Raw genomic sequence first — 64,857 nt, 5'->3', positions numbered from 1 at the left:
GATCGTATTTGCTGATGTTGCTGGGTGGCAACTTAGCGTTTTTAAGGGTTGCAGCGATTTCAGATCTTGCTACGTCTGCAGAGATGTGACTCAAGCCCTTGAGTGCAACGTCGACATGGGCAATGATATCATTAATCGGTAATTGTCTCGTGTGACAGCAAAGTTTAGACCTTTAGCTAAAACGGATTTCAGACCATCAGAAATAGAACTGTTACTGCGATTAATTACGACTTTGTTGACGTCTATCTTATCGGTGTGTGGATCCGATTTTTTGCTGGAGAGGTGATTGAATTTGGAAATCAAATTGTCCCTACATTTGGTCGACATAGTGGCAGCCGAAGAGGTAGTCATATTATCTACATGTTCCCAATCTGATGTAGACATTGTTGCTGTCAATTTTAAGTGTGATTTGTAGAGTGTCTTGTCTAACTGATCGAGTTCGGTGCGTGTAAGTCTGATTTTTTCCGAGATAAGAGCGAAGCTAGTTCTAGCTAGAATTCGTTTTGCATTGAGAGAAGTTGCAACAGCATAGGTTAGTGTAAATGCGGTTGGTATTACCTTAGAGTTGCGGCATCTCTTCAGAAAGGTGAGAGACTCGATTAGTTGAGCCTTCTTATCCCGGAGTCTGTTGAATGATCTTAAGGATGTGTGGATCTTGCTGCCTGAATCCCCCTCCTTTTATCCTACCTATAACAAAGGCATTCCGCTGTTTCGCCCCCGTGGTCTCCCGTCCAATCAGGAGCCCGGATTTTCCCGCCCTTTTGACCGTCGGATCCCAGCACTGGTGACGTCACCGCAGTGGTTCCCTCGACGTCCGCTTTCCGCTACCCGCCCACTGACTTGTGTTGTGTGTGCGCGCTTCCATCCGCGGTGGCTCAACAGCCCCTGCCATGACCATGCCATTACAATCCAAGGTCACGGCGCCGCAGTGCCCATTAGCCTTAGGGGTAGGTCGCCCCGGCCGTGGGAAACCATGAAGCTTGATCTCAGTAGGGGCTTCTGGACGAAAACCCGTTGGCCAGGTGACCTTCCCTCCCGGCTCTACGTGGGGTATGCGTGCGTTCATGTGGGGGGCGGCGAGGGGCGCGCAGCGTCGGCGTCGTCACTCTCCGGTGGCGGCATCACGGCGGTGGGCACGGCCCCGACGGACCGGCTCCGCTGCGGCAGCACCACAAGTCTCACACACACACACAGAATCACACACACCACACACACCACACACACAGAGTCACACACACCACACACACCACACACACACACCACACACAACAACAACAACCGCCATTCGCCATTAAGTGGCGGTGACGTCACCACGACGCTTGTGCCAGGCTATGTGCACCCTGAGGCCACGTGAAGTGTCGAACGCCCGCTGGCAGGAGGTCACGGGGCAGACCCAGGTGCCACGGGTCGACTGACTGAGATGACTGGCTGATGCACCACCTGTGCCCCCTACTGTGCCAACCTGCTGTGCTTTAGCCACCCGGCGCTCCGCTCGTTGTTCTGAGCGTCGCTCCTCCGCCCTCCGTTGTTGTTGGAGGGCGACTGCCTCCAACTGCCCAGTAGCATCCTTCACGAGCCTCCTCCACAGAGGCCGATCTTGACACCGCTGGTACCAGTCATCGGCAAGTCCACTCAGCTCCACGTCCTCCTGTACCACATCACTCCATCTCTTCTCTAGCCCGTGCCGTGCCCATTTAGCCCCCTCGATCCGGCCGAACAAAAGCTGTTTAGGCATGCGGTGGCTGGGCATGCGGTCTAGATGACCCAGCCAACACAGCCTTACCTGCCGGAGGAGCTCACAGATGGGACCTTGTCCAGATCTTTCGGGTATTTGTGAGCTCCTCACACAATCCAGCCTGGTTAAACCCAGGATGGATCGTAGGCAGGCAAACCTAAATGTTTCAAACTGGCGACGATGTTCCATTAGAGGGGTCCACGTTTCGCAAGCGTAGAGAAGGCAGGGAATGACCGTGGCCGAGAAGACCAGAAGCTTCGTGCGGAGCGACAGACCAGGTAGTTTCCACACAGTGTTGTGCCGGACTGATTCGGAATGAGACCTCTGCTGTTAAACTGGAGCCGGTCATGAGCACACTGCCCAGGTATGGAAAACTCTCCACTCTCTCCACAACTGCCGCATCACCGATTGGGAGTTGTGGGGGTGGAGTGCCCGATGGTACAAAATACCCAGGCAGATGCTTCGTTTTGGTGGGGTTGATGGTAATGCCCCACAACAACCGCCATTCGCCACTAAGTGGCGGTGACATCACCACGACGCTTGTGCCAGGCCATGTGCACCTTGAGGCCACGTGAAGTGTCGAACGCCTGCTGGCAGGAGGTCACCGGGCAGACCCAGGTGCCACGGATCGACTGACTGAGATGACTGGCTGATGCACCACCTGTGCCCCCTACTGTGCCAACCTGCTGTGCCTTAGTCACCCGGCGCTCCACTCGTTGTTGTGAGCGTCGCTCCTCCGCCCTCTGTTGTTGTTGGAGGGCGACTGCCTCCAACTGCCAGTAGCATCCTTCACGAGCCTCCTCCACAGAGGCCAATCTTGACACCGCTGGTACTAGTCATCGGCACGTCCACTCAGCTCCACGTCCTCCTGTACCACATCACTCCATCTCTTCTCTAGCCCGTGCCGTGCCCATTTAGCCCCCTCGATCCGGCCGAACAAAAGCTGTTTAGGCATGCGGTGGCTGGGCATGCGGTCTAGATGACCCAGCCAACACAGCCTTACCTGCCGGAGGAGCTCACAGATGGGACCTTGTCCAGATCTTTCGGGTATTTGTGAGCTCCTCACACAATCCAGCCTGGTTAAACCCAGGATGGATCGTAGGCAGGCAAACCTAAATGTTTCAAACTGGCGACGATGTTCCATTAGAGGGGTCCACGTTTCGCAAGCGTAGAGAAGGCAGGGAATGACCGTGGCCGAGAAGACCAGAAGCTTCGTGCGGAGCGACAGACCAGGTAGTTTCCACACAGTGTTGTGCCGGACTGATTCGGAATGAGACCTCTGCTGTTAAACTGGAGCCGGTCATGAGCACACTGCCCAGGTATGGAAAACTCTCCACTCTCTCCACAACTGCCGCATCACCGATTGGGAGTTGTGGGGGTGGAGTGCCCGATGGTACAAAATACCCAGGCAGATGCTTCGTTTTGGTGGGGTTGATGGTAATGCCCCACAACAACCGCCATTCGCCACTAAGTGGCGGTGACATCACCACGACGCTTGTGCCAGGCCATGTGCACCTTGAGGCCACGTGAAGTGTCGAACGCCTGCTGGCAGGAGGTCACCGGGCAGACCCAGGTGCCACGGATCGACTGACTGAGATGACTGGCTGATGCACCACCTGTGCCCCCTACTGTGCCAACCTGCTGTGCCTTAGTCACCCGGCGCTCCACTCGTTGTTGTGAGCGTCGCTCCTCCGCCCTCTGTTGTTGTTGGAGGGCGACTGCCTCCAACTGCCCAGTAGCATCCTTCACGAGCCTCCTCCACAGAGGCCAATCTTGACACCGCTGGTACTAGTCATCGGCACGTCCACTCAGCTCCACGTCCTCCTGTACCACATCACGCCATCTCTTCTCTAGCCCGTCCTGCACCCGTTTAGCCCCCTTGATCCAGCCGAACAAAAGCTGTTTCGGCATGCGGTGGCTGGGAATGCGGGCTACATGACCCAGCCAACGCAGCCTTGCCTGCCGGAGGAGCTCACCGATGGGACTGTGCTCAGATCTTTCAAGGATTTGTGAGCTCCTCACACAATCCAGCCTGGTTAAACCGAGGATGGATCGTAGGCAGGCCAGCCTAAATGTTTCTAACTGGCGAAGATGTTCCATTAGGGGGGTCCACGTTTCGCAAGCGTAGAGAAGGGAGGGAATGACCGTGGCCGAGAAGACCTGAAGCTTAGTGCGGAGCGACAGACCAGGTAGCTTCCACACAGCGTTATGCAACCGATGAAAAGATATTGCCGCTCGACTGATTCGGAGTGAGACCTTTGCTGTTAAACTGCAGCCGGTCATAAGCACACTGCCCAGGTATGGGAAACTCTCCACTCTCTCCACAACTGCCCCATCACCAATTGGGAGTTGTGGGGGTGGAGTGTCCGATGGTACAAAATACCCAGGCAGGTGCTTAGTTTTGGTGGGGCTGATGGTAAGGCCCCACCTCTGAGTGGCACACTCCAGTCTCAGCAGCAGTGTCTCCAACTCCTCCTCTGAATGAGCGGCTATTACCAAATCATCTGCATACATAACGTGGTTGACCAATAGGGAGCTATCCCTTGACAGCACCCGGGCATCGATCAGCCTCCCATTATATCTGTACCATATGGAGATTCCCCCGGTACAGCTATTGAAGGCTTCACGAACTACGTGGTCAAAATAGATGTTAAATAATGTGGGAGCCAGAGGACATCTCTGTCACACCCCAAGGTGTACAGGGGATGGCTCTGACTCCCGGCCTCCTAGTTTTACCCGGGCCCGCTCACCATCATGAAGGTCCTTAATGATCGTGAGCAGAGGGTCAGGTACTCCAAAAGCACGAAGTACAACCCAGAGCCCAGGCCTACTGATGGTATCATAGGCCTTGACCAGGTCAATAAAGCAGAGATGTAGGTCTTGCTGGAATTCCCTACACCTCTGCTGAAGCAGACGGACAGAAAATATGGCATCTTTGCAGGACTGCCCTTTCCTGAAACCGCATTGGGGCTCCGCAAGTCTCTCCTCAGCGTGCCTGGGAAGGCGATGTTGAATAATCCTTGCCAGAACCTTTCCCGGCACACTGAGGAGTGAGATGCCCCTGTAGTTGTTACAGTCTGTGTGGTCCCCCTTCTTAAAGAGGGGACCACTTAAAGAGGGGACCACCAGGCCACCCTTCCAATCCTGTGGAACCCGTCCAGTGGTCCAGACTGTTGTTATGATGTCATATAGGGCAGTCTATGCACAAACGCCACTCTCCTTCAGCATTTCGCTTGGGAGATCATCTCTGCCCGCTGTCTTTCCTGGTCTCAGACTCCGGATCGCCTTCAGTACTTCCTCAACATATGGCACCTCAGCCAGCCACTCACAGAGGTGACTTCTTCCAATATTTGAGGCACCGCAGCCTCAGCAGGGTCATCCTCACTTTGTGCCACGATGTTTTCCTGGCTGAGGGATTTTTGTAGTGCCACAACAGCGAAGCCGCTCCGTCGAAACCGGGGCCGTCGCTGTGCTGCTGCGACCGAGAAGCTACCCGGCTCCCATCACAGCACTTCCCCCGCCACCCCCCCCCCCCACCTAAAGGCACACACACTCAAGTAGGGCCTCATGGGGAGGGGGGCACCTGCCCTGAGTTTTTACCCGAGAGGCCCCCTCGTGGGGGTGCTCCACGGTTTCTCAGGGTCAGGGAATTGGCAGGCACCCCCCCCCCCAGGCCAAATGGCACTGCGGCGCCGTGGCTTAACTTATAATTAAATTACCACGGCGAACCCACTGAGAACCGCAGTGAGGAGATGCCCAAGACACACACGGACCAGCAGACAGGTGGGGAGCGGGGCAGCATGGGTTAAGCATCTCTACCCATGGTGCACCGCGGGCTAGCGTCTCTACCCATGATGCACCGCGGATTAACGGCCCTACCCATGATGCACCACGGATTAACAGCCCTACCCATGATGCACCGCGGATTAACGGCCTGACCCGTGATGCACCGCGGATTAACGCCCCTACCCATGATGCACCACGGATTAACGGCCCTACCCATGATGCACAACGGATTAACGGCCCTACCCATGATGCACCGCGGATTAATGGCCTGACCCGTGATGCACCGCGGATGGGCGGTGCGGGGGCTTTGAAAGGAGCATAAAAAGGGACGCTTTGGGGAAGCAAGGGGCCATTTTTTTATTATTTGACTGGAGATCAACAGGAGGGAGGGATCGGGGAGCCGTCACCTGACTGTTACTCGCACGTCCGTGAGACGGGGCAGAGAACAGCCAGATTCTGTTTACAGCATCATCTATCCGCGACCTCCATCGCTGCGAGGTCGGACCGTAAGTACGAGGGAGAGAGGTAAGACAAAGGGACGAAATTCGGAGAGAAAATAGAGGGCAGACAGGTCCATTAAGTATCAGGCAGTAGCGAGATAGGTTAGACCTGTCCTGCTGGTCCGTACTGACACACACAGTCTAGTTCGATACTCGCGGGGAATAAAACCACTAATAGGATAAAGCTGTGTCGTGGTCACTGTGAGTGCGAGGAGGGAGACGGAGTGTTTGGTGTTCGCATACCGGTACGAGTGTGTACAGAGTGTTTTGTGTTCGCGCGCATACGCGGCTGTTTGCAGCGAATAAGGGAGTAGAACGTGCTTAGTGTCCGTACCTGTACGATCGTTTACAGTATTGTTCAGCGCGCGCGTACCTACGCGAATATTTTCGGTGGTGCCCAGCGCTCGCGTACCTGCGGAATAGCCTACAGTAGCGCTTTGCGCTCGCGCGCCTGTGTGACGGGGTGGCGGTGTGGCGGGCGCGCACTCGCGCGATTGTCTAATAGCGAATTAATGCTTGGCGTGCGCGAATACGCAACTGTGTAAACAGCCCGTTAAATCGGAGCAAAGTAATCGCGGCGTGTTTGTTTTTGCTTAAGCGTGTGGAGCGTGGGTGGGAGGGAATCCCACGGGGGCGCGCCGCGCCTGTTTATTCCCGTGCAGGACGGGGTTTTACTTTGCGAGCGCGCTCACTGCGACACGCCGCCGTTGAACAGGGTAGCGCATCGCGAGCGTAAAGCGTACGAGCCGCTAATTAAGCTATGCAAACGCGGTCGACATCCCAGGCAGAGGTACAGGGGGGCGAGGCATTAGGGGTCGGTAGTCTGGACCTGACAGAGCAGCCGGGGGGTAGCGGTATGAGTGGAACGGGGGAGTCGGTGGGCAACGGCCCCGACAATTCAGTGATGGCGGGGACGGTAGCCCCCACATTTTCCCTCCCCCAGGACCTCACAGAAATGCTCAGAAAATATGCAAACCTGTTCCTGGGGGTCGGAGATTGGATCACCGTTTTTTTCCCCTAATGATGGTAATAGGTGTGGCGCTGCAGGTTACTTTTTTGATGGAGTTAAATAGAGATTTGTGATCGCGGGTCACTGAGGCAGACTCCATCTCCTCAGCAACCCGCGACCACTACCCATCCTTGCAGCGCCTCACGGCTCTCCGAACCTCCGAGCGAAGGCTGCGGTAAGCCTCCTCATTCTCTGACGTGGAATTCTGTTGCCAATAACAGTGGGCTTGTCGCTGTTTCTCAACCATCCTGAACACCTCCTCTGTCAGCCAGGGTCTCTAGGGAGGTCTGGACCGCGTACCCAAAGCAGCCATTGCAGCTGCATGAGTCACAGTCCTAAACGTTGCCCATTTACCCTCGACATCAGGAAGACTCGGGGACAATGCCAATCCCAGCCACACGCGATGATGACATTCTCGCTTGCAACTTTCATCAGATAACTGAGACCAGGCCACTTTAGATTGGAATGGGGTCCTGGGTGTACACCCACCACCGGAGTTGAAGAATGGTAGGCACATCTTACAGATGACTAGTCGATGGTCAGAGGGCAGATCAGCTCCACGGTCGGTCCTGGTGTCAAGGACATGGGCTCGCATCCGCTGGTCCATCACTATGTAGTCCAGCAGATGTTCTTGCTTGGACCCGGCATGCATCCATGACGTTGTGTGGATGCGCCGATGCCGAAACAGCATGTTGGTAATTACAAGCCCATGGGCTGCACAAAAGTCTAGCAGCCTCCTACCGTTGTTATTGAGCTGATCTGGCCCATGCCCTCCAATCACTCCAGACCAGGTGCCAGTATCATGGCCAACTCGGGCATTGAAGTCACCCAACATGATGACTCTATCCCGAGGTGCCGCTTTAGCCAGCACCTGTGACAGGAGGTCATAGAAGGCATCTGACTCATCGGCTTTGCCTGCATCCCTCCACGGATGTTCGTCTTCGGTGGGGGCATAAGTAACCACGACCACCACTCCTCACCTCCAGTTGATGGGAAGGCGAGCCCAAAGTAGCCTGGGGCTTACAGCTTCCCACACCTCACCGCCACGCTCCCACGCCCCCTACCTCCTCGCAGTGCCGGACGGGCAACTCTGTCGTGGACAGTGCTGTGGGGGGAGGGCCAATTCCGATTGGCTCCTCCCCTCATGGCGTTTGTGTCCAGCACAGTGGCTAAATGGGGGCTCTGGACGGGTGCGAGGGGCTGGTAACCCCTCCACCTTCAATTAATTACCACTAAACCACGAGTTAAACTGAAATATGTAACTAATAAGCTTGTGCCGGAGGCCCTGGGGGGACAGGCGTCTATGACATCTCCTGGCCAAACCCCAATTGACGGAGCCAGTAGATTGAATCTCTACCCTCGGGGCTCCTCCAGAAACAAGGAAAAGCCACTACGGATGGCCACGTGGAATGTTCGAACACTCACTGCGGAGAAGAGCTGCCACTCCTCTGTCGGGAGCTGAACCGGTACCACCTGGATCTCTGTGGCATTCAGGAGGTCCGGTGGTCCGGTTCTGGCTCCTGCCACCATGAGGGGTGGACAGTTCTCTACTCAGGGCAGCAGACTGCCAAACAACAGGGTGTGGCTCTTCTAAGGCCCCCCACACACACACACAGACAAAGACAAAAATCCCCCATATAGCCTGTAACAGACTGTAGGGGCAAGTGCTGTTAGCGAGCACCTATGAAGGCCGGAACGGTACACGAGGGGGTGGGTGGCCAGCAGCACGCCCGACCGCCTTTGTCTCCCTACTGGCGATGTTTACACACCGCACCAGGTGCTCATTTGAGGCTGAGTCGACCTAGGGGAGGCCCGGGACCGGTTCAGATAATCGTCACTGGTGTTGGCCGTGAGCGGGAATCGAACCCGGGTCGCCAGGTTCATAGCGCAGCGTGCTAACCGCTACACTATCGCTCCTCACACACAGACACACACGCACACACACACACACAGGGCACACACAGACACCCACACAGACAGACACACACACAGATACACGCACAGACACCCACACACGCGTGTGCTCTTCTTCAAAGACTCTGTGAAGAATAATAGGAGCATTAAAAGCGGAGTCAAATGTTCAAACCGTCAAACGTTACAGAGTGGTAGTGTGTGTGTGCGTGTGAAACAAAGGCTGTCCACCTACCCCCCCCCTCGTGTGCCGTTCCGACCTTCATAGGTGCTTCTCGCTAACAGCACTTGCCCCTACAGTCTGTTACAGGCTACACGGGGGATCTTTGTCTCCTTCATAGACATTGCTGCTGCTACTCGCTAACAGCATTTGCCCTTACAGTCTGTTACATGTTACATGGGGGACCTTTGTCTATCTACATGTGGGGGAGTGATGGCGCAGTGGTTAGCGAACTTAGCCACGATCCCAGGCAACCGGAGTTCGATTCCGCCAACATCAGTGACGAATTATCTGCACCGATCCTGGGTCCTCCCTTAGATAGACTCAGCCTCAAATGAGTACCTGGTGCGGTATGTCGTAAACATCACCACTGGGGAGACAAAGGCGGCTGGGCGTGGTGTTGGCCACCCAACCGGATCGTGTGCCGTGCCGACCTTCATAGGTGCTCTCTAACAGCACTTGCCCCGGCAGTCTGTTGCAGGCTACACGGGGGATCTTGGTATTTTGTCTTGAAAGCACAAAGAATGTGTGTATGTCTGTGAGCAGAGTGGAGGATCGAGGTTTAGCAACTGGGGGGTTGGTAGGAGGAGGTAGTGATGGGTGGGACACGTAAAAATAACTCGATTGGACACGGAAGATGACATCATGTCCCCCGGGGATTAACGGGCTTTGAGAAGATAAGCGGGGAGGGAGAGAGCAAATTGAATTCAGAGTTCACCTGGAGCCGCGCTGAATCCCAGCCGCCCTCAGCGTCCGCCTGACGCCCGTTGGGTGCAGCTGCGAACCATTGCCCAGGCAGAGTCTTCGCTGCCCAGCGTCCTCCCCAACTTCCACCGTGCGAGGTGAGTGATCGTTCAGTTGGTCAATTTCATTTCGCGTGACCCCGGGGTCCCGAAAAAATCAGGTCAATAATTATTATTTTTCAGTCCGCCCTCCGGTCAGCCATCGATCCTCAGCTTCTATGCCAAGGCGAGCCCGCGCCCACAGTGAATTTAACGTGTTTATGTAATTTTTCAACTTTTTACGAAACTTAGTTCCCCGAGTAGCTCTCAACGAGGCCAATCGATTGACCACTAGTTTTGCTGTCGGTAAGGCAAGACTCGTGTCGCTACGCGGTTTTTCCCACCCCGGGGCAGTGATGAAACCCCCGGGGTCCCGCCAATTGCTTCAATTCAGCCCTGTTAGCCGTTAGCCCTAGCCTGAGAATAGTCGCACATCTCGAAGGGTGGGAAATAAGAGGCTAGGCGAGATCCGTGGAGTGTTCGCTGGGGGGGGGGGGGGCATAAACAGGGGTTCACTATTCACGCCGGGAATAAAACCTTGGTACAAGATTGATGGTCGACGCGTTGTGCGTGTGTGTGTGTGAAGAGTGGTGGAACAGCGATTGTGTGTGTGTGTGAAGAGTGGTGGAACAGCGATTGGCACACTGCCGTGTGTGGGTGATATAAATTAGTGGGTTTGGTTTGGCCATGTTTGTTGTAGTACGGAGTTAGACTGATGGGATTTTTGCACACAGCGTTGGTGTACGGTGCTTTTTCAGGATTTTTTTTCCTGGATTTTCTGTTTCCACAAAGTCACAAAGTCACTTTAAGATGTTTTCTTGTTCGCGTTTTTGTTTTTTGTTTGTTGCGGTTGCACCCGATTCAAGAGCCGAATGACTCACAGGGCTATACACCAAATAAATGAAACTGAAACTGGGTGGTTATCCCGAGAGCGCAAACTAATGAGTATCCGTACAGCTGCGGAGTTTCTGCAGCTGCCAGCGAGTTAATAAATAACCACTCAGAGGGTGGTCGCCGTGTTGACACAAGGGCTTAGCAGCTGGGGGGGGGGGGGGCATCCCGCCCTCTCACGGGGAGCGGGGTGTCAGCCCCCACGAGAGCATAAACGTTGTGACGTTTACTAAGCGTTCCTGCTACATGTTTTTTTTCAGCTGTGGATTAACTTTCGAAAATGTGTGAAATCTGGATGCAAAAGTAACTGGCAATTCTTGAGAATATTTTTTTGTTTGTTAATCGAGAAATCTGGAGATAGTACGGCAAAGAGAAATCTGCAGGAAATCGGAGAGCTTTGGTAAAAAAAAATATTGGGAAATCTAGAGACTATCTGAAAAGTATTGGATACAGTCTGCGGAACTCCTGAGAAATCTGGAGAGTCAAACAAAATCCCGAGATATCCGAAGAAAAAAATCGCTTCGAAAAATGCAGAGACATCTGTAGAAGGATCACACTCGTCCAAGACGTCCTTCCCACTTCCCGTGACTGCAGCCTCAAGGTGCACATGGCCTGGCACAAGCGTCGTGGTGACGTCACCGCCACTTAGTGGCGAATGGCGGTTGTTGTGTGTCTATGTGTGTGTGTCTACGTGTGTGCGTGTACATGTGTGTGTGTACACGCGTGTGTGTGTACACGCGTGTATGTTTACACGTGTGTGTGTACACCTGTGTGTGTACACGTGTGTGTACACGCGTGTGTGTACACGTGTGTGTGTACATGCGTGCGTGTGTGTACACGTGTGTGTGTGTACACACGTGTGGGTGTACACGCGTGTGTGTGTACACGCGTGTGTGTGTACACCTGTGTGTGTGTATACGTGTGTGTACACGCGTGTGTGTACACGTGTGTGTATACGTAGGAGTTAGTTTCGGGTACTTTGTTGTTAAACAGTTGCTGAGCATAGGCACAAAAGTCAAACGAGCGGTCAGCAACTAACGGCAAATGTCAAAATGTAGTTAGAATGTAGTTAGGGTTCGATGTGTCTTGAATTGAGCCGAGGTCGTTGTCATCAAGAACTTGTGGGGATGAGGAGAAGAGGGGACGGGAGGGAATTCCAGAGCTGATGGCGGCAAGTGGGAATTTTCGTGTTGCTTCGGGAGCGTTTGGGGGAGGGGGTGAGAGGTGTGCTTCGTCTATGCAGAGGATGATGCTCTGGGCAATAAACATTTTTTTTTAATCGGGAGAGCGCGATTAGCGAGTGCTCGGCGTTTGTGGAGCCTTTTGGTAAGAGCGCGGTTATCAGTTTGCTGACGTTTGTGGTCGCTTACTGACCCCTGTGACCCCCCTACTGGACGTGTGTGGAAAAGCGCTTCATAGCTCCTCGGATTCCTCCTCCTGCAGTCTACATACATATCGTGAGACTCTGCATCGCGAGGACTGGGGTGGTCAGCCTCTCTGAGTGCGCGGTGTTTCGGGGCTGCATGGTGTACAAAGCAGCACGGTGTTGTAGCTTTGTACAGCCACTTAAGTAGCAGTGCGCGTTGTTTAGCGACAGCGTGGTGAAGCAGTTTGTAACAGGGAAGACTATGGGGTGGGGGTGGGTAGGTGGGTGGGTGGTGGGGGTGGGTAGGTGGGTTGGTTGTGGCTAGGTGGTGGTGGGTGGGGGTGGGTGGGTTGGTCAGCGTGTGTGAGTGCGCGGCGTCTATGAAGCGCGCGGTAGGCGGAGTGGCCCCCCCACCCACCCCCACCACCCACCCACCTACCCACCCCCACCACCGACCCACGTGTGTGTGTGCGTGCTTGTATAGTCGTGTACACGCACACACACACGTGCACACACTAATACGCGCGTGTACACACTCAGGCGTGTACACACACTAATACATGCGTGCACACACTAATACGCACGTGTACACACCTATACACACAGACACCTATATACAGTACTGTATACACACGTGTACACACACACGTGCACACACACACGTCGTGTACACACGTACACACACACGTGTACACACACCTATCAACACACACAGGTCGTGTACACAACACACACGTGTACACACACACACACGTGTACACACACACGTCGTGTACACACGTGGTGTATACACACCCACATACACACGTGTACACAACACACACCTATCAACACACACACGTGTACACACACGTCGTGTACACAACACACACACGAGGGTGTGTATATGTGTGTACTGTGTATCGCAATGTGGGTGTGGATGTGGGCCATGTGTTTACAAGTCCTGCAAGAAGACTGCGCTGACGAAGACGACGATTCGACGAAGACGACGAACGTCAAGACCTGACGACATTTGCAGAGAGATTTACCAACAGTGGTGATGGGAGGCTGACAAGGAGATCAACGTTTCGGAGGGGGACCCTGCAGCAGCTGCGAAGACGTGTTTCAGAGCGCGAGCTGTTTGCCATATCCACTGCTGGATAAGAGAGGCCTCTGACAAGTAGTTTGTTTGTGTGTGGTGGCTGTGTGTCGTGAAACCCGCCGCCACCCGACACAGCGGAGTCGTGAGGGGTTTAGGGGACGGAGCGTCAACAGAACGAGGAGAGCGAGAGCCACGGCGTTCGCTTACACTCTGAAGTACGACGTTTCGTGAGCGATCCCAACGAGCCGAGCCTCCCGTCGAGGCGATTTGCCCGAATTGTGTTTGACCACACTTCACCGTCCTGGTATCGTGCAGAAGAAGAGGTGGTGGAGGTGATGACTTTGGATGGATGAAGACGTCGATTCACGTGGACGTTTGAAGCGAGGCGCCAACTTGCTTTGTTTGGATGTCGTGCCACACGCGAAGGGCCGAGGATAATGTTAAAGTTTATAGTCGACAAACACAAAAGGTGAGGATTGTTTTTGTTGTTGTACACACTACAACCATCGTTGTTGTTGTGATGCACAGCACCAATCGATCTCATCGGTAGCGTCGACAATCGTAAATTGTCGACGCTGTCGCTTATGCATCATCATCTCCATATATATAAAAGGCAAAGTTGTGATTGTGTGTGTCTGTTCAAAATGTTTAGCGTACTTCCCGACATGCAACAAGCTTGAAATTTGCCACGTGGGTACTTTCCAGACTGTACACCGTGCAAACATTATAGGGGGAGGGGGTGGAGGAGCTCAATAATGCATCAATTTTTGTGTACGGCAAGTGAGCTGTGACGTCAAATCTGTCACCATGACCCGCGCATGTGGAAGCCTAACGCATTGTAGCGTAGTGGTTAGCGTTACGCTGCGCTACGAACCCGGCGACCCGAGTTCGATTCCCGCTCACGGCCACCACCGGTGACGATTATTTTAACCGGTCCTGGGCCTCCCCTAGGTTGACTCAGCCTCAAACGAGTAACTGCTGTAGTGTGTGAACATCGCCACTGGGGAGACAAAGGCGGCCGCGCGTGGTGGATCCAAGTCCCACTCACCCACCCATCCAACCACCCACTCACTCACCCACCCACCCATTCACCCATTCACCTACTCACCCACTCACCCACACACTCACTCACCCACCCACCCACTCACCCACACACCCACCCATTCACCCATTCACCTACTCACCCACTCACCCACACACTCACTCACCCACCCACCCACTCACCCACACACCCACCCACCCATTCACCTATTCACCTACTCACCCACTCACCCACACACTCACTCACCCACCCACCCACTCACCCACACACCCACCCACCCACCCATTCACCTATTCACCTACTCACCCACTCACCCACCCACCCACTCACCCACACACCCACCCACCCATTCACCCACCCACTCATACACCCACTATCCACTCGCCCACCGACCCGCTCACTCATCCACTCACCCACCCACTCACTCGGTCGATTGCTCATTGACTCACCCACTCACTCAGTCGCTCACTCTTGCAAACGAGTTCTCCGCCTTGTCACACAGCATAAACTTGAAACATGACGACGACGATGACCCCCGTGTGGTTTCTGCTGACGTCGGTATAACGCAACGTCTCCCCCAGGATTTCCGAATCGTCGCAACCACCGCAACAACAACAGCAGCCGCCGCAACAGAAACAACATCATCAGCAACATCAGCAGCAGCAGCACCAACACCATCATCAGCAGCAGCATCAGCTGGGCGGAGGCAACGGAGGAGGGGAGGAGGAGCTGCTGGTGGTGTGTGACGCGGCGCCGGCGCGCCCGGTCAGCGTTTCCAGCGGGAGCTCTGCCACCGCTACCACCGACGCCACCGCCGCCGCCACCGCCGTAATGTCCGGCCACTCGGCAGGGGGAGAGCACGACGGAGGGAGCGCCCCCCCCATCCCCGTGCCTAAGGTACGTGCGTGCGTGTGTACGTCTGCATGCGCGTGTGTGTACGTGTGCGTGTTTGTACGTACGTGTGCGTATGTGTGCACGTGTGTGTGTGCGTGTGTGTGGGGAGCGGTAGTGTAGTGGTTAGTGCGCTGCGCTACGAACCTGGCAACCCGGGTTAGATTCCCGCTCACGGCCAACACCACTGACAATTATCAGAAGCGGTCCTGGGCCTCCCCTAGGTCGACTCAGCCTGAAATAAGTACCTGGTGCGGTGTGTAAACATCGTCACTGGGAAGACAAAGGCGGTCGGGCATGGCGCTGACCACCCACCCCCCTCGTGTGCCACAGTGCCGGCCTTCTTAGGTGCTACTCGCTGACTAGACAGATTCCCCATAGAGTCAGTGAAGGCTTTACGGGGAATCTGTCGTAGGTACAGCTGTGTGTGTGTATCAGGCGATTCATCCCTGGGTGAGGTTGAGGGATGGCTCCCTCGCGGTCGACCACTCTGTGCTGATAATCTGGTAATTGACGCTCACTCTGAGAGTCGTTTAACTCATCTGCCGAACCTGGAGCATGCCACTCGGAGGCGGTGGGGGGGGGGGTGGTGATGACGTCGTCCTGCTGCTGTTCTATTTGAGACCGGAAGCAGGTGGATTGCTTCACTATTCTGTCAAATTACCCAATGCTGATGGTTGATGTAATTACCAGCGAAGCGTCATACTCAAATTGTAAATGTTGTGGATTTACTCTCCAACACACCGGTGGGCTGAAGTAGTATTCACTACACTATACACTACACTATACACCACACTATATAAGTAACTAATTGGCGTTTGTTTACGTGATAGATCCCTTACTAATTGGCTGTCGGGTGGTGGAGGGTTACGACACATTTATACTTACGCGATCGGACCCAAAAACCTTGATTATCAACAATAATATTGGTTGCGAAAGTTTATTGCGTGTGAAACGAACAACCCCCCCCCCCCCCCACCGTTTGCCTCTACGCTGCGCCCCATCAGACACTCCGACCCCCACTGCGCTCTGCGCGAGTCGAGGCTGCGCTCGCGTAGAGGGCTGACGAGTTGCCACACCTGGGCGGCGTGCCTCTCGCACACCGCCTCTGCTTTGGCAGCAGAAGCTCCCCGGCGGTTCTCTAGGCCGTTAGAGCGGCGTTATCTTTTCACCAGGTCGCGTGACGCCGCGCGGGACCTGCCGTGCCCGTCTCCGCACGACGCTTTGGGGCTTGTCGCGCCACGGTCGCGCCCCCCTCCTCTTCTCTACGCTTGTGACAACGGGGACCCTCTTTGTCCCCGAGCGCCGGTTGCGCCGGTTGCGCAAACATTCAGGCCGGCTCCCCACCCCCCCCCCCCCCCCACCTACGATCCGTCACGGTTTAATCAGGCAGGATTGTGCGAGGAGCAAGCTGGCTGGAGTCACGTAGCCCGCGTGTCCGGCCACCGCAAACCCGCCCAGGCATCTTACGATTTGTTGGATAGAGAGGGGGGGCTGAACGGACGCAAGGGACGCGCGTGAGAAGGGACGGGCCCTTGTGTTGCCAGCGGCGTGAAGATTGGCGTCTGCGGAGGAGGCTCGTTAAGGACGCTACCGGGCGGTGCCGGGCTAGGTGCGCTCTGAGACTACTGGGCAGTTGGAGGCAGCAGCCCGACAGCAACAGCGGAGGGCAGAGGAGTGACTCTCGCAACGACGAGCGCAGCGCCGGGCGGCTAGAACACAGCGAGGGGGGGGGGGCTCGTTGGGGAAGCCCTCATCCGGCAGTGGATCGGCAAGAGGACTGCACGTGCTTGTGCGATCGTGTGGTGGTGGTGACGGAACGTTACGCGTGTGACGCAGAACGCCAAGGGCTCCAGGAAGCTCCAGAACTTCGGCAAACGCTCGCATTCCATCCGGCGGAACCCCAACGCGCCCGTCATGATCCGGGGTTGGCTTCACAAACAGGTGGGGTGGATTCACCGATAGACTCACATAGAGACCCACAGACTCACAGAGACCCACAGATTCATCACACAGAGACGCACAGACTCACACAGAGACCCACAGACTCATAGAGACCCACAGACTCATCACACAGAGACGCATAGACTCATCACACAGAGACCCACAGACTCACACAGAGACCCACAGACTCATCACACAGAGACCCACAGACTGCATAAAGACCCACAGACTCATCACACAGAGACCCACAGACTTGCATAAAGATCCACAGACTCACAGAGACCCACAGACTCACACAGAGACCCACAGACTCACAGAGACCCACAGATTCATCACACAGAGACCCACAGACTTGCATAAAGACCCACAGACTCACACAGAGACCCACAGACTCACTGAGACCCACAGACTCATCACACAGAGACGCATACACTCACACAGAGACCCACAGACTCACACAGACCCACAGACTCATCACACAGAGACCCACAGACTTGCATAAAGACCCACAGACTCACACAGAGACCCACAGACTCACAGAGACCCACAGACTCATCACACAGAGACCCACAGACTCACACAGAGACCCACAGACTCACACAGAGACCCACAGACTCACAGAGACCCACAGACGCATCACACAGAGACGCATACACTCACACAGAGACCCACAGACTCACACAGACCCACAGACTCATCACACAGAGACCCACAGACTCACACAGAGACCCACAGACTCACTGAGACCCACAGACTCATCACACAGAGACGCATACACTCACACAGAGACCCACAGACTCACACAGACCCACAAACTCATCACACAAAGACCCACAGACTTGCATAAAGACCCACAGACTCACAGAGACCCACAGACTCACACAGAGACCCACAGACTCACAGAGACCCACAGACTCATCACACAGAGACCCACAGACTCACACAGAGACCCACAGACTCACACAGAGACCCACAGACTCACAGAGACCCACAGACGCATCACACAGAGACGCATACACTCACACAGAGACCCACAGACTCACACAGACCCACAGACTCATCACACAGAGACCCACAGACTTGCATAAAGACCCACAGACTCACTGAGACCCACAGACTCACACAGAGACCCACAGACTCACAGAGACCCACAAACTCATCACACAGAGACGCATAGACTCACTCAGAGACCCACAGACTCACACAGACCCACAGACTCATCACACAGAGACCCACAGACTCATCACACAGAGACCCACAGACTTGCATAAAGACCCACAGACTCACAGAGACCCACAGACTCACAGAGACCCACAGACTCATCACACAGAGACCCACAGACTCACTCAGAGACCCACAGACTCACACAGACCCACAGACTCATCACACAGAGACCCACAGACTTGCATAAAGACCCACAGACTCAAAGACACCCACAGACTCACACAGAGACCCACAGACTCACACAGAGATGCACAGACTCACAGAGACCCACAGACTCATCACACAGAGACGCATAGACTCACTCAGAGACCCACAGACTCACACAGACCCACAGACTCATCACACAGAGACCCACAGACTCATCACACAGAGACCCACAGACTTGCATAAAGACCCACAGACTCAAAGACACCCACAGACTCACACAGAGACCCACAGACTCACAGAGACCCACAGACTCATCACACAGAGACGCATAGACTCACATAGAGGAGTCTCGTCCTAACGCAGTGGCTGTGTGGCTGTCGGCACCACAGGACAGTACGGGGATGAAGCTGTGGAAGCAGCGTTGGTTCGTGCTGTCCGACTTCTGCCTGTTCTACTACAAAGGTGAGTGGTGCACTCTGACCCCTGACTTCTCAACCCGAGCCCTCACCATCTCGTTACCCCGGTTACTTGTGACGTGCCGGGAGCCGAGTCGCCACGAGTGGGCGGGCCCGGTCGCTCCGCCGTCGTGCCGTCGCTGGGGCCTCGATGTCCGACATTCCGCCCCGCACCACGGGAGCTCCCTGGCAACGGGCTCGCTGTCCCCCCCCTGCCCTCCCAACCATGCTGACTCTGCCCCCACCCGCCCTGTGGCCCCCTGCCGTGGGGGAGTGCAGACAACAAGGAGGAGGGTGTCTTGGGCAGCATCTCCCTGCCCAGCTTCCAGGTGAATCCGGTGGAAGCCGACGATAAAATCAACCGCAAGTTCGCCTTCAAGGTACGGTGGGCAAGCGAGTGGGCCTAGCAGGCGGGCCTGGCGGGCGGGGCCTAGCGGGCGGGCCTGGCGGTGCGGCGTGTAAACATCGCCACTGGGGAGACGAAGACGGCCGGGCGTGGTGCCAGCCACCCACACCCTCGTCGTGTGCCGGGATGCCCCCTTCCGCTCGCACGCGGGGGGCCCACGGCGCCGGGTCACCGCCGCTCACTCGCGTCACCGACCGTCGCGGTGAAGTACGGTCACCGAGACAACGACCGCGGCACGTGGGAGGTGGCAGTGGGGGGGGGAGCCTTTCATCCCGCGGCGGATTGACGAACGCCCGCACACTCTCGTTTTTGTGATTGTCATCACAACAATAATATTCACCATCGTTTTAAGTGGCCGCTGGTCACGTGTGCTTTGTGTTCTCGGATGCGACATGACGTGAATGTGCAGCGTGCTCGTCGTTGCACGGGGGGGGGGGGGGGGGGTTGTTTTTATTAATTTTTTTCGGCTCGCTAACTTTTCGACTGCCCGCCCACTAACGGATTTCCCTGCCGCGCGCTCACTAATGCCCTGCTCAGGTGGGCAGGGGTGGGGGCCTCGGGTGGAGGGTGCGGGGGGTGCGACCGCTTGCCCGCCACGCCGCTCACGCTGTCCCCTCGCTCACGTAGAAGGCGTGATGTGTGACATACTAGCGTGTGTGCGCGCGTGTGTGGTATTAACGTGTGCGTGTGTGTGTGGTATTAACCGCAGTAATCACCACGCACCATCTGCTTCGTTCAAAGTGGACGTTGGGAAATTCTGGATAGCTCCATCACCCCCACCCCACGCCACACGTCTAGACTGTTCTAACGATCGGCGTTGCGGCTTGCTCTCAAAGCGACGCTGCGTCTCGACGCACGTGGTAGTAACGGCACGGCCACCGAGGCGACGTCGGTTTGCCCCCCCCCTCCGTGCACTTTCAGAAATTACCTTTCCTGCACGGTCTCCGTGCCGCAGCCGGCTGCTGCAGCTGCTACGCCCCGTACAGCGCGCGAGTTTGAGAAACCGCCGCTGTGCGGTGAGACGGTGCGGGGGGGTCTGGGTGCGATGCGGGGACTGGGTGCGATGCGGGGACTGGGTGTGATGCGCGTGGCTGCTTGTGCGTGCGTCGCCGTCGTCAATGTGTTCCCCCCCCCCGTGCCGCGTGACCCCCTGGGAACTCTGGGAACGCCTCTTCCTCCTCTCCGTGCCTCTCTGGGTGTCTTCTCGGTTGGACCGTCGCTCCTTTCACTCCGACCTCGCGAGCCGCTCGCTCGCAAGGCGGCTTCGCTCGCCGGACAAAGGTACGCGCCCGCATGGCTGGGCTCGGGGTCGCGAGGATTTGGGGATGGACGGGGGGGGGGGGGGGGGTTCTTGCCGCGTTTTGTTTTTAGCCCAAAACAGCTCCTCGGCTTTTCAGATAAAAATTTACGTGCGGTCGCCATGGGGCGTTGGATCTCGGGAGTGGTTCTGGGACGCCTCCTTCCTCGTGGCGTTCTCCGGACACGCCTAGGCGCTTTCCGCGGTGGGCTCCTGCTGGCAGATGCCGCTCTCTCTCGTCTCCAAAGGAGTTCAAAAACCGGCGACGATTTTTTTTCAAAAGCGGAAATTATTGACGTTGCCGTACGTCGATTAAAAAATAAATGAAACCCTTATAAGACGTGGGGGAAAGCCTACGGGAGAAAATACTCGCGTCGAATTTTCTTTTTATAAGACGAGCTGACCTGCACGTCGTCGCACGGGGCTAAAACAATAAAAAATGCAAAGCTACTCGAGAGGAAGCTGTTGGCCAATCAGGTCGGGGGGCAGGGACCCTCCTGAGGAATGGAGTTTCGGAGACTCGCTGGGCCCAAGGCTTTCCAGAGCGGTGAAGTATGGCCAAACAACCCCCGTGGCTGACACGGCATGAGGAGGGCTTCATCCGGCAGTGGATTGGCAAAACGAGGAGTAGATGACAATGGCTATTTTAATGGGCTTTCATTGATGAATCGATGACATTAATGAATATTTATTTACGATGTAATTTTGGTGCTCTGGAAAGCCTCATTTGTATGCGAACAAATACGCACTTGTGTACACGCGTGCGATGTCTGTGTTCGCGCACGCACACGCATTCACGCAAAGTATGTATTTTTTTTAATCTCATAAGTTAAATGCCAGACGAATACAACTGCAACAGTGAAGTTACACTTCGCCGTTACTTCGAATGCATTAAAGCAATGCAGGCAAAAACGGGAAATACAATCGCGACGGAGTTCACGACGTAAAGTCCGGCCGGGTTATAATGCAGCTGACCGGATTATAATGCAGCTGACTGGGTTATAACGTAGCTGACTGGGTTATAATGCAGCTGACTGGGTTATAATCCAGCTGACTGGGTTATAATGCAGCTGACTGGGTTATAACGCAGCTGACTGGGTTATAACGCAGCTGACTGGGTTATAATGCAGCTGGTCGGGTTATAATGCAGCTGACTGGGTTATAATGCAGCTGACTGGGTTGTAATGCAGCTGACCTGCGTGCGTGCCTGCGTACCTGCCTGCCTGCGTGCGTGCGTGCCCACCTCCTCTGTTCTCCCCCCCCCCTCCCTCCACAGGCTGGGCCTCCGAGCCAGAGGCACGAGAAGCCGGCGGGGGGTGGGGGGGGGCGCCACTTGACTCGTGTGCCGTGGCAGGCGCGGCACGCTGGCATGCGCACCTACTACTTCGCCGCCGACTCGCTGGAGGAAATGCGCGTGTGGATGAAGGCGATGGCGCAGGCGTCGCAGCTGCAGATGGAGATCCCGCAGGGGTGAGACACCTCCTCCCCTCCAACCCCCCCTCGTGCGTTTGCGCGCGCGTGCGTGTGCGTTGAACGCAACGTACGTAGCCAGCCGTGCTAATCGGAGGTGCGGGGGAAGGACAGCAACCTATACACAAAGAGGAGTTCTCAAGAATTTAGTTTGTCAATCTAGATGATGATGATGATTTAAAATTGCGTAGCTCCAGCGGCTCCAGCGGCTTCCCAATATCGGATGGTAGCGTGGCACAGGGTGGCGCAGGGTGGCGCAGGGTGGCGCAGGGTGTACACCGCCCGGCACGTACACCGCCTGGGAGTTCACAGCGACGTGGCCACAAACGATAGCTCAACGAAGTGGACATTTCTCGCAAGCCATACACTCTAAACCATCGATTTAGGTGACAAACCTTGCTCAATGTCGGTTGGCTGGTGGGTTCAACGCCATATTTATATCAGTTTAACGCGTAGGCTCTTAGGTTGACTCAGTAATCCCCCCCCCCCCCCCACTTTGCGCAAGAGCGCAGAAGTGTGGTCACCACATCTACGCCTCTATATAAGGAACGTAGCAGGTGGAGGACTTCTCCACAAATCTGGCTGTCGCCTGATGAATCTGGTTGTATTTACTGGTGAAACGTCACGGTACTCAGACTGTAAATGTTGTGGCTTGGCTCTCCAACACACAACCGGTGTGCTGTACTAGTACACTACACTATACACTACATTATACACTACACTACATTATACATTACACGACTATACACTACACTATACACTACATTATACACTACATACTAGTGCTGTACTAGTGACGAATTGGCCACGTTCTGTTTACGTGACAACCCTTACTAGTTGGCTGTGCCGGGTGGTTGTGGGTTTTAATGACACAACATCTACACATTTACGCGATCTAAACCAAGAAAAAAACCTGGGTTATCGATTCTAAATGTGGAGAAGAATCCACGTGACCCACGGAAGAGAGAGTCGGGATTGAACCCACGACCTCCCGCGTACCAGGCGAGGTAGCCAACATCTCCCAGCCACCGCGGCGTCTCACACGATCTGATCCCAACGCCAGCAACGGCGGTGGCGGCGGCGATGGCGGGGGCAACCGCTCACGCGGGCGAGCGGCGGCGGCGGAGGAGGAGGAGGCGGGGGGGCAGGTGCTCGTCGACGGGCTCCGTGGGGCGCCGGGAGATGTCGCGGCGCCGGCCCGGTGGAGGCCGCCGCGCTCCGACGAAGACGACGAACGGGGGGGCGGCCCTCGTGGCGATGTGGAGATCGTGACGGAGGAGGGGCCGGCTCGCTCGCGGGCCGGCACGGACGACGACGACGACGCTGCGGCGGCAGCCGTGGCCGCGGAGGAGCTCCGGCGGCAGCTGCGCGACGGCGATGGCGAGAGGGGGGCGGCCGCGGAGCGGCGGGACGGCGACGAGAGGTTCGACCCGTCAGCGGGCCCAGGCCGAACGACCGCGGAGGCCGCCGATCGCCCCACCGCCGGCGCCGCGATCTTACGGCCGGAAGCGGCGGCGAAGTCCGGCGTGGTTCTACGTCACCCGAACCAGCAGCAGCAGCAGCAGCCGCAGCAACCGCTGCAGCTGCAGCTGCGCCTGCAGCGGCACAGCATGGACGGGATGGGGCTTGTCGGCAGCAGCAGCAGCCTGTCGGCGCTCAACCAGGACGAGTTTGGCTACGGGGCGGCTGGCGGCGCCGGCGAGGGCCACCGGGCGGCGGCGGCGCTGGAGAGGCAGACGCGTGACTCCACGGTGCAGCTGGAGCAGTGGATGATGCGGTCGCTGAAGGAGAAGAACGAGAGAGACCGCTTGAGGTGAGGGAGACGCCGGGGTGCGGTTGGGGGGGGTAGAGGAGGGGTGGGGGGGGAGCAGCTCAAAGATTGGTGACAGGGAGTGAAGGAGGAGGGGGGGGGGGTGAAGATGGGAGGTGGAGGGAAGGAGGTGGAGGGGAGGAGGTGGAGAATGGTTAGAGACGAGATGGGGGGGATGGCCACGCGTGGCTGTGAACCCTGCGGGCCGCAGCGGTGAGGCGTCGCTGTGAAACCTCGAGCAAGGAACGGGCCCTGACCCCCTCCATCCTCCTCCTCCCCTCTCCTCTCCCCCCCCCTCTCCCTCCTCCCCCCCCGTAGCATCGCGTCCACCCAGACGCTGCCCAGGTCCATGCCCAGCTACCGCCAGTCGCTGGTGGTGGTGGTGGGCGCCCCCGGGGGGGTGGACGTGGCGGCGGCCGCCCCGGGGGCGCGCCGGCAACGCGCCGCCGAGTTCAGCCACGGCCACGGAGCGCGGGTACGGCTGCCCCCCCCCCCCCACACACACGTATGGCGCTGTCTGTCGGGCTTTCTGTCTATTGGGCTGTCTGTCTATCGGGCTGTCTAACTGTCTGGCTGTCTGTCAGTCTGTCTGTCGGGCTGTCTGTCTATCGGGCTGTCTGTCTATCGGGTTGTCTGTCAGGCTGTCTGTCTATCGGGCTGTCTGTCTATCGGGCTGTCTGTCTATCGGGCTGTCTGTCAGGCTGTCTGTCTATCGGGCTGTCTGTCTTTCGGGCTGTCTAACTGTCTGGCTGTCTGTCAGGCTGTCTGTCTATCGGGCTGTCTGTCTATTGGGCTGTCTGTCTATCGGGCTGTCTGTCAGGCTGTCTGTCTATCGGGCTGTCTGTCTTTCGGGCTGTCTGTCTATCGGGCTGTCTGTCAGGCTGTCTGTCTATCGGGCTGTCTGTCTTTCGGGCTGTCTAACTGTCTGGCTGTCTGTCAGGCTGTCTGTCTATCGGGCTGTCTGTCTTTCGGGCTGTCTAACTGTCTGGCTGTCTGTCAGGCTGTCTGTCTATCGGGCTGTCTGTCTATCGGGCTGTCTGACTGTCTGGCTGTCTTTCCCTACGGTCTCGCAGTGTACGCAGACGCTGGATAGGAGGCCCACACCGTCCATGGTGCACACGTCCACCCCGCAGTCCACCCCGCAGTCCACCCCACCCAGCCTGCAGGGCCGCACGGTGAAACACACGCCGCTCAACCCCACGCTCACCCTCGCCGCTCACCCCCACGCTCACCCTCCCCACTCACCCTCCCCGCTCACCCCCACGCTCACTCCCGCGCTCACCCTCGCCGCTCACCCTCGCCGCTCACCCCCATGCTCACCCTCCCCACTCACCCTCCCCGCTCACCCCCACGCTCACCCCCACGCTCACCCTCGCCGCTCACCCCCACCCTCACCCTCCCCACTCACCCCCATGCCCCCCCACCCTTTGCAAAAGAAGTTCAACGGACATTGACCTCTTGACCTCTTGACCTTTCCTTCCGACGGCGAGTCAAACCGCTCTCGCCCCGCCCGACTGCTGCGCCACCCGGTGGCCGTCTGGTCGGTGCGTCCACGGCAATCCCGCTATCGGGGTGGACAACGCCGGTGCAATGGTAACGGGGTGGCGGCCGATGTTGCTCCGTTTGTGCGGCGATGGTGGTGTTGATGATGCTGACGCGACGACGATGATGATGGCAGCGACGACGGTGATGGCGGTGGTTAGGCACAACCTGAGGAGCTGACCCTGCTGCTCATCCAGCTGCAGAGAAACCAGGCGGTGCTGGCCGAAGCGAGGGACCGCACGGGGGGGGGGGGGGGGAGGGGTCACGAGGTCACGCGGGAGGTCACGGGGCCACCGGGGGGTCACACAGGGGTCACACTGGGAGTCATGGGGAGTCACGGAGGGTCACAGGCGGGTCTCCAGGTCACACGATGGGGTCACAGGGTCACACGGGGGTCTTGGGGGATCGGAGGTCACGGGGGGCGTGGGGATGGGGTGCCACATCGGAACGAGGACGGCTGACACGGTAGCGGCACGCTAGCCACGTGCTCGACACGCACACAAGATGCAAGATCGATTCACTGCCTCTGCGCTAGACACATGCTTAGTACTTTATATATTATAGACACGTGCTCGATTCTCTGTACTCTAAGACACATGCTTAATACTTTATATATTATAGACACGTGCCCAATTCTCTGTACTCTAGACACATGCTTAATACTTTATATATTATAGACACGTGCCCAATTCTCTGTACTCTAAGACACATGCTTAATACTTTATATATTATAGACACGTGCCCAATTCTCTGTACTCTAAGACACATGCTTAATACTTTATATATTATAGACACGTGCCCGATTCTCTGTACTCTAGACACACGCTTAGTACTTTATATATTATAGACACGTGCCCGATTCTCTGTACTCTAGACACATGCTTAGCACTATATACTCAAGACACACGCTACCCACACATAATACATGCCCCACTCACAACACATGCTCTACCCCTTACATCATATTTCACACACACACACTACCCAAAACACACACACACACACACCACCCTGCCATCCTCCCACACACCACCACCCACCACTCTCACCACACTCCCTGGCCACGCTCACCGCGCTCGCCATCCCGTGTCTTTGCTGTGCCACCCACGACTCCCCCGTGCCCCGCTGCCTTCGCAGTCGTTGGCACCGCCACTGCACCTGCAAAGGAACCTGCGCTTGATTGAGAGCCAGGTGAGGCAGTATGGCATCATCCTCACCAGCATCCTCACCAGCATCCTCACCACCACCACCACCATCCTCACCACCACCAGCATCAACCTCACCACCATCCTCACCACCACCATCATCCTCACCACCACCAGCATCATCCTCACCACCACCACCAGCATCATCCTCACCACCATCCTCACCACCACCATCATCCTCACCACCACCACCACCAATATCATCCTCACCACCACCAGCATCATCCTCACCACCATCCTCACCACGACCATCATCCTCACCACCACCACCATCATCATCCTCACCACCACCACCATCATCATCTCTCACCTGCATGGCCCCCACCGTCTCCACGGTTGCAGCCAGTACCCCCCCCAGCCCCCCATCCATCGCCCCCCAGCCCCATCGTCATCTCATTACCCGCACGGTGCCCCCTCGTCCCGTGCCTCCTCACGGACCTCGTCACGTACCTCTTCAAGTGCCGTAACACCAACCCCCCCCCCTGCCCCCCCCCCCCCGTTCCCCCTGCCCGGTAGCTCCCCAGTAGCCCAGCGGCGTAGTTGTCGGTGGCGTGTGCGGGGCGGGCCGACCGCGGGATAGAGAGGGGGGGGGGAGCCCCACGTGGTCAGACAGCGGGAGCAAACGTCGCGAGTGCTGCAGGCGGTGCAGTCGTACCGTTGGTGAGGCCCAGGTGCCAGGCTGACGAAGGGAGGAAGAGAAGAGGTTGGTGGAGGGGGGTCCACGCCACCTGCGCCGCTACGCCACTCGGGGGCCCATCGCATGCCTGACGTCGCGTTGCTGAGGTCGCGTTATCCTTTTACCCCGTCGTTTAGTTACCCCCCCCCCGCCCCACGTCACGAGAGGGTCACGAACGGCGGGGTCGCGGAAGCTCGATCGCGCCGCCGCCCCCCGCCGGGTCTGGCTGGATTGGAAAATAATTTCACTGGAGGGGTAGGGGGAGAGACAATGGCGGCCGGGCATGGTGGCGGTGGTAGTGCTGGCCACCCACCCACCCGGCTCGTGCGCCACAGTGCCGGCCTTCGCAGGCGCCGCTGCAGCTGCTCGCTAGCGGCGCTCGCCCCAGCGCCCTCGTTGAGGCTGCATGCTGCCGAAATCGTGGTGTTATCGGCAAGCGCGGAAAAATATTCGGCGACAAATGAAACCTCCCCCACCAATCCCCTGGGGGATGGGAAATCCCTCAGCCAGGAAAACATCGTGGCACGAAGTGGGGATGACCCTGCTGAGGCTGCGGTGCCTCAAATATTGGAAGAAGTCACCCCCTGTGAGTGGCTGGCTGAGGTGCCATCTGTTGAGGAAGTACTGAAGGCGATCCGGAGTCTGAGACTAGGAAAGACAGCGGGCAGAGATGATCTCCCAAGCGAAATGCTGAGGGAGGGTGGCGTTTGTGCACAGACTGCCCTATATGACATCATAACAACAGTCTGGACCACTGGACGGGTTCCGCAGGATTGGAAGGATGCCCTGGCGGTCCCCCTCTTTGAGAAGGGGGACCACACAGATTGTAACAACTACAGGGGCATCTCACTCCTCAGTGTGCCAGGAAAGGTCCTGGCAAGAATTATTCAACATGGCCTTGCCAGGCACGCTGAGGAGAGGCTTGCAGAGCCCCAGTGCGGTTTCAGGAAAGGGCGGTCCTGCACAGATGCCATATTTTCTGTCCGTCTGTTACATCAGAGGTGTAGGGAATTCCAACAAGACCTACATCTCTGCTTTATTGACCTGGTCAAGGCCTATGATACCATCAGTAGACCTGGGCTCTGGGTTGTTCTTCGTGCTTTTGGAGTCCCTGACCCTCTGCTCACGATCATTAAGGACCTTCATGATGTTGAGCGGGCGCGGGTAAAACTACGTGGCCGGGAGTCAGAGCCATTCTCTGTACACCTTGGGGTGCGACATGGATGTCCTCTGGCTCCCTTATTATTTAACATCTATTTTGACCACGTAGTTCGTGAAGCCTTCAATAGCTGTACCGGGGGAATTTCCATTTGGTACAGATATAATGGGAGGCTGATCGATGCCCGGGTGCGGTCAAGGGATGGCTCCCTATTGCTCAACCACGTTATGTATGCCGATTATTTGGTAATAGCTGCTCATTCAGAGGAGGAGTTGGAGACGCTGCTGCTGAATCTGGAGTGTGCCACTATAAGAGGTGGGGCCTTACCATCAGCCCAACCAAAACTTCCTGGGTATTTTGTACCATCGGACACTCCACCCCCACAACTCCCAATCGGTGATGGGGCAGTTGTGGAGAGAGTGGAGAGTTTCCCATACCTGGGCTGTGTGCTTATGACCGGCTCCAGTTTAACAGCAGAGGTCTTACTCCGAATCTTTCGAGCGGCAATATCTTTTCATCGGTTGCGTAACGCTGTGTGGAAGCTACCTGGTCTGTCGCTCCACACTAAGCTTCAGGTCTTCTCGGCCACAGTCATTCCTTCCCTTCTCTATGCTTGCGAAACGTGGACCCCCCTAATGGCACATTTTCGCTGGTTTGCCTGCCTACGATCCATCCTGGGTTTAACCAGGCTGGATTGTGTGAGGAGCTCACAAATCCTTGAAAGATCTGGACAAGGTCCCATTGGTGAGCTCCTCCAGCAGGCAAGGCTGCGTTGGCTGGGTCATGTAGCCCGCATGCCCAGCCTCCGCTTGCCTAAACAGCTTTTGTTTGGCCGGATCGAGGGGGCTAAACGGGCGCGGCACGGGCTAGAGAAGACATGGAGTGATGTGGTACAGGAGGACGTGGAGCTGAGTGGACTTGCCGATTACTGGTACCAGCGGTGTCAAGATCGGCCTCTGTGGAGGAGGCTCGTGAAGGACGCTACTGGGCAGTTGGAGGCAGTCGCCCTCCAACAACAACGGAGGGCGGAGGAGCGACGCTCACAACAACGAGCGGAGCGCCGGGTGGCTAAAGCATAACAGTTTGGCTAATAGGGGGCACAGGTGGTGCATCAGCCAGTCATCTCAGTCATCTCAGTAAGTCGACCCATGGCACTTGGGTCTGCCCCGTGACCTCCTGCCAGCGGGCGTTCGACACTTCACGTGGCCTCAAGGTGCACATGGCCTGGCACAAGTGTCGTGGTGACGTCACCGCCAATTAGTGGTGAATGGCGGTTGTTGTTGTGTGTCTGCGTGTGTCTGTCTGCATCTTTCTGTGTGGATCTGTGTGTATCTGTGTGGGTCTGCGATAGCGCTAACCGCTACACTATCGCTCCCCACACACATCTTTGTCTTTGTGTGTGGGGAGCGATAGTGTAGCGGTTAGCGCGCTGCCCTATGAACCTGGCGACCTGGGTTCGATTCCCGCTCACGGCCAACACCAGTGACGATTATCTGAACCGGTCCCGGGCCTTCCCTAGGCCGACTCAGCCTCAAGTGAGTACCTGGTGTGATGTGCAAACATTGCCACTAGGGAGACAAAGGCGGTCGGGCGTGGTGCTGGCCACCCACCCCCTCGTGTACCGTTCCAGCCTTCATAGGTGCTCGCTAACAGCACTTGCCCCTACAGTCTGTTAAGGCTATATGGGGGATCTTTGTCTTTGTGTTTCTGTGTGTCTCTGTGGGTCTGGTTGTGTCTGTGTGTCTGTGTGTGTGCCTGTGGCCGCGAGACGCACTTGCCCCAGCGGTCTCTTCAAGGCCTCCACTGGGCAGGGGGTGATCTTTGTCTGTTGTGGCTGCGACAGATGAAGCTGACGCGGCTGTGTGACCTCAACAAAACACTTCACGAGCAGGAGACCAGGCTGAGGCATCTGCGCAACGAGAAGGTAAGTTCACGATGGTGAGGAGGTGAGTTCACGATGGTGAGGTGAGTTCACGATGGTGAGGAGGTGAGTTCACGATGGTGAGGAGGTGAGTTCACGATGGTGAGGAGGTAAGTTCACGATGGTGAGGAGGTGAGGTCACGATGGTGAGGAGGTGAGTTCACGATGGTGAGGAGGTGAGTTCACGATGGTGAGGTGAGGTCACGATGGTGAGGAGGTCACGATGGTGAGGTGGTGAGGTCACGATAGTGAGGAGGTGAGTTCACGATTCCCACTCACGGCCAACACTGGTGACGATTATCTGAACCGGGTACTGGGCCTCCCCTAGGTCGACTCGGCCTCAAATGAGTACCTGGTACGGTGTGTATTAAACATCGCCACTGGGGAGACAAAGGCGGCCGGGAGTGGTGTGCTGTGCCAGCCTTCATAGGTGCTCGCTAACAGCACTTTCCCCAACAGTCTGTTAAGGCTACACAGGGGATGTTTGTCTTTGTAGCGCGCGTGATGCTGACCAACCACCCACCCGCTTGTGCTGGCCTTCATAGCTGCTGCTGCTACTCGCTAACAGCACTTGCCCCATCAGTCTTGTCAAGGCTATACGGGGGATCTTTGTCTCATTCATAAGCACTGCTGCTGCTACTCGCTAACAGCACTTGCCCCATCAGTCTGTTAAGGCTATATGGGGGACCTGTCTCATTCATAGGCACTGCTGCTGCTACTCGCTGACAGCACTTGCCCCATCAGTCTGTGAAGGCTATACGGGGGGTCTTTGTCTCATTCATACGCACTGCTGCTGCTACTCGCTGACAGCAGTTGCCCCAACAGTCTGTTAAGGCTATACGGGGGATCTTTGTCTCATTCATAGGCACTGCTGCTGCTACTCACTGACAGCACTTGCCCCAACAGTCTGTCAAGGCACTTTTATTTGATTTTGGAGAGCGATGGTGCAGTGATTAGGGCCACGCTTGCGCTGAAACCCCATCTACCCGAGTTCAATTCCCGCTCAAGGCCTGCATCGGTGACGGCAATTATCTGAACCGGTCCTGGTCCTCACCGAGGTCGACTCGGACTTAAATGAGTGCTCTGTGCGATGTGGAATCATCGGCAGTGGGGGGACGTGGCGATGCTACTCGCCGTGACGGCACTTGCCCCGACAGCTTGCAAAGGCTACCCGGGTGGATGGAAGGCATCTTTATCTTTGTGCGTGTGTGTGTGCGTGCGTGTGTGCGTGTGTGTGTGTGCGTGTGCGTGGGTACGTGGGTGCGTGGGTGCGTGCGTGCGTGTGTATGTGGGTGCGTGCGTGTGTGGGTACGTGTGTGGGTGCGTGTGTGGGTACGTGGTTGCGTACGTGTGTGGGTACGTGCGTGTGTGCATGGCGGCGCAGGCGTGCATCGAGTCGTCCCTGGAGGTGCTGCACCTGCAGATCGCTCAGCGACGCTCGCACGAGCAGCAGCAGCAGCAGCGGCTGCTGCTGCAGGCCGACCTTGTGCACCTCCGTGCAGACGGCGCCCGGCTCAGCCGGGTGAGAGGGACCCCCATGCCCCATCCCCTCACCCTCCCATCCCCTCAACCTCCCATCCTCCCACTCACCCATCCCCCACCCGATCACCCCCCCCCCCCATCCCTCTCATCCCCCACCCAATCAGAGGCGACCTGGCCACAAATGTTGTGACCGTCACTCGTTGTTGTGACCGGTTGCTCGTTGTTGCGAGCGTCGCCCGTTGTTTGTCACCGCCGTCATCATCATCGTCACCATCGTCGCCGCCATCGTCATCGTGGCCATCGTTTTCGTCATTGCTAGGAGCGGCCCAAGAGCGCGATGGACGCGCTGTACCCGGCGGGCGGTCCCGGTGCCGCCCGGGGCAAGATGACCGTGGAGGAGCAACTGGAGCGGCTCAAGCTCAATCAAAAGGCGGCGGCGGCGGCGGCCGGGAGCGGCGTCGGGGGGGACGCAGCGACGACGGTGACCCCGGGGGGATCGGGCCGACGCGGCCACGCGATGACGCTCGACCGCCGGACCGTCCTGGCGGCGTGGTCGCCCACACGGCCCGCGTCCGTGGACGTCTCGCGGGTGTGTGAGTGTGTTGGCGTTGGCACGTGCCCTGTATGTGTGGGTTGAAGGTGGCACGTGCCCTGTGTGTGTGTTGGCACGACCGTGGTGCTGGCCAGCCCACCCCCTCGTGTGCCGTGCCGGCCTTCATAGGTGCTGCTACTCGCTAGCAGCGTTTGCCCCGACGGTTTGTTTGTTGGCACCAGTAGGGGGGCACAGGTGGTGCATCTGCCAGTCTATCTCAGTCAGTCAACCCATGGCACGTACAAAGTTGCACAGAGAGGACGGCCATCCCAGTCAGTAGACACTTTCCACGAGCCGTGGCTTTTCGCGCCGTTGCTACGTTGAGGTGCCGCCATTTCCGCGTCATTACCACTCGGTGGGCCTGGCGTCAACCGATGTGGCGCATTTTATCGCGGGGGAGACACCGTGGCGAGACGGTGGGCGATGCCGTGGGCCATGAGGTTTTGGGCCAAGAGGCCGTGGGCCACGAGGCCGTGGTGGTGTGGTGTCCGCCTGCCTTATCCAACACCGCCGCCGCGTCATTGCAGCTCACGAAGGTGAGGCAGCACCAAGACGACCTGGACATCGCCGAGATGGAGCGCGCTGTGCAGGACGCGCCGGCGCCAGAGACGCCGGCGCAGGAGATCGCGCGGCTCCGCATCGCATGCACGGAGCTCGACGGCAGCTACGATCCGGGGTCAGAGGTGAGATGCAGCCGGGGGTTCGGGGTGAGAGACGGTGAGGGTCAGAGGTGAGACACAGCCAAATCCTGGGTGAAAGTCGGAGGTGAGATGGCAGGGTCATAGGGGTGGGACACAGCCTGGGTCAGAGTTGAGACACAACCGGGGTCAGGAGTGAGACACACTAGCGCCAGGGGTGAGAGACAGCCAAGGTCAGAGGTGAGACACAGCCAAGGTCAGAGGTGATCCAGGGTTAGAGATCAGTGGGTAGAGATCCGGGTCTGGATTGAGAGCTATATCCGGTTGATGAGTGAGAGGTGGGGGGGGTAGGTGTTGGGATGGTGAGAGATGTGGCACTTGGCGGTGATGTTTCAAATGCTGCTGAGAGTTCTGGGATTTTGGGCTTACGAGGCCTGGGTTCCAATCAGGAGTCGGAGGTCAGGAGCGAAAACAGCTGGACCCGGGCAGGAGGTCATGGAGAGAGAGATCCAAATCTGAGCATTGTTCTGCGTCTGTTGTTAGGTGCTGGTGATCACAGCCATAAAGGCAATGGTAGCGTTGTGATGTAGAAAATGATTTTGATTATAGCAATGCTAATTATATATATGATGATGGCAGAGGCAGCAATGATAACCGTAGTTGCGACGACGATTGTCATGACGATGACAGTGGTAAAGAGAGCCATGACAATGTCAGTATTCATGACCGTGGTTACGATGTTTGCAACGGCATGTAATGGTGACGATGACAGCGAGCGATGACGACGATGTTTACCGATGATAACGGGAGCGATGATGTTGATGACGAGCCGGTCACGGTTATGCCCCCGGCCCGCAGGTGCCCCCCCCTCGTCGCCACGTGACGGTGCCTGAGCGCCACGTGGACGAGGACCCCGAGGAGCCGCCGATCCCCCTGGGAATGGAGGCGTGGCAGAAGAACACGGAGCGGATCAAGGCGATGCTCGCCAAGTCCAGGTACAGCGTCGTCACGCTCGCGTCGTCACGCACGCGTCACGGTGCGTCGCGGTATTAACCGGGGCCGCCTTCCGGTTTTGCACCGCCGCGACCGCCCGCCGTCACATTTCCCCGCCCCCTCCGCGTTGCCAGCGTGCAGAACGTGGCGCCGCCGCCATCGCCGGCGAGCCGCGAGGCGACGCGGGGCAAGGCGGAGGTGCACGTGCAGGAGCGCATCGTCAGCATGTCGTGCGCCCTCGCCGCGGAGGCGTGCCAGCGCAGCAAGGCCGGTACGGCGCCACCGCCGCGGGTGGCCCGGCCGCGCGTCGGCGGAACCCGGCGCGCGGTATTCCAGGGGTCCCCCTCACGGGGTTTGGCGCCTCGCCATTTGTTCACCGGGTCGCCGGTAAACTGCGGTAGGTGGCGCTCGACTCCGTGGTATATCGGATGCGGTGTGCCGGAGCGGGGATATATTTTCCGGGTGACCAACCCAGCCGAAGCGAGTCTCCGCGTTCCTCACGCCCGTCGCTCCGCTCTCTGGTTTTGTTTCCTGCCGCCCGCCCGACAGCCAAAGTCGTTTCCCCGACGAAGGAGGCGTCCCCTTCCCAGGATGCATCGGCGCCCGGCGGCGGCAGCCATTCTACGCTTGTTTAAAACGCCAAGGTTTCCGCTCAGCTCAGCGGTGAGAGACTCACTCGCTCACCCACTGGCTCATCCGCTCGCTCACCCGCTCATTCGCTTGCTCACTCACCCACTCGATAACCCGCTTGCACGCTCACCCAATCGCTCAACCTGCTCGCTCATGGACTTTCTCACCCACTCGCTCGCTTGCTCAGGCACTCGGTCACTCACTCGCTCACCCACTCGGAACAATCTCGGGCTCACGGCCACCGCTGTGGTTGACATCTCGGCATGAGTACTCGTGTTGCCGGTGGTACCCTCAGTTTCACCGTTGCTCTTGAAATCCCCTACCCCCCCCCCCTAGGTGTCATCCACCTGACGGAAGAGGTGAAGGAAGAGGACGACGACGATTAAGGGAACAAGAAGAGGTGTCCGCGAGAACGCGGCCGCACGGGGAGGAGGGAGCGGGGGGAGAATGCAGGACGCCGCCGCGAACGGCCGTGCGTCTCTCACCGTCGTCATCCCGACGATCGTTACAGAGCCCCAACGACGAGCGGCGTCGTTACCGGATGAAGAAGTGGCGGTGCGGGCGGTGCAGGTGGTGTGGGCGGTGCCCCTTCTCCGCTCACAAAGAGTTTCTTCAAGTGTTCGATTCTCGTAGAAGGGAGAGGGAAAGTTGTATCGGCATTCTTAGCAGATTTCATAAAAGTGTACAGTAGATTTAGCGACCCTAGGGAGCTACTGTTTGTATGCCCACGTTAAATGGTGATAACTTTAAAATGACCCCCAAACGATTTTATAACCACACTTGCATTTGGAATATTAGAAACATGCTTTAATAATGACGATGACGACGATGCTCAACCGTCAAAGACAGGATAACAACACGTGACGATTTCCAGACGCACGCATTTTGTTCAAATGCTCTCACTGCGGGGAGAAAATGGCTTTTGATTGTATTCTTACCCCCAGGTATCCTTTTTTGCAAGAGACTTTAGCCCCCCCCAACGCCCATATCGATGTCTGGGTTTTAATGTGGAGGTCGGCGAAGGTAACTCTCTCTATGGCCGTCCTGGGTGCTCTGGGTGAGTCGACCCACGCACGCGGCACCTGGGTCTGTCCCCTTCGTCACGGCCTCAGGAGGGCCGCCACCTCGTCTGGCGCACAACGCCGTGGCGGACGTCGCCGCCAACTCGACAACGAGCAGCGGTTGTTGTTTGTTTGTTGTTTGTTGGTTGTTTGTTGGGCCAGCGACGCGCGCCCTCTCCCAACACGCGCGTGCCGCACCCCGACCTCAAGCGCGCCCGTGTCCGTTGTGACGTGGCCCGTTGTGACGTGGTCCATTGTGATGATGAATGGTGTCAGCCAATCAAATCCATCGTCGCACGCACGCGCCTTGAGTCACCCCCCCCCTCCCCCCCCCAAGATTGCGTTTTTAGACTTTGAGCGACAGCATCTCGGTGCCTATATATCGACTTGCCGCATTTGGCAAAGAAATGCACCCCCTTTTACCCGATGGGTGGCATTTGCACCCAAAAGTTGCTGCAAAAAAATAAAAATAAACTACTAGCGGTGTATTAAAAGTTAATTTAAAAAAACTAAGTGATGCAAAAATATGTAAGACACGCAAAAAAACATGACACTTCAATACAGCACGTTGATAAATTATCCCGTTACATTTGTGGTGGTTATAAATTGACGAATAAAACTTCTGATCAGGCAACACATGTATCGTCTTTTATGCAAGGTCCCTAACACAAAGGGTTTATCGGTGTTGAGTGTGTGTATCTGTCCCTTAACCCGATGCCTGGGGAGGTATGGCCTCTATGAGCCCTATCACTGGGCAATTCGCTCCCTATCACTGGGCAACTTGCTCCCTATCACTGGGCAACTCGCTCCCTATCACTAGGCAACTTGCTCTCTATCACTGGGCAACTCGCTCTCTATCACTGGGCAACTCGCTCCCTATCACTAGGCAACTTGCTCTCTATCACTGGGCAACTCGCTCCCTATCATCCTCCGGCTGGGACCTAGGGGAGGCTATCTGACCCCACCGTCCCGGTCCGTGGGTTCTGACCACTGGCCTCACTGAGCTCCGGCCTTTAGAAGGACATCAGAGCTTGGGGTCCAGGGTCCTCTCTTCAGCCCAGGTCTTCGTTCTTCAGCTTGCAGATGACTGAGCCAGACCTCTGAGAGGTCCGGCTTATATACTGGTTCGTGGCTTGCTCCGCCCTAGCCACGCCTTCCTTCTGGAACATTCTGGAAGGTTATGTCATCCCCTGGTTCCCCCCTCCCGGGGCCCCGGGGAATGTGTCCCAGGATCCGTTTGCTGGGTTTTGTCGTTGGTCCCTTTTTGGGCCCATGGACATTTGCCTTGTCGTGGTTTATTTATTTCAGTTTTTTTTTTGGTATAGCCTTGTGAGCCATTCGGCTCTTGAATCGGGTGCAACCACAACAAAAAAACAAAAACATTGCTCAACCTATATCATCTGACCTAATAATTAAGAGTAATCAAATTAGTAAACAATAAATCTATGTTTTAACGGAGCTGTGAATATATAAGCGTTTTGCGCATGCGCAAATGTGTGCTGTCGCGCGCTGAGTGGTAAAATAATAAGTAAAAATCTCACTAAATCGTTAATTAAACTACCTTAAAGTTTAGGGATGGGAAAACGGAATAGCCTATGCCAAGCAGGGGGCTTAGGGCTTGCCGCCCAGCAATGTTATTTTTCTACGCGAACCCCGCGGTTAGAGAGCCAAATCCCTCGCAAGCGAGCGTCGTCGCTTCAAGACGATTCTAAAGGAATCTACAATCGTCGATTCATTTGCGCGATTGAAATAATCGATTCTTGGCGCGCTCGGATTTTATTTTAAACGGATTTTATTTGAAATTAATGAGTTATCTTTTCATTTGTATGTTATGTTTTTAAGTTTTCAGACGTTTTAAAATGTTTCCCCGCTAGTAGCAGTATATATCGACTCTATAGCACAAAGTACTCACATGACAGATTGCCGTGACGAGGCCTAGTCCCGTGCAAAGCCTCCGGCCTCGCCTAGATTGCCCGGCCGGCCGTGGCCTGGGCCGCTACCACCCCCCCACAATAATCCTATTTAATCGCTATATTTTTAGTATCTACGACCCTATAATAGTAAGTGCACACATTGGGGTGGAGGGGGAGAGAAGAGGACGTGACACTTTGATGAATTTACCTCAGCGTCGCGTGTAAATTTTTGGCATTTTGAAAATCGGCCATGTCCATATATTTTATCTGTCTAAAACGCCGCCAACAACAGAACCATCATCTATCTATTATTACTATATAATCGGCCACTTCCATGTATTATATTGTCTAAAACGCCGCCAACAACAGAACCATCATATAACTATTATTACCATATATCGGCCACGTCCATGTATTATATTGTCTAAAACGCTGCCAACAACAGAACCATCATCTATCTATTATTACTTTATTTCGGCCACGTCCATGTATTATATTGTCTAAAACGCCGCCAACAACAGAACCATCATCTATCTATTATTACTATATATCGGCATCGTCCATGTATTATATCTGTCTAAACCGCCGCAAACAACAGAATCATAATCTATATATTATGTCTATACATCGACCATGTCCATGTATTATAGCTGTCTAAAACGCCGCCAACAACGGAACCATCATCTATATATTATAACTATATATCGACCATGTCCATGTATTATATCTGTCTAAAACGCCGCCAACAACAGATCCATCATATATCTATTTTTACTATATATCGGCCATGTCCATGTATTATATCTGTCTAAAACGCCGCCAACAACAGAACAATCATCTATATATTATGTCTATATATCGGCCATGTACAAGTATTATGCCTGTCTAAAACGCCCCAAACAACAGAACCATCATCTATATGTTATGTCTATATATCGGCCATGTACAAGTATTAAATCTGTCTAAAACGCCACTAACAACACAACCATCATCTATCTATTATTACTATATATCGGCCATGTCCATGTATTATATGTCTAAAACGCCGCCAACAACAGAACCATTATATATCTATTATTACTATATATCGGCCAAGTCCATGCATTATATCTGTTCAAAACGCCCCCAACAACAGAACCATCATATATCTATTATTACTATATAACGGCAATGTTCATATATTATATCTGTCAAAAACGCCGCCAACAACAGAACCATCACCTATCTATTATTACTATATATCGGCCACTTCCATGTATTATAGCTGTCTAAAACGCCGCCAACAACGGAACCATCATCTTTCTATTATTACTATATATCGGCCATGTCCATGTATCATATCTGTCTAAAACGCCGCCCATCATCTGTCTATTATTACTATATTTCAGCATCCTCCATGTATTATATGTCTAAAACGCCGCCAACAACAGAACCATTATCTGTCTAAAACGCCGCCAACAACAGATCCATCATATATCTATTATTACTATATATTGGCCATGTCATGTATTATGTCTGTCTAAAACGCCGCCAACAACAGAACCATCATATATCTATTATTGCTATATATCGTCCATGTCCATGTATTATATCTGTCTTAAACGCCGCAAACAACAGAACCATCATCTCTCTATTATTACTATATTTCGGCCATGTCATGTATTATATCTGTCTAAGACGCAGCAAACACCAGATATAATACATGGACTTGGCCGATATATAGTAATAATAGAGAGATGATTGTTCTGTTGTTGGCGGCGTTTTAGACAGATATAATACAAGGACATGGCCGATATATAATAATAATTATAATAGATATATGATGGTTCTGTTGTTGGCGGCGTTTTAGACAGATATAATTCATGGACATGACCGATATATAGTATAGTATTCTGTCTAAAACGCCACCAACAACAGAACCATCATCTATCTATTATTACTATATATCGGCCATGTCCATGTATTATATCTGTCTAAAACGCTGCCAACAACAGAACCATTATATATCTAATATTACTATATATCGGCCACGTCCATGCATTATATCTGTCTAAAACTCCACCAAAAACAGAACCATCATATATCTATTATTACTATATATCGGCCATGTCCATATATTATATTGTCTAAAACGCTGCCAACAACAGAACCATCATATAACTATTATTACCATATATCGGCCACGTCCATGTATTATATTGTCTAAAACGCTGCCAACAACAGAACCATCATCTATCTATTATTACTTTATTTCGGCCACATCCATGTATTATATTGTCTAAAACGCCGCCAACAACAGAACCATCATCTATCTATTATTACTATATATCGGCATCGTCCATGTAATATATGTCTAAAACGCAGCAAACAACAGAACCATAATCTATATATTATGTCTATACATCGACCATGTCCATGTATTATAGCTGTCTAAAACGCCGCCAACAACGGAACCATCATCTATATATTATAACTATATATCGGCCATGTCCATTTATTATATCTGTCTAAAACACCGCCAACAACAGAACCATCATCTATATATTATGTCTATATATCGGCCATGTACAAGTATTATGCCTGTCTAAAACGCCGCAAACAACAGAACCATCATCTATATATTATGTCTATATGTCGGCCATGTACAAGTATTAAATCTGTCTAAAACGCCACTAACAACACAACCATCATATATCTATTATTACTATATATCGGCCATGTCCATGTATTATATGTCTAAAACGCCCCCAACAACAGAACCATCATATATCTATTATTACTATATATCGGCCACTTCTATGTATTATATTGTCTAAAACGCCGCCAACAACAGAACCATCATCTATCTATTATTACTATATTTCGGCCACTTTCATGTATTATATCTGTCTAAAATGCCGCCAACAACGGAACCATCATCTTTCTATTATTACTATATATCGGCCACGTCACGTATTATATCTGTCTAAAACGCAGCAAACACCAGATATAATACATGGACTTGGCCGATATATAGTAATAATAGAGAGATGATTGTTCTGTTGTTGGCGGCGTTTTAAACAGATATAATACAAGGACATGGCCGATATATAATAACAATTATAATAGATATATGATGGTTCTGTTGTTGGCGGCGTTTTAGACAGATATAATTCATGGACATGGCCGATATATAGTATAGTATTCTGTCTAAAACGCCACCAACAACAGAACCATCATCTATCTATTATTACTATATATCGGCCATATCCATGTATTATATCTGTCTAAAACGCTGCCAACAACAGAACCATACTATATCTAATATTACTATATATCGGCCACGTCCATGCATTATATCTGTCTAAAACTCCCCCAACAACAGAACCATCATATATCTATTACTATATATCGGCCATGTCCATATATAATATCTGTCTAAAACGCCGCCAACAACAGAACCATCATCTATCTATTATTACTATATATCGGCATCGTCCATGTATTGTATCTGTCTAAACCGCCGCAAACAACAGAACCATAATCTATATATTATGTCTATAGATCGACCATGTCCATGTATTATAGCTGTCTAAAACGCCGCCAACAACGGAACCATCATCTATGTATTATAACTATATATCGACCATGTCCATGTATTATATCTGTCTAAAACGCCGCCAACAACAGATCCATCATATATCTATTTTTACTATATATCGGCCATGTCCATGTATTATATCTGTCTAAAACGCCGCCAACAACAGAACCATCATCTATATATTGTCTATATATCGGCCATGTACAAGTATTATGCCTGTCTAAAACGCCGCAAACAACAGAACCATCATCTATATATTATGTCTATATATCGGCCATATACAAGTATTAAATCTGTCTAAAACGTCACTAACAACACAACCATCATCTATCTATTATTACTATATATCGGCCATGTCCATGTATTATATGTCTAAAATGCCGCCAACAACAGAACCATTATATATCTATTATTACTATATATCGGCCACGTCCATGCATTATATCGGTTCAAAACGCCCCCAACAACAGAACCATCATATATCTATTATTACTATATATCGGCCATGTTCATAGATTATATCTGTCAAAAACGCCGCCAACAACAGAACCATCACCTATCTATTATTACTATATATCGGCCACTTCCATGTATTATAGATGTCTAAAACGCCGCCAACAACGGAACCATCATCTATATATTATGTCTATATATCGGCCATGTACAAGTATTATATCTGTCTAAAACGCCGCAAAACAACAGAACCATCATCTATCTATTAGTACTATATATCGGCCACGTCCATGTATTATATTGTCTAAAACGCCGCCAACAACAGAACCATCATCTATCTATTATTACTATATTTCGGCCACTTTCATGTATTATATTATCTAAAACGCCGCCAACAACAGAACCATCATATATCTAATATTACTATATATCGGCCATATCCATGTATTATATGTCTAAAACGCCGCCAACAACGGAACCATCATCTTTCTATTATTACTATATTTCGGCCACGTCCATGTATTATATTGTCTAAAACGCTGCCAACAACAGAACCATCATCTATCTATTATTACTTTATTTCGGCCACGTCCATGTATTATATTGGCTAAAACGCCGCCAACAACGGAACCATCATCTTTCTATTATTACTATATATCGGCCATGTCCATGTATCATATCTGTCTAAAACGCCGCCCATCATCTGTCTATTATTACTATATTTCAGCATCCTCCATGTATTATACGTCTAAAACGCCGCCAACAGAACCATTATCTGTCTAAAACGCCGCCAACAACAGATCCATCATATATCTATTATTACTATATATTGGCCATGTCATGTATTATGTCTGTCTAAAACTCCGCCAACAACAGAACCATCATATATCCATTATTACTATATATCGGCCATGTCCATGTATTAAATTGTCTAAAACGCCGTCAACAATGGAACCATCATATATATTACTATATATCGGCCATGTCCATGTATTAAATCTGTCTAAAACGCCGCCAACAACAGAACCATCATCTATCTATTATTACTATATATCGGCTACTTCCATGTATTATATTGTCTAAAACGCCGCCAACAATAAAACCATCATATATCTATTATTACTATATATCGGCCACGTCCATGTATTATATTGTCTAAAACGCCGCCAATAACAGAACCATCATCTATATATTGTCTATATATCGGCCATGTCCATGTATTATAGCTTTCGTGACTGCAGGAATTCATATTCTTTGGTTCTTTCGGTAAAGTCATGTAGGTAGAAAAAATATAATAGATCACGACGTTTCGATCGCAACACAAGCGACCATCTTCAGATGTGAAACAAACACAGGACTGCTGACGTAGGAGAAAGAGCCGCTGCAACAAGAGGTTATATAGGATATTGGTGGGCCCAACCCACTGATAAGTGGGTGGAGCTAGAGAAGGAATTTGCACATAAATGTAAATGTGGGAGATTAGCATGTCAACGTGAGACGGCCCAATGTCAGAGAGCCGGGCAACAGGAACAAAAACCCCTAAGAGCAAGAGGTACACATGATGTGAGACACACAGAGAGTCGGAATAACAGCTGACATAGGCTGGTAGGAGGGAAACATCACAGTCAGTTAAGAATTTACTTGGTTAATAACGTTCTTCCAATGATTGCTCAGTTTGCACCCATCTCGGTTGAAGTTGTCTGTGTTTATATATCTGGATGGCTTCATGAGCAAATCTCTGAAGGTTGCCGGTAGGTTTGCAGAGTAACTCCGTCTTGGAAAAATCAATTTCGTGTGAGCCCACAGCGTTAAAACAATGATCGGCAATGGCAGAGGTATTGGTCCTACCGTGTTTCAGATCTGCCTTGTGTTCACGAACACAGTCCGAGACATGTCATTTCGTTTCCCCAATGTAACTGCTGCCGCAACCATAACTCCGTTTCTAGACAACAGGGTATTGCATGTCAGGAATCACATCCTTTACAGATGGGATTAAATCACACACACAAACTGACACACACTGACACACACAGAGGATTCATAATGGTTGTCTCTCTCTCTCTCAGGGGATTCATAATAGCTCTCTCTCTCAGGGGATTCATAATAGCGCTCTCTCTCTTTCTCAGTGGATTCATAATGGCTGTGTCTCTCTGGGAATTCGCAATGGTTAAGACGGAGACATCGAGATGCTGGGTTTCCAGCTCTGGGTCCATGTGTATCAGCATCTCCTTTGGCCGCGCGTCTCTTCAAGGAGGGTCCTGGCGGCATGGCCTCGCAGGGACAATCAGAACACCCAAGGCAACGAAATCAACAGGACGTAGCAAACAAAGACAGCCCGGTCAAGACGGGGAAACGTTTTAATGTTTGCATTCACGCTCTCGAGCATCCCGGCGGAAGCGGCGAGAAGAAGCGATTCACGGACCGCCCTTAAAAGCTGGGGGCTATGATCAAGCGCTTGGAGCCAACGGAGAAAAACAAAAAAACCGGGGGTCCAAATTGGTCAACGGTGGCTTCCCCTAATACAGGTTTTGTATTTATTTTGGTGTTAGATCCCTTATCAGTGACTACACTCAGACCTGTCAACCCCTTATCAGTGACTACACTCAGACCTGTCAACCCCCTATCAATGCCTACACCCAGACCTGTCAATCTCTAATCAATGGCTACACCCAGACCTGTCAACCCCTTATCAGTGCCTACACCCAGACCTGTCAATCTCTAATCAATGCCTACACCCAGACCTGTCAATCTCTAATCAATGCCTACACCCAGACCTGTCAACCCCTTATCAGTGCCTACACCCAGACCTGTAAATCTCTAATCAATGCCTACACCCAGACCTGTCAATCTATAATCAATGCCTAAACCCAGACCTGTCAACCCCTTATCAGTGCCTACACCCAGACCTGTCAATCTATAATCAATGCCTACACCCAGACTGTCAATCTCTAATCAATGCCTACACCCAGATCTGTCAATCTCTAATCAATGCCTAAACCCTGACCTGTCAACCCCTTATCAGTGCCTACACCCAGACCTGTCAATCCCTATTCAGTGCCTACACCCAGACCTGTCAACCCCTAATCATACAAACTCCACTCACTCTCACTGTAGAATAGGGGGAGATAGAACAGGGGGGAGATTATACAAATTATCAGACAAGCTACTTCACGTGACTTTCAGCCACGGATTATTCAATGCGCATAACTGTAGTTTGCGGCTACATGAACCAACTGTTCGATCAATAAAACACAGACACAAGACCATGTATTATTAGGCCCACCCTAGACTCACTGGACGTGTGCGACCCACTCGGCCCAAACTCAGTCCGGTGGTCGTCTGGACCTTCATTGGTGTCTACGCCTTGGTAATTGAGACGTTAACTACTTTACCTGATATACAGGAGGTCGTGGTTGTAATTACTGGTAAAAGCATCTCAGTGTCTTGGGGTTCCCTCCCAGTTTCTTGCGTTTCTCTCCCAGCTTCCAGAGGGGCTCTGCGTCGTTCTGCTGGGCTCGCCCCGCATCGCCTCCTTCACCCGCGCGGGCAGCGACTCGAAGAGCTCTTCCTCCACCACCAGCCCCCCGCGCCTCAGCTCCGCGCACTCCCCCAGCTCGGCCGGCAGCTCCGTCAGCCGGTTCCCCACCAGCTCCAACCTGCGCAGCCTCCTTAGCCTCCCCACCTGGCCGCTGAGTTCGCACAGCTCGTTGTTGGCGAGCGCCAGTGTCCGCAATCCCTCGCACCGGAACAACTCATCGGGCAGACGCCGCAGGGCATTGTCCGACAGAAGAAGGGTGCTCAGCTGAGTCAGCAGCCACACGTCGGGCGGCAGGGCAGCGATGGCGTTGCGGCTCAGGTCGAGGACGCGCAGGCCGTGCAGGTGGAGCAGCCCCGCGGGCAGCTCGCCCTCGATGAGGTTCCCGTCGAGGAAGAGCGAGCGCAGGGCCGGCGACCCCGCCCCCGCCGCGAACCGTGGGACGCTCACGAGGGCGTTGTCCGAAAGGCGCAGGACGGCGAGGCGCTCCGAGGCGGCCGCCGGCAGCGACGCGTCATCGCCGTCGCCCAGCGAGCGGAGGCCGTTGCGGGACAGGTCGAGGTCGCTCAAGCGTCCCAGCGCCAGCAGGGGCCGCGGAAGCTCGGCGGGCTCCAGGCCGCAGCGCGTCAGCCGCAGCGTCTCCAAGCCGCGCAGCTTGCTCAGGGGCGCCGGCGACTCGAGGCGCACGCCGCCGTTGTCGAGGGCGAACGCGCGCAGGCCGCCGCCAGCGACGGCGGCCAGGCCGGGCGGGAGGCGGGCGACGCTTGTCGTCAGGCGCAGGCCCCGCAGGCGCCTGAGGCCGCCCAGCGGCTTAAGGAGCGCGGGCGTCAGGGGCCCCTCCAGGGACAGCTCCTCCAGGTGGCGCATTTCACGCAGCCAGCCTGGGACCTCCGCCTTGACCGCAAACTTCACCTGCAAGAGGGCGCGGGGGGGGCGGACGCCGCGAACGGCAACGGTGAATATCGGTCCCCGACACTGCGACTTAAATACATTTGGTGGGGGAGGTGACTTTTTGGTGATGTCACGGCCGGGTCAGTGGAGCCGAATGGACCGCTCCGACCGACCCACCCTCGCGCCCGCCCGCCCATCCACCCACCCACGCACCTCCAACTGGTGCAGCTCCTCGCTGAGGAAGGCGAGTGCGCGATTGTCAACGCTCACGGTGCAGTTCAGCAGCCGGAGTTGGTGCAGGTTCACCAACTGCACCACCGCCGCCCCCAGCGCCACCCCGTGCATCGAGTCCAGCGTCAGCACCTTTGGTGGGGGATTGGGTATGAGGGTGAGTGAGTTGGTGGGTGAGTGGGTGTGTGGGTCAGTGGGTATGTGGGTGAGTTGGTTGGGCGAGTGGGTGAGTTGGTAGACGAGTGGATGTGTGGGTGAGTGAGTTGGTGGGTGAGTGGGTGTGTGAGTTGGTGGGTGTATGGGTGAGTGGATGGGTGTGTGGGTGAGTGGGTTAGTGAGTGAGTGGGTGTGTGGGTGGGTGTGTGCGTGGGTGGGTGTGTTGGCGAGTGAGTGGGTGAGTGAACAAGTGGGTGGGTGTGTGCGCGAGTGGTTGGGTGGGTGTGTGGGTGAGTTGGTGGGTAAGTGGGTGTCTGGATGAGTGGGTGGGTGTGTGGGTGAGTTGGTGGGTCAGTGGGTGTGTGAGTTGGTGGGTGTATGGGTGAGTGGGTGGGTGTGTGGGTGAGTGGGTTGGTGAGTGAGTGAGTGGGTGTGTGGGTGGGTGTGTGCATGGGTGGGTGTGTTGGCAAGCGAGTGGGTGAGTGAGCAAGTGGGTGGGTGTGTGCGAGAGTGGTTGGGTGGGTGTGTGGGCGAGTTGGTGGGTAAGTGGGTGTCTAGGTGAGTGAATTGGTGGGTGAGTGAGCAGGTGGGTGGGTGGGTGGGTGCATGGGTGTGTCCACGGGCACCTGTATCTGAGTGAGGCGGTATGTGTCCACTGGCACCGCTGCCAGCTTGCAGAGGCGTAGCTCGCTCTCGCCCTGCGCGTTGATCTCCAGTAGCCCCGTCAGATGCGACAGGGTCCATGCTTGATCCACGTTGACCTGCCTCAGCTTATTTTCGCTCACCTGCAGCAGCAGCAACAGCACCAGCAGCCAAGCGTGGATGGATTTTATTTGTTTCAGCAGCGAGGGCCCAATGAGCCGTACCGCCCCATGTTATACATATGTAGTGAGCAGCTTCCGAGACACATCGCGTAGAGGCCTTCTTATTTATTCTCACACTGGACGATACGTATATGTAAACATCTCTACGTAGCTACACAACCCCATCGTCGGCGTCCAACTACACAGTTACTTGACTTAGCGCAGCCAGGACTCAGGACCCCCTCATGTACACCCCGGTGCGGCCAAGCCCCGCCTCCGGCCACGTCCCCTTCCAGAATCTTCAAGCAGGTTCCCGGAGCTTGCGGTCTGACTCAGCCTTTGACCTTTACTACCGATACGCCCCCCCCCTTATAATTAGTCATTACATAACTTGCCCATAACTATAATTACCCCTCCAGGCCGACAGGTGGCACCCTGTCATTACACATAGACTAACACGGCCCATAGACTCAGACAGAGACCCAAAGACTCAACATCCCCCCATATAGCCTCGATGGACTGTTGGGGCAAGTGCTGTTAGCGAGCACCGATGCAGGCCAGGCCAGAACGGCACACGAGGGGGTGGGTGGCCAGCACCACGCTCACCACACAGAGACCCACAGTTTGTTGTCCTAACCCCGCATCTCAGATCAGCGCGGTCGGCTCCGTCCAGTGTACGGCGTGCGTGCAGCGCACAGCGTGCTCTGCGAGTGGCTTCTCCTCACCTCGGACAGGAAGACGGAGAACTTGGATGCGTAGCAGGGGTCGTACTTGTCCACTAGGTGCAGGAGGAAGGCGAAGTCGTTGCGCACATCCGGAATGTCGTCCACCCCCGTCTCCTGGCGCGTCTCCGCGAAGCTGTACTCCTTGAGCCTGCAGTGTCAGCGCCCCCCCCACCCCCCAGCACAGAGAACTCAGTGCCCGTCGACCCTTGTCCCGACGCGGAAGATCTCCCACGAAGCCAATAGTAAAACGTTACATTTAGATCTTTGTTGCAGTGTCGCCGTCCGCGCTAACCGCGTCTCCACGATCGCCGAAAAGCCCGTAGGCCAAAGCCAGAAGGCTGCCAGACGGCGATCCGGTGCCACACAACCGCTCTGCGGCAGCACCGCCGCCCCCCCCCCCTCTCACCTGCAGGTCACCACCCAGTAGACGACGTAGGCACAGGTGAGCGCGTAAACACACATCGTGGTCGCGTAGGCCATCCACATCATGCGGAAGATGCGCCACAGCCCGTGGACGCAGTAGAAGTTCCCGTAGCCCGTGATGTACTCGCCTTCCACGCAGTGGATGTGGTAGCGCATATTGGGGCAGGCGTAGCCGGTGTACGCGAGCACCACCAGCGCCTGCAGCAAGCGGGCCGCCGTCTGCAACACGTATATCCTGTGGAGCCCGCCGCCCGCCTCCGTGTGAGCGCGGAGTTTCTTCACCTTCTCGAAGAGAGCCTTAGCCTGCTCGCCCTCCTTCTTGTCCAGGATGCGATCATCCGATGGCGTCCGCCGGTCCTCGCTCTGCCCCGGGGGGGACCGGTCGGGTGGTGCGGCCTCGCCGGGGTCGACAAACTGGACGGAGGGCCGGGGCGGTCCCGGTGGAGACTCAGGAGGCAGCTTCTCCATGGGGATTTCGCCGGATCTCGGGTCGCTGGGTACGTGGGGTTGCGTGGACATCGGGCAACGCGTCATGACGCAGAGACGCACAGAGACCCATAGAGACTCACAGAGACCCTTAGAGACTCAGAGACCCATAGAGACTCACAGAGACCCGCAGAGACCCACAGAGACCCATAGAGACTCACAGAGACCCATGGAGACTCACAGAGATCCTTAGAGACTCAGAGACCCATAGAGACTCACACAGACCCACAGAGACCCACAGAGACCCATAGAAACCCACAGAGACCCATAGAGACTCACAGATACCCGCAGAGACCCATCGAAACTCACAGAGACCCGTAGAGACCCACAAAGACCCATACAGACTCACAGACACCCACATCATTATGCACATACACACGCACACAAAGATCCCCTGTATAGCCTTAACAGACTGTAGGGGCAAGTGCTGTTAGCGAGCACTTATGAAGGCTGGAATTGTACAAGAGGGGGTGGGTGGCCAGCACCACGCCTGGTCGCCTTTGTCTCCCCAGTGGCGATGTTTACCAGGTACTCATTTGAGACCGAGTCGACCTAGGGGAGGCCCAGAACTGGTTCAGATAATCGTCGCTGGTCTTGGCCGTGAGCGGGAATCGAACCTGGGTCGCCGGGTTCATAGCGCAGGTCGATAACCGCTTCACTACCGCTCCCCACAAAAACAAAACAAAGATCCCCCGTATAGCCTTAACAGACTGTAGGGGCAAGTGCTGTTAGCGAGCACCTATGAAGGCCGGAACGGTATACGAGGGGGTGGGCAGCCAGCACGACGCCCGACCGCCTTTTGTCTCCGCAGTGGCAATGTTTTTATTCACCACACCAGGTACTCATTTGAGGCTGAGTCGACCTAGGGGAGGCCCAGGACCGGTTCAGATAATCGTCACTGGTGTTGGCCGTGAGCGGGAATCGAACCCGGGTCGCCAGGTTCATAGCGCAGCGCGCTAACCGCTACACTATCGCTCCCCACAAGGCAACAAAGTCGCACACACAGACACGCACACAGAGACACACACAGAGACACACACAGAGGCAGACACACACACAGGCAACAAAGACGCACACAGAGACACACACAGGCAGACACGCACACAGAGACACGCACACACAGAGACACACGCACACACAGGCAGACACACACACAGAGGCGCACACAGAGACACACACACACAGACACACGCACACAGAGACACACACACACAGAGACACACACACAGACACACGCACAGAAACACGCACACAGAGACACTCGCACAGAGACTCGCACAGAGACACGCACTCAGAGACACACAGAGACAAGCACACAGAGACACACACACACAGAGACACACACACAGACACACGCACAGAAACACGCACACAGAGACACTCGCACAGAGACTCGCACAGAGACACGCACTCAGAGACACAGAGAGACACGCACACACAGAGACACACGCACACACAGAGACACGCACAGAAACACGCACACAAAGACACACACACAGACACACACACACACACACAGAGACACACACAGAGACACAGACACACACACACAGAGACACACACACAGAGACACACACACAGAGACACACACACAGAGACAGACACACACACAGAGACACACACAGAGACACACACAGAGACACACACAGAGACACACACACAGAGACACACACACAGACACACACACAGACACACACAGACAGACACACACAGAGACACACACACACAGACACACACACACAGACACATACACACACAGACACAACACAAATGTCTCCCCGTGTAGTCTCCCTGACGGGCTGCGTGAGGCTGACAGACACACACAGACACACACACAGACACACACACAGAGACACACATACAGACACACACAGACACACACACAGAGACACACAGACACAGAGACACACACAGAGACACAGACAGAGACACACACAGAGACACAGACACAACACAAATGTCTCCCCGTGTAGTCTCCCTGACGGGCTGCGTGAGGCTTACAGAGACACACACACAGAGACACACCCACACACAGAGACACACCCACACACAGAGACACACACACACACAGACACACACAGACACAGAGACAGACACACAGAGACACACACACACAGAGACACACAGACACATACACAGAGACACACATACAGACACAACAACAACAACAACCGCCATTCGCCACTAAGTGGCGGTGACGTCACCACGACGCTTGTGCCAGGCTATGTGCACCCTGAGGCCACATGAAGTGTCGAACGCCCGCTGGCAGGAGGTCACGGGGCAGACCGAGGTGCCACGGGTCGACTGACTGAGATGACTGGCTGATGCACCACCTGTGCCCCCTACTGTGCCAACCTGCTGTGCTTTAGCCACCCGGCGCTCCGCTCGCTGTTGTGAGCGTCGCTCCTCCGCCCTCCGTTGTTGTTGGAGGGCGACTGCCTCCAACTGCCCAGTAGCATCCTTCACGAGCCTCCTCCACAGAGGCCGATCTTGACACCGCTGGTACCAGTCATCGGCAAGTCCACTCAGCTCCACGTCCTCCTGTACCACATCACTCCATCTCTTCTCTAGCCCGTGCCGCGCCCGCTTAGCCCCCTCAATCCGGCCAAACAAAAGCTGTTTCGGCATGCGGTGGCTGGGCATGCGGGCTACATGACCCAGCCATCGCAGCCTTGCCTGCCGGAGGAGCTCACCGATGGGACCCTGCCCAGATCTTTCAAGGATTTGTGAGCTCCTCACACAATCCAGTCTGGTTAAACCCAGGATGGATCGTAGGCAGGCCAGCCTAAATGTTTCTAACCGGCGAAGATGTTCCATTAGGGGGTCCACGTTTCGCAAGCGTAGAGAAGGGAGGGAATGACCGTGGCCGAGAAGACCTGAAGCTTAGTGCGGAGCGACAGACCAGGTAGCTTCCACACAGCGTTACGCAACCGATGAAAAGATATTGCCGCTCGACTGATTCGGAGTGAGACCTCTGCTGTTAAACTGGAGCCAGTCATAAGCACACTGCCCAGGTATGGGAAACTCTCCACTCTCTCCACAACTGCCCCATCACCGATTGGGAATTGTGGGGGTGGAGTGTCCGATGGTACAAAATACCCAGGCAGGTGCTTAGTTTTGGTGGGGCTGATGGTAAGGCCCCACCTCTTAATGGCACGCTCCAGTCTCAGCAGCAGCGTCTCCAACTCCTCCTCTGACTGAGCAGCTATTACCAAGTCATCAGCATACATAACGTGGTTGAGCAATAGGGAGCCATCCCTTGACCGCACCCGGGCATCGATTAGCCTCCCATTATATCTGTACCATATGGAGATTCCCCCGGTACAGCTATTGAAGGCTTCACGAACTACGTGGTCAAAATAGATGTTAAATAATGTGGGAGCCAGAGGACATCCCTGTCGCACCCCAAGGTGTACAGGGAATGGCTCTGACTCCCGGCCACGTAGTTTTACCCGGGCCCGCTCACCATCATGAAGGTCCTTAATGATCGTGAGCAGAGGTTCGGGTACTCCAAAAGCACGAAGAACGACCCAGAGCCCAGGCCTACTGATGGTATCATAGGCCTTGACCAGGTCAATAAAGCAGAGATGTAGGTCTTGTTGGAATTCCCTACACCTCTGCTGTAGCAGACGGACAGAAAATATGGCATCTGTGCAGGACCGCCCTTTCCTGAAACCGCATTGGGGCTCCGCAAGCCTCTCCTCAGCGTGCCTGGCAAGGCGATGCTGAATAATCCTTGCCAGGACCTTTCCCGGCACACTGAGGAGTGAGATGCCCCTGTAGTTGTTACAGTCTGTGCGGTCCCCCTTCTTAAAAAGGGGGACCACCAGGGCATCCTTCCAATCCTGCGGAACCCGTCCAGTGGTCCAGAATGTTGTTATGATGTCATATAGGGCAGTCTGTGCACAAACGCCACCCTCCCTCAGCATTTCGCTTGGGAGATCATCTCTGCCCGCTGCCTTTCCTGGTCTCAGACTCCGGATCGCCTTCAATACTTCCTCAGCAGATGGCACCTCAGCCAGCCACTCACAGGGGGTGACTTCATCCAATATTTGAGGCACCGCAGCCTCAGCAGGGTCATCCTCACTTTGTGCCACGATGTTTTCCTGGCTGAGGGATTTTCCCTCCCCCAGGACCTCACAGAAATGCTCAGTAAATCTGCGAACCTGTTCCTGGGGGTCGGAAATTGGATCACCGTTTTTTCCCCTAATGATGGTAATAGGTGTGGCGCTGCAGGTTACTTTTTTGATGGAGTTAAATAGAGATTTGTGATCACGGGCCACTGAGGCAGACTCCATCTCCTCAGCAACCCGCGACCACCACCCATCCTTGCAGCGCCTCACGGCTCTCCGAACCTCCGAGCGAAGGCTGCGGTAAGCCTCCTCATTCTCTGACGTGGGATTCTGTAGCCGATGACAGTGGGCCTGTCGCTTTTTCTCAACCATCGTGAACAACTCCTCTGTCATCCAGGGTGTCTGGGGAGGTCTGGACCGCGTACCCAAAGCAGCCATTGCAGCTGCATGAGTCACAGTCCTAAACCTCGCCCATTTACCCTCGACATCAGGAGGAGTCGGGGACGATGCCAATCCCAGCCGCAGGCGATGATGAAATTCTCGCTTGCAACTTTCATCAGATAACTGAGACCAGGCCACTTTAGGTTGGAATGGGGTCCTGGGTGTACACCCACCACCGGAGTGGAAGAATGGCAGGCGCATCTTACAGATGACTAGTCGATGGTCAGAGGGCAGATCAGCTCCACGGTAGGTCCTGGTGTCAAGGACATGGGCTCGCATTCGCTGGTCCGTCACTATGTAGTCCAGCAGATGTTCTTGCTTGGACCCGGCATGCATCCATGATGTTGTGTGGATGCGCCGATGCCGGAACAGCGTGTTGGTAATTACAAGCCCATGGGCTGCACAAAAATCTAGCAGCCTCCTACCGTTGTTATTGAGCTGATCTGGCCCATGCCCTCCAATCACTCCAGACCAGGTGCCAGTATCATGACCAACTCGGGCATTGAAGTCACCCAACATGATGACTCTATCCCGAGGGGCCACTTTAGCCAGCACCTGTGACAGGAGGTCATAGAAGGCATCTGACTCATCGGCTTTGCCTGCATCCCTCCACGGATGTTCATCTTCGGTGGGGGCATAAGTAACCACGACCACCATTCCTCGCCTCCGGTTGATGGGAATGCGAGCCCAAAGTAGCCTGGGGCTTACAGCTTCCCACACCTCACCGCCACGCTCCCACGCCCCCTTCATTCTTTTGTTCAAAAGAAGACCCACACCCTGTTGTTTGGCAGTCTGCTGCCCCGAGTAGAGGACTGTCCACCCCTCATGGTGGCAGGAGCCAGAGCCGGTCCACCGGACCTCCTGAATGCCGCATAGATCCAGGCGGTACCGGTCCAGCTCCCGACAGAGGAGTGGCAGCCTCTCCTCTGCAGTGAGCGTTCGAACATTCCACGTGGCCAACCGTAGTGACTTTTCGTTGTTTCTGGAGTAGCCCCGAGGGTAGGTATTCAATCTCCTGGCTCCGCCAATTGGGGTTTGGCCAGGAGACGTCATAGACGCCTGGCCCCCCGGGGCCTCCGGCACAAGCTTAGTTGCTACATATTTCAGTTTAATTCGTAGTTTCGTGGTAATTAATTGAAGGTGGAGGGGTTACCAGCCCCTCGCACCCGTCCAGAGCCCCCGTTTAGCCCCTGTGGTGGACACATATGCCATGAGGGGAGGAGCCAATCAAAATTGGATCTCCCCCCACAGCGCTGTCCACGACAGAGTTGCCCGTCCGGCACCGCGAGGAGGTAGGGGTTGTTTTGCCGGACAAAACAGACACACACACACAGAGACACACACACAGACACACACAGAGACACACAGACACACACAGACACAACACACACAGACACACACAGACACACACACACAGAGACACACACACAGAGACACACACACAGAGACACACACATAGACACACAGAGACACACACAGAGACACACAGAGACACACACACAGAGACACAGACACACACAGAGACACACACACAGACACACACACAGACACACACACAGAGACACACACACAGAGACACACACACACAGACACACACACAGACACATACACAACACACACAGAGACACAGAGACACAACACAAATGTCTCCCCGTGTAGTCTCCCTGACGGGCTGCATGAGGCTGACAGAGCCCGCGCGTCTTTGTGGACCTCAGGCTGAGGGCGAGAGGTCGGCTCCACTCTCGCACTCACCGCCCTCGTTGTGTCGCTCGCTCTCGGTCACGATTTTGTTTTATTATAGTCGTAGTAGTTGTTATTACAGTTTTAGTTATTATAGCAGTTCATGTTTTTTATTACTATTGTAATTGTTTATATTATTGCTGTTGTAAGTTGTTGATGTTATTATTAGTGTTATAGTTATGATTGTAGATGTTGTTATTATAGTAGTTATACTTATGATTATAGATGTTGTGGTGGTGGTTGTTCGTCTCCTCAGAACACACAGCCGCCTTCTCCCGCCAAAACGCGACACTTTGGTGGTGGAGGGAGAGGGTCGTGTGGGCGAAACCAACACGGGCAGCGGGCGAGGGAGGGGTGAATGTAACCGGCGAACTTAAATTGTTTTAATTTAGGGGGGTACACAGCAAACTCCACCTTTCACTAACGCCAGCGCGCCCCTCTTGCTTCTTGTCGCTATGGATGAAATAATTAAACATCAAACAAATTCGCTACATTTATTCAGCGCGTCTTGAGTTTTGATGGTTTTCATTCCCCTCCCCCTCTTCCGGGCTATGCTTGGTATAGTCTGAAAGGCAGCAGCGCCTTATCTAGTCTATGCTATTTACCATGGGCCTTAATCCGGGCTATGAAATAAAGTTCAATGTCACGTGCAATGGAGCTGACCAATTAAAAAACACCCCCAAAATATCAACACCACGTGACTCCTGGTGGGAGGGGGGTTGCCATCTTGGTAAGGGAGAAGCCACCACACACCCCCTTACCCAAGATGACCGCCCACACGTTGTTTGACTGGTTGTTGGGGAGAACCTCTGATAGCCAATAGCGACTATTAGGCGACTATTCACACTCGACTATTGCGGAGCTGTAGAAGCCCATCACGCTTTTACCCCGTCGTGGTCTTTGCGCAGGCAAAGTGAGTTCTCAGGCCCGTACGGGCGTACAGCCGTTTCAATATGGGCAAACAACAATACAAATCCGTGTCGATTTGTTTGTGTTTCTTCCTTGTGATGGGACTTTGTAGGATTAACGTTGAGATTTATAAGGGGCATGGGGTGATCAGTCAGGTCTGAATTGGTCTGTAATAAGGTAGGGCACTGATAAGGGGTTGACAGCTGTGTAGTGTATAGTGTAGTATAATGTATAGGATGAACGTTGAGATTTATAAGGGGCACGGGGTGATCGACAAGGTCTGAATTGGTCTGTAATAAGGCAGAGCGCCGATAAGGGGTTGACAGCTGTGTAGTGTATAGTGTAGTATAATGTATAGGATGAACGTTGAGATTTATAAGGGCCACAGGGTGATCAGTAAGGTCTGAGTTGGTCTGTAATAAAGTAGGGCACTGATAAGTGGTTGACAGCTGTGTAGTGTATAGTGTAGTATAATGTATAGGATGAACGTTGAGATTTGTAAGGGCCACGGGGTGATCATTAAGGTCTGAGTTGGTCTGTAATAAGGTAGGGCACTGATAAAGGGTTGACAGCTGTGTAGTGTATAGTGTAGTGTAATGTATAGGATGAACGTTGAGATTTATAAGGGGCACGGGGTGATCGACAAGGTCTGAATTGGTCTGTAATAAGGTAGGGCACTGATAAGGGGTTGACAGCTGTGTAGTGTATAGTGTAGTATAATGTATAGGATGAACGTTGAGATTTCTAAGGGCATGGGGTGTTCAGTAAGGTCTGAGTTGGTCTGTAATAAGGTAGGGCACTGATAAGTGGTTGAGAGTTATGCTACTGACACTAACGGTGTGACTATGCATACGTAGCCATTCAGAGTGTTCAATGTCGGCCTGGGTGCTGCGGTCGTCCAGGCGGGCACCGTTCTGGCCCACGCAGTGGCCGCGTGTCGTGGGGAGGCCGGCGAGGCGACCACAGATGTCTCGTGGCCACGGTGAAGCGGAGGAGCGAGCCAGACGAATCATGGATGGACGCGCTGCGCTGCAAGAATTCCGATTTTATCCGGCGAGCGGCGGGGCGATTTTTCAAAACATTTTCAGTCAGGGTAAATATGACACTTTGGCCGCACATCCCTGATGGCAGCACCGCATTGACACGGGCAACGCCGCTTCCGTACGCCAGAATTCACACGGGCTCAGTCGTCAGGAGGAGGACCACGTTCACCACTGCGGTCGACGAGGGGAGCTCTCGTTGTTCCCGTTAAGAAACACGATGGGAGTCTGCGGCTGTGCATGGATTTCCACCAATTGAACAGGGTCTCCGTGGCAGATGCACACCCGCTCCCACGGATGGACGATTCATTGGATGCCCTGTCGGCCGTGTGGGTTTTCTACCACACTTGACTTGTCGTCGGGGTGTTGGCAGTTGCCTCTTGATGAGAGCTCTAAACCAAATCCTGCGTTCTGAACACCTCGGGCTCTGTTCCAGTTTAATTGTCTCCCGATGGGACTCCACTCGGCTCCGGTCACGTTCCAGCGACTCACGCAGCTGATCCTAGCAGGCCTCCAATGGGACTCGTGCCTTATTTATTTGGACCACGTGATCGTCTTCGGATGCATGTTCCAGGAGCAGCTGCAGCGGTCGCGATCGGTGTTTGTTAAACGTTTAGGCGGCCAATCTTACGTTTAAACCACAGGAGTGTCATCTCCTGCAGACATCGGTTCGCTACTTGGGGCACATCGTCAGCGAGTCCGGGATAGCCACGGACCCCAACAAAACTGCGTGCGTGCGCAACATGGCCAACCCCCACGTCGGTGGGTGACGTTTGCAGCTTTGTCGTATTACCGCCGCTTTGTGCCCAAATTTTGCAAAAATTGCAAAACCGCTCCACCCTCTCACCACGGAAAGGCCAATGATTTCGGTGGGGAGGGGGGGTGGAGGAGGAAACCGCATTTGTCGCGCTGTGGGACGGCCTCGTGACTGCTTTGTGATGTCATACACCAACGTGCATTGAGGCCCTTATAAGGACTGCTTTGTGACGTCATACACCAACGTGCATTGAGGCCCTTGTAAGGACTGCTTTGTGACGTCCTACACCAACGTGCATTGAGGCCCTGATAAGGACTGCTTTGTGACGTCATACACTAACGTGCATTGAGGCCCTTATAAGGACTGCTTTGCGACATCATACACCAACGTGCATTGAGGCCCTTGTAAGGACTGCTTTGTGACGTCATACACCAACGTGCATTGAGGCCCTTAAAAGGACTGCTTTGTGACGTCATACACCAACGTGCATTGAGGCCCTTGTAAGGACTGCTTTGAGACGTCACATACCAACATGCATTGAGGCCCTTGTAAGGACTGCTTTGTGACGTCATACACCATTTGCCATGACGTCCAAGCCATTAAACACCGGAACAACGAACGTGCCATTCAAGTACATCTTGAAACCCATTATCTGAAATAGTTTGTATTAAACAATAACTAAATAATAGAAACACGTTTACAATATTGAGCGAAGTTATAGTCAAGCTCAACAGGACCACAAAAGCTCAGATATGTGGTGCATAATAAATGAATCAATCTGATTGAAATCATGAACTGGCCAAACACTTTTCGATTTCAACATCACCTTATAAAATAACATTTTAAATATAAGCGCACAACTTTATCTATCTGTGATGAGCGCTGCACTTTCCGTTGTTTTCATGCAGGGGGCGCTGCAAACCGACGCACCCCCTGCATGGACAACGGAGGCGCAGGGACAGACGTTCGATTACGTTGGAATCGATCTGCAGACGGCCGTCTTCTCGCACGGCCAGCTCCGTGTCGCCTTATCTTGATCCCGCAATCCCAAACAGGTGAAAGTCCGCATCGAACCGAACCCCCGGCAAGGCCATCTACATAATGATGAGAGAAAATTCACACGAAATGTCCTTTTCAATGAAGTCTTCCAAATGTAAATTGATACAAGCTTTTAATGAAGAAATAAAATAATCTAATTCAAAACACAACACAATTCAAAGATGTTTCATTTTAAAACTTCAAAACGGACCATGGGGTACTTGCGTGAATTCGTCCTTCGTGTGCAAATGTTGTGACTTTCCTGGCCTGAAGGCCGTCAATGTGTTGGACCATCAAATGGTGCACAGCGTCTCAACAACAGCAGTGGGGTTTGCTTCAAACGATGGATACGAACATCTAGACGTGAATCAGCAAGGAGCATTTTTAGTCCTAGTTAGACAAAATCTACGTCAACACGTAAGACAAAACTACAATTCGTGTTGTAGAGAATGTACCTCCTCCTATACATGTAACTTTAAGTGGTATGCCTTGTAACTGATGAATGATCCAAGCGTGCTCCCTATTTCAAAGACAATGAGTTGCTCCAGAGGCAGACGCTTCGTGAAACACAAAAGTACCCTTTGACCTGTATCACAAGAACAACGGGTCTCACCTGAGTTCTCTGTACAGGTTACTTCCAAACACACACACTTTGTCCTAACATCACTTATTCAATGTTTGACCCTCAGACAAAATGTTACATGCACACGCACAATCAGACAAGTATGCATTCTAAATCATTGACGGCATATTACCAACATTGAATTACTGCAGCGAAATTGACTGCATCACGTTACATCGCATTAACAAGAAGTTATTTAACAAATACGCACCGTCTGCTTAACAGTGTATGCACAACGTACTATTGTTGCGTCATTCAAAACGAGTAGGCCATTGCATGCTGGCGCCTGGGTCAAAATGTATCAAATTTAAAACATTACGCTACAAATAATAGATCACGGCACTTCGATGGCAACACAAGCAATCGTCATCAGGTGGGACAAGCACAGCAGCAATAAGAGGAAACTGCTGGAGTAGGCGCCTACTACTTCAGCAGTTTCTCTTTCTGTGGTTGTCCCACCTGATGACGATTGCTTGTGTTGTGATCTAAACGCCGTGATCTGTTATGTTTCTACCCACGTGGTGACTTTACCAAAAGAACTCAAGAGTGTGGATTCCTGCAGTCACGAAAGCTTCGAATCAAGATTGCCTACAAACTACACAACTGAGATGACGCATCAATCATCGCCCCCTACTGACAGGCTCTTGTCCACATGCAGGCCGGTGCAGGGCCACCACCTTGTGCCACACAGGGGCAGCTGCTATTTGGGGATGCTCTTCGAGTGTTTCAAACAAGGTACGACACAAAACTCCGAGTTGCTGAGGCGGTGAAGCAAGCACCGTGTAAATACAAAGATGATAACATAGTGAATGCTTGGGAGCTTATTGCCTCTCGTTCCTGGTGAGAGATCTACCCAACCCACAGGTCCACAAAGACTGGCCGCCCTTACTCTGCAGGATGAACCTAAGAAATGAGTGTTCAACTTCACATTCTTGTCATTAAAGGCCTGTGACAAAGGTGCATCTATTGTAGCGACATCGTCTTTGGCTTACACATCTGCCAGGTCTCCACTTGACTTTGTATTGTCTAGGAGCAAGTCCACCCACACCTCCACTTCCACAAACTGCTGGGAGTTGCCTCACTCTGCCTCACAGTCAGAATTCTCCTCCTGCTTCACGTTGTGAAGGTCCCATTTTGGAGTTGAATCTTCACATTTTGCCTTCACTTCTTTGCTCATCACTTCTTCCCTCTTCACCATCACCTCTTCATATTTCACCTCGATACCTTTAAAAGTGTCCAAGCTGGGATTTTCGTCCGGTTCTTGTTTCATGAGGGATGGGCTTATTGCGGCACTTTGACTTTCACAAGCTGATTCAGACTCCACTCCTTGTGGATCTTCTGATGCTTCTGTGTTCTCTGGTGTACTTGAAGATGTGATGAATCTGCAAACGGCTTCCCACACAGAGTACACTTGAAGGGTTTCTCTCCCATGTGTGTTCTCTGGTGTGTTACAAGATCAGATGACTATGCAAACGTCTGCACGCACGCACTGCACTTGAAAGGTTTCTCTCCTGTGTGTTCTCTGGTGTTTTTTAAGAGCAGATGACCGTGAAAATGCCTTCCCACAAACACTGCACTTGAAGGGTTTCTCTCCCGTGTGTGTTCTCTGGTGTATTACGAGATTATATGACTGTGTAAACGCCATCCCGCACATCGTGCACCTGAAGGGTTTGTCTCCCGTGTGTGTTCTCTGGTGAGTTACAAGAGCAGATGACTGTGCAAACGCCTTCCCACACACACTGCACTTGAAGGGTTTCTCTCCCGTGTGTGTTCTCTGGTGTATTACAAGATTACATGACTGTGTAAACGCCTTCCCGCACACAGTGTACCTGAAGGGTTTCTCTCCCGTGTGTGTTCTCTGGTGGTTCTGAAAAACTGATGGCCATGCAAACGCCTTCCCACACACAGTACATTTGAAGGGTTTTTCTCCTTTGTGACTTCTCTGGTGCCGTGTCAGATTTCCAGTCCGGTCCGTGCTGTATGCACGCTGGTCGCATTGTTGACTTGTCGTACCGAGCTGCGCTGAGTGCCTTTGCTCCATCAGACCAAATCTGCAGAGGAAGCGTCAGCTGCAGACAGAAAAAAAGAATATCCACACCATCTACACGTCAGGCACAGAGGAATGCACACGTGACTTACACGTCTATACTTATTAATATATTCATGATGTAGTGAAAAAGTTTCCCAAATTCATCAGATTTGATGAATCTGCAAACGCCTTCCACACAGAGTGCACCTGAAGGGTTTCTCTCCATGGGTTGCTATAGCACACAATGAGAGGGCAAATGTCATTAATATGCCTGGAAGCCTTCAGATCTTCCAAGATGAATGTTAACTAAAAACTCTAAGCACACAATTTCGGCTGTCTGACTACAAAAGGAATATATATGAAAGCTAAATTCAGCTGACATAGCAAAGGGTGTTGAAAACAATACTATTTGTGTTATGCAGAAATGCATAAATTAATGTTCAATCACAACTTAGAGGTGTGAATCCAGGCTCAGATGTTCTTGAATGCTGGGGATGAACAGTTCCGACTTCAGCTGCATGTGTGTGCTGTGTTCACCTCCTGTTTCCATTCGTATAAAGAGTTCCAGAGGAAAACAAAAATAAACTATTGTTTTTATATATCCTCGTGTTCAACAGAGTTAATAGACTTTACTGCAAACACAAATTTGACACTGTCACACACTGCCATGGGTAAACAGGTGGTGGTGTGACCAGAACCATGCCTGGCCACCTTCATCTGCTCAGCATTAATTCTTCCTCACTCCACCAAGTAATGAATCGAGGATCAATCAACATAGCCGAGGCTATCCGTGTCTCTGTCTCTCTCTCTCCCCGTGGTGAAGGTGTTCCCCTCCACACATTCAGAGTCAACAGCGGCACGCGCTTAGCGACTTTGACCGATAGACATTGACGCACGTATTGTTGGTTCTTTCAGTTAAGTCACGTAGATAGAAAATAAAAATAACAGATTAAATTTAATAAAGATAAAGACCACTTGTGTTGAGATCGAAACGTCGGGGGTTTTTTGCTTTATTTTAAAAGAAATATTTTTCATTTATTTTTATTATTTTATTTTCTATCTACGTGACTTTACCGAATAAACCAAGAATATTAATTCCTACACTCACCAAAGTTTTAAGTCAAAACATTCACACACGTTGACAAAGCCTCACCTTGTGTTGTTGTGGGCAGGTCGCTTCTGATAACAAGAGCGGTATAGCAGCTCAAGCGGGCTTGTTATTTTGTTGTTTCTCTTCAACGTGACTTTACCGAAAAAACTAAGAATATGAATTACTGCAGTCACGAAAGCTTTAAATCAAAAAATAAAACAAAGTTTCAAAGTGGCGAGCCGGGTGAAGACACATTAAACTTAAAGCGAGATAATTAAAGTGAATGCAATCAGGTGAGGGCAGGAGGCAAGGCCCCGCGTGGCTAGGCCCCGCGTTGTAAAGTTCCAACCTGGACATCGATTCCCATGCTCGCTGCTACTCAACTGACATCCCTACGAGAGAGAGGCTCTACCTTGGTAAACAACAACCACCACAACCACCACCACCACAACGATGAGAATTTCTCACCTCGGATTTCAGTGCAAGCGCGCACACGGCAGCTTCCTGTTACCTCGCGACAGCAGGAAGTAGTATGACGTCACTTTCCTCCCACGAGCGGCTCCGTAACTGAATAAATTATGTTAATGAGGCCGGCCCATAAGTCGAGGGATGGGGGCGTGGGCGCAGAAACCGTCGCAATAAACTGTGCGTTAATGAGCCACCAGTCACTGGGCGTAGGTTTGCCCAAATAAGGATTGCCACTGGAACGATATCGGCAGTGACCAGAGCGGAGGTGACGTCACGCTCAAGAGCGCGGTGGACGGGGGTCGGGGTGAATACCTTGGTGACATGACGTCACTAGCGAGGTACACCTCCCTTTGGCGTTTCACGCCGATGAAGTAATGCAGAGTGGTGACGTCACAGAGTTGGAGTTGATTTAGATTCATTTTTCATTGCTCCCTCCCTTGGGTGTGTGAGCTCAGCAACAACGTGGACATTATTGTGTATACACTGTGTGTGTGTGTGTACACTGTGTGTGTACACTGTGTGTGTACACTGTGTATGTGTGTACACTGTGTGTGTACACTGTGTGTGTGTACACTGTGTATACACTGTGTCACTGTGTGACACTGTGTCGCTGTGTCGCTGTGTCACTGTGTGTGTGTACACTGTGTGTATATATACACTGTGTGTGTACCCTGTGTACACTTTGTGTATATACAGTGTACCCTGTGTACACTGTGTATATACTGTATGTACACTGTGTGTACAGTGTGTGTGTACACTGTGTACACTGTGTGTACACTGTATACTGTGTGTGTGTACACTGTGTGTGTGTACACTGTGTGTGTACTCTGTGTGTATACACTGTTTGTGTCCGCATTGAACCAAACCCCCGGCAAGGCCATCTACTTAATGACGAGAGAAAATTCACATGAAATGTCCTTTTCAATGAAGTCTTCCAGATGTAAATTGATACAAGCTTTTAATGAAGAAATAAAATCATCTAATTCAAAACATAACACAATTCAAAGATGTTTCATTTTAAAACTTCAAAACGGAGCATGGGGTACTTTCCTGGCCTGAAGGCCGTCAATATGTTGGACCCTTATTGGTGCACAGCGTCTCAACAACAGCAGTGGGGTTTGCTTCAACCGATAAGTACGAACATCCACACGTCAATCAGCAAGGACCATTTCTAGTCCCAGTTAGACAAAATCTACGTCAACACGTAAGACAAAACTACAATTCGTGTTGTAGAGAATGAACCTCCTCCTATACGTGTAACTTTCAAGTGGTATGCCTTGTAACATCAATGATCCGAGCGTGCTCCCTATTTCAAAGACAATGAGTTGCTCCAGAGGCAGACGCTTCGTGAAACACAAAAGTACCGTTTGACCTGTATCACAAGAACAACGGGTCTCACCCGAGTTCTCTTTACAGGTTACTTCCAAACACACACACATTTTGTCCTAACATCACTTATTCAATGTTTGTTCCTCATACAAAATGTTACATGCACGCGCACAATCAGACAAGTATTCATTCTAAATCATTGACGGGAATATTAACATTGAATTACTGCAGCGAAATTGACTGCATCACATTACATCGT

At 53.3% G+C, this 64,857-nt stretch overlaps 2 protein-coding genes and 1 long non-coding RNA gene across 3 annotated transcripts in view; 1 reads left to right on the top strand and 2 right to left on the bottom strand.

Annotated features, from left to right (window-relative positions):
- Positions 1–34,742: 34,742 nt before the first annotated feature.
- Positions 34,743–36,365, top strand: LOC142908912 (uncharacterized). The gene is made up of 2 exons (XR_012932031.1): positions 34,743–34,838; positions 35,142–36,365. It is a non-coding gene; the product is annotated as an uncharacterized LOC142908912 (long non-coding RNA).
- A 7,786-nt stretch (positions 36,366–44,151) lies between these two features.
- On the bottom strand, positions 44,152–55,590 carry LOC142908902 (volume-regulated anion channel subunit LRRC8E-like). The gene is made up of 6 exons (XM_076059555.1): positions 55,329–55,590; positions 48,560–49,069; positions 48,154–48,301; positions 47,252–47,410; positions 46,452–46,601; positions 44,152–46,259 (listed from the first exon to the last, which is right to left on the bottom strand). The coding sequence occupies exons 2-6, from the start codon at positions 49,042–49,044 to the stop codon at positions 45,249–45,251; spliced, it is 1,953 nt and encodes a 650-aa protein (XP_075915670.1). The 5' UTR covers positions 49,045–49,069; positions 55,329–55,590; the 3' UTR covers positions 44,152–45,248.
- An 8,647-nt stretch (positions 55,591–64,237) lies between these two features.
- The window catches only part of LOC142908955 (uncharacterized), an 8,858-nt gene continuing 8,238 nt past the window's right edge, over positions 64,238–64,857 (bottom strand). Inside the window, exon 2 of the mRNA XM_076059637.1 lies at positions 64,238–64,857. This exon is cut by the window's right edge and continues 1,524 nt beyond it. The gene's annotated coding sequence lies outside the window, so the exon portion shown is untranslated.

This window comes from Petromyzon marinus, unplaced genomic scaffold (assembly GCF_048934315.1).
Source record: "Petromyzon marinus isolate PM22_M1 ecotype Great Lakes invasive population unplaced genomic scaffold, UKy_Petmar_22M1.pri1.0 PM_G_Scaffold_11, whole genome shotgun sequence".
Classification (NCBI taxonomy): Eukaryota; Metazoa; Chordata; class Hyperoartia; order Petromyzontiformes; family Petromyzontidae; genus Petromyzon; species Petromyzon marinus.
This window is presented reverse-complemented; position numbering and strand designations above follow the sequence as displayed.

What these genes read in the sequence shown, in the direction of transcription:
- LOC142908902 (XM_076059555.1), bottom strand. Translation starts at nt 49,044, where the DNA reads ATGGAGAAGCTGCCTCCTGAGTCTCCACCGGGACCGCCCCGGCCCTCC. An exon ending in TACTGGGTGGTGACCTGCAG is followed by an intron (nt 48,302 to 48,559) that starts GTGAGAGGGGGG and finishes CTGACACTGCAG; the next exon opens with GCTCAAGGAGTACAGCTTCG. An exon ending in ACCGCCTCACTCAGATACAG is followed by an intron (nt 46,602 to 47,251) that starts GTGCCCGTGGAC and finishes CCCCCACCAAAG; the next exon opens with GTGCTGACGCTGGACTCGAT.